The following is a 72089-nucleotide window of genomic DNA, read 5'->3' as shown; positions in this document are numbered from 1 at the left end:
TTGGGTCAAAGATGGCTAGTTTCGGTGGTTGACATCGATGTAACGATCAGACAAGGCGCCACTCATTGCAAGAATGAAGTATGAAGGTCTCTATTTTGTTTTCCCACACTATCTGCCTATATTCAATAGCTCAAAAGTGGAATCCATGTGCCAATCTCTTCCTTTCTCTGTGAACTTCAGGGCTGCAATATCTTTTCCACCACATGCGAGCTCTGTTTTTGTGAGACTTGAGGTCCTGCACCAGTGGGGAAAAGTTTTCATACTGACTAAACGTATGAGTCATTCTGACTGATGCCTGGCAAAGTGCTCTCTTGTTCTTGTCAGTCAGGGTTGAGATGGTATCATCGATGGGTGGCAGGGTTGATACATCTTCAGTTGGTCGAAAATTGTTGTTCAACCAAGAACTGAACTAATGCCAGTTGCTGTGTGGCAGAAGTGGTCTGGTGCCCCACTAATGCACCCACGGACGGGATCCTGGTCGGATGATGTCCTTAACGATGCTGAGCTGGAGACGAGTATTTATATCCTTGAGCATGCTTATGTTGAGGACATCCGGACTGTTGTTATGACTTGCTGATATGTGTGTTGGATCTTCAGGTCCAAGAGCGTTTGTCTCCTAGCTTTCTTCTAAGTCATTCAGCCTCTCGGCTTAAGGGTTGTTATGTCAGGAATTCTAGGCATAGTGTTTAACACTAAAGTGTCCACACAGATATTTAAAGCCATTTCCTCAAGGAGAATAAGCAGTGGGAGAAAGAGTTGATGTGTCTTATCTTTTTCTTTTGTTGATGAAAATGACCTTCCCCCACCCTCCACAGCACACTTGGCCATTGGCCATGTGACTGGGTAGAACGCAGGTGTTTGTGCATCAGAAAGGCAATTCCACTTTGTATCTGTCAATGAGATCCTCTAGTTCTGGTTTCTCGTCGCTGACTCCATTGACACTGAGTATGCAACGTGTAAGATTTTTCTTCTATGTCGATCTATGGCCATTCGTGAGAGGCAAATATTTTCATGGTTCCTTCCAACAGGGTGAGAAGTTTGCACGTCATTTCTGGGGCACTTTTAAATTTTTGGAATGTTTCCTTGAGGAAGGCGAAAATGCTCCTTTGTCAGAGAACAGTCACGATATGGAAATGCTGGAAAACATTTGTGCTAGTTTCATAAAGTGCGAAGTCTCTTGTCAGGCAGGTGTTGTGAAGTTCGTTGCAGTGGTGGCAGCTCTGTCGGGCTGTGCAGCAATAGTCCTCTTCTGTAGTGGAGGGCAGTGAAAGTAATGAGTGTGTGAAAGTAATGCTGACAGTGGTTGAATTCAAAAAATCCACGGGTGTACTGCCGGTCTACAGTGTCCAACGGGCACAATATTTCGGCGATCATACATGTCGCTACTATCAGGTGAACTGACGGACTGAGCTCCTGTGAACGTGCCGGTACGGAGATCCGTACGCTATGGCTGCTCAGGGGGAACTGGGTTCGGTCGCGGAGGCGGCCGATTTAAATACCCTCCGCCCGCGGCGCGCTTCTTCCGCCGTCCGCGCCCCGCGCCACGGTCGCGCGGTGGAACAGATTGCGACGGCGTCTGAGATGACGTCGGTGTGATGATTCTGTCCGCAGTGGTCGTCACAACTATACGTTTGCTCGATTTACTCTCGATTAACCCAATCGCTGGTTCCCAAGCCTTGCTAAGATTATAGCCACAGTCACGGTTTATGAGGTCGTTATTGGTGCGAATTTCGATGGCCTCTCTAACAACGCTGTCCCAGTATTTCGACGTCTGTACCAGAATCTTCGTGCGTTCATACTCCATAGCGTGATTTTCCGACAAACAATGTTCAGCTATCGCCGACTTGCTCGGATACATCAGTCGAGTGTGCCTCTGGTGTTCACGGCAACGATCCTCGACGGTACGCGTCGTCTGACCAATATACGACTTGCCACATTGATACGGAATCTGGTACACTTCGGCCTTCCTCAAACCGAGGTTATCTTTGGCGCTCCCCACCAGTGCACGAGTTTTATTCGGAAGGCAAAACACAGTTCCCACCCGGTGTTTCTTCAAAATGCGGGCGATTTTCCCCGAGAGTGCGCCTGTGTATGGAATAAACGCAGTGCCTATCTCCTCCCTCGTGATTTCATCCATCTCCACAGGTTGTGCTGTAGTGGTTGGGTGGAGATCACGTTGAACTGCCACTTTGAGTACCCATTTTTTCGAAATATAATTCTCAGATGTTCCAGTTCCTGGGATAGACTCTCTGCTTCAGAAATAGCGCGGGCCCTATGTGCTAGAGTTTTAAGTACCCCATTCGTCTATGAAGGGTGGTGGCAGCTGTCTGCGTGCAAATACAGATCAGTGTGCGTTGTCTTCCGATACACCCCATGACCTAGTGTGCCGTCAGCCCTTCTCTTGACCAAGACGTCAGGGAAAGGTAATTTACCCTCCGTTTCAGTCTCCATAGTGAGTTTGATGTTGGGGTGTATGGAGTTAAGATGTGTAAGGAAGTCAAGGAGTTTATCCATACCATGTGGCCAAATGACGAACATGTCGTCCACGTAACGGGAAAAGCAAGTAGGTTTCCATTCGGATGACGACAGGGCTTCCTCCTCGAAGTTCTCCATGTACAAATTCGCTACCACCGGTGAGTGTGGGCTACCCGTGGCGGCTCCCTCCGTGTGTTAGTAGTATTCTCCATTAAAAAGAAAATACGTGCAAGTCAAGACATGCCTAAAGAGTTCAGTGGTCTTCTCGTCAAACTTCTGACTAATCAATTCTAGTGACTCTCTCAGGAGTACCCTCGTAAAAAAGGAAACGACGTGAAAACTCACCATGATATCTGACTCATCCAACCTGAAGCTGTCAAGGCGTTGAACAAAAATCCTTAATTCCGTCATCTCACACGCCGTCGCAATCTGTTCCACCGCGCGACCGTAGCGCGGAGCGCGGACGGCGGATAGAGCGCGCCGCGGACGGAGGGTATTTAAATCGGCCGCCACCGCGACCGAACCCAGTTCCCCCTGAGCAGCCATAGCGTACTGATCTCCGTGCCGGCACGTTCACAGGAGCTCAGTCCGTCAGCTCACCTGATGATGGCGACATGTATGATCGCCGAAATATTGTGCCCATTGGACACTGTAGACGGGCAATACACCCATGGATATTTTGATTATCAAATACGCCCGGAGAAACTCAAGAATCTCGGTGTTTGAATTGTTGCGAGCCTTCTTTTTTCCAGAGAGTTTGTTTGTGCTTCAGCGTCTAACAAATGACGAACATTGTAGATTGAGTCACTGGTTGGTCCTGCAGGAAGAGTGACACAATACATTGGTTTGGCCATTAGTTTGTCGGTGGTTTCATCCCTCGACTTGAATTGTTGAAATCCTAGTCCTCAGAGGTCCAGTTCCACCTCTTTTGCTGATATCTCAGCTTGCAGATATTTGATTACCTGCAAGTCATCTGGTCGTGGCCTATGTGTAAAAAAGCTATTTTTGCTCCCGGAAGAACCAGAGACCACTATCCTAGTTAAAAGGCGACAGTGACTGATACTTTATGTTATCACCTTTATTTATCGTTTTGATCATTGCAGTACGTGCTTCCTCAGTTCAGCACTTAAAGTCATGTAACGTTAAGTGTACTGGATCCTTACATACGTTTAAACTATTCGCAATATGAACAACTATCAACTGTAGAGAGGCATTACAACAATATAAATTTGTGCACGACCACGACTCGAAGCCAGATGTCCTGCATATCGCAAACGGTCGCCTCACCATTTGGTTGGCTTATCGCCAGACACAAACTTTCATGTGTCGTCATCCACGTGTCTACATTCTGTACTTGTGCATCTCTTACGTATATTCTCGTTCAGGCAGGGCACTTTATTTGAACATCGCTTGTCCAGTGTTGGATAGCAAATGCGATATTCCAGTGCCTGTGTTATCCTGAGTATGATGCAAAGCTCCTTTGGACTTGCATGCAGGCATATTGATGATATATATAGAAGTCTGAATCTGATAATGAGTCGTGTACCGATAGCCAAATGATAAGGTGACCCTTCGCAACAAACGGGAAATTCGGGTTCGAGTCCCAGTCTGGCACAATTTTTCATTGTTGTCATTCCACTCTACAGTTGATGGTTGTCCGTATTCGAACTGTGAATACATTTAATGTATTTCATAATGTCTGTAGGCACCACAGTGCCTGTACAATTCACTGCAACATCGTACCATATGGATTGTGACAGGCAGTATTTTGACAGTTGAAAGGTATGAATCTTTCGAAGGTCCTGGTGCAAATGTTTGAGTGTTCACATTAGACCTGTGTCGATGTCGCTTTCCAGGCAGTCGGACATGTCGGCTACATTGGCCGCGTGCACACTTCAGTGTAATTTCATTCCCCTTGCCCAGAAGGGCACAGGAGGGCTGTCAACGACGCAGTTGGCCACTCTTCATATGAGAGACAAATACTGATAAGAAAAGATGAAATAAAACATATTAAAAGACGAAAAAAGGAAAACATGAAAACATAAGGAGAGGGATACAATGGCAGGTAAAACATGCATTTACACATAAACTAATTGGGACAGACAGTTAAAAATATCCACATAAAGATAAAAGCACATTTGGCGCCGTGTGTAGCACTTCAATAAACCAGAATCAGAAGTACAACATAAAAGCTGTCCACATTATACTAGATTAAAAGTTGACCACATTATTGAAAATCCACACCAGAACGACGGCATTATTAAAACCACCGCTCAAGATGAAGCACTCATACAAAGACTAAAAACTGCTGAGAGGGACATGCCCAGGGAGGGGAGTCTGGAGAGGAGGAAAGAGAGGCGAAAGGAGGGGACCACAGGGGAGTTGATAGGAGGGGTTGATAACAATGCAGAGCTTATCATCTGGGAGGTTTAGGCAAAAGAGGTGGAGGGTGTGGAGATGGAAAGAGGGTGTGATGCAATGGTAAAAGCACAGCAATGGGCAGCGGATAGTGAGGATTGAGGACACTAAGGGATGGGAAGGTTTGTGGATGATGTTCAGGATGGAGATATGTTTGAGGAAAAGGAGAAGATGTAAGAAGGAGATGATGTCACATAGGATTTGTGTGGTGGACAAGAGGTGGATACGGAATATGAGGAGGAGTGCATGGCATTTGAGTATTTGGAGGAATTTATAGAATCTGGGTGGGGTGTAAATCCAGATGACGCTGGCAATGGAAAGGATGGGATGGATAAAGTATTTGTAGGTGTGAGGTATGGTGGAAAGATGCAGTCTCTATGTTAGACCACACAGGAGTTTCAAGAGGTGGAGTCTATTGTATGATGTATGTTGCATCAAAAAGAGATGACAGTCGAGGGTGATGGTAAAGTGTTTCAGGGTAGGATTTAGGTGGATATAATGAGCATAAATGGTAGGGTAAAAAACTTCCGGCCAGAAGGATGGGATGATACGACCTATGAGGATTTCTGGGTCCTGGAAGGGTTGATATGAAAGAGCCACTGGTTTCAGGAAGTTGTGAACTGGTTGAGGTTGGTTTGAATGGTACGTTGGGACCTCTTAGTGGTAGGAAAGAGGGACAGGAAGGAAGTAATATCAGCAAACTGGAGGAGATGAGCAGGCAGGGGAGTTTTGGGCACATCTGCGGTATACAAGAGATAGAGGAGAGGGCAAACGATCGATTCTAGAGGTATGCCTGGACAAAATTTATGGGATTTGGTACTGTGGATAGTGACATAGGAGAGTCGACAGGAGAGGAGGGAAGCAACAAGACGAACGAAATGGATACGAAGAGTGTAGGTCTTGAGTTTAAAGAGGATCCGGGGATGCCAGGCATGGTCACAGGCGTTCAGGAGGTCGATGGAAACGAACATAGTAGAACCATGGGAGTTAAGTTGGAGGGAAAGAAAGTTGGCAAGGTTAAGGAGCTGGTCGTCGGTGGTGAAAGAAGGCCAGAAGGCACAGTAGGTAAGGGAAAGGATGTGTTGATGAATATGGACAGACTTAAAAACCTCACTAAATGTGGAAGTGAGGCAGATTGGATGATAGGAACAGATGTCAGAGGCTCTTCGTTTGGCTTAGGGAACAGCAGGATGTGGAAAGTCTTCCACAAGTTGGGGCAAAGGTCAGTGGATAGGATGACATTGTACAAGTTAGGAAGGACAAAGGACAAATGGGATTCTTTGAGTTGGGAGAGGTGACACAGTCGTGGCGAGGGATGGTGCTGTATATGTAGCAGAATATGAGTATGAAGTCGTGTGCTGTAGTGGGAGTGTTTAAATCTGAGGTGGTAACTCATCCAAATAATGGAAACTGGGGGCGAGTATCAGGACAGATGTATTGGTGCGTTCAAGGACTGTTGGAAAGAGGGAGTAATCAAAGTGAGGATTGTCTTCTGAATGGATAATATGTTGGAGAGGTGGGAAGCAAATAATTGTTTGCCCTACTGAGGTTGTCAGGTAAGGAGTAGTCGTCATGGAGAAGGGGGTGATATGGGGTGGGATGACTACCAGTAAGGTGGTTGAAGGCAGACCAGTACTTAGAGGAGTTGACAGGAAGGGTGAAATAGAGTTATCCACATGTCTGGCACCAGTCCTGGGGTTTCATTGCTGTCAAGATGTTACATATGTGTCATTGTAATTGCCAGTGGCACAGTTTATCCTGGTCACAGGTTCAGAGCCTGTGGGATTTGAGATAGCATGTGGAGGAAGAGTAGGGCGGTGAGTTTGAATAAGTTTAGTAGGAATGTGGGCCTCCATGGGGTTAGTGATGGTCTTATGGAGAAAGGAAAAAGTGTGGTTGATGTCAGAGGAATGTTGAAAGATAAGTGGGTGGCTTTCGACCTGGGAGACAATGGATTCCCATAGGTATCCCAGTCAGTTTGGCGGTAGTCCTGGATGTACTTCAGGCTGGAGGTGGGCAATGGATTGGGGAGATGGTGAGACGGAATAGGAGGTGGTCGCTACAAATGGGGCTGAGGATATCAGCGGTGATATGACTGAGGAGATTGGGGGAAGTAAGGATGACATCAGAGGTGGAGTCACTTTCAGGATGAATGTGCTGTTGAAGGGGAACTAGCTTCCCTAGGAGGGGAGCAAGGAACTGATGCCGCCACCAAAAGTGGCAGGGTCACAGCTGTGGATGTTGAGGTCTGTGGCAATCACGTAGGTGGAAGAGGTATGGTCGACCTCGGAGATGAATAAATAGAATAGAGGGGCTCCTGTACATACATAGACAGTGCCACAGGTGATGGTGAGGGAGGGAAAAACGACGTGAGGATGATTTGTTTGGTTGGATCATCGAGCAGGGGTTGTGGTTGGACAGGGATATACTGTAGGAGTCCAGTAGCTACCCTACCTCGCGCTAGGGGAAAAGGATTGTCTGAGCAGTGGAAATAGGACGAGGTGCTTTTGACAATATTGACTCTAACAAGGGCATTTCCATTATCTGCAACTCGCACGTAAATGAGAAACAAGACTGAAGTTACAACAGTCGAATGAGATGAAGGGAGTGAGGCAGAATTGTAGCCCACCACCGTGCTATTGAGTATGTACATTAAGCAAAACGTAAAGTAGTGAGGAAATGAAAGCTCAGAGATAAGAAGTAAAATCTTGAAGGTTTGCATATGACGCTGTAATTCCGCCAGGGGCACCAAAACTCATTGGACATCAGTTGAACGGAATAGATACTGTAGTAACTTGAAAAAATTTATAAATGGTTTTCAAGCAAACAAAAAAAGGATAACAGAATGTAACCAAATTAAATCAGGCGTTGCTGAAGCACACCAGAATAACTGACGAAGGAAAAATTGGAGGGGTTGTGAAGTTAACAGTCAGTAGCAAGAAATGAGTTTCGGAAAAAGAGAAAAGCGGTTCTGGAAAGAGAAATAATTGACAGCGAATGGCGCAGCAGAAGACTGCTGAATATTAGATGAGTAGATCGAGTTATTAATGAGGAGGTACTGAATCTCAGTGAGCAAAACAGAAACTTAAGAGTTGAGTTGTCTGAAACAAGGGTTGGGTTTAGAGGGCATACAGAGTCATCGACGAATCTTAGAGTTTCTAAAGGAGGGAATTACTGAAGGGTAAAATTGTAGGAGGTACCAACGCTCGATTGCCGTAAGAATGCTAAAATGCCTATCATGGCAGGGCTCTACACAGACGAAACAGATGTACCTGGAGGAGAGTTCCATCAGACCAGTCTCCCTGCCACTACTACGCTGTATGCCACTAGAAAGAGTGTCGGGGGACAGCTCATCTACAAATCTACATCTGCATCAACATGACTCCTCTGTAGTTCACTGTTAATTGGCTGGCAGAGTTAATTGTTTGAGTCATTTGCCACTTTTTGGCTAAATAATTTGGCAATTGGTTTTGCTGTTATCATGTGGAGACACTCTGAGAGGGCTGCTCAAATTGTCTCCTAAATCTATTATACAGATTAGGAACAGCACATGAACAATTCCCCTTCGTACTCCCAAAGTCATTTCTGTTTTACTCTACGACTTTCCGTTAGTACGTCCTGTAACCTTTCAGACAGGAAATGACGAATCCAGCAGCACAAGTGTTACTAAACTCGATACGTACACCATATAATTAGAAGCCGATTCTGTGGAATGCCATAAAAAACCTCCTCGAAATCTAGAGAGGAAACAGTTTAAGATTCATTGTCGATAGCACTCATTACTTTGAATGACTAAAGAGCTAGTTGTGTTTCAAAAGAATGATATTTTCCGAATCGGTCTGAATATGTCTCAATAGATCGTTTTCTTCGAGATAATTCATAATATTCGAAACCAGCGTATGTTTCTAGTCTTACTGCAAATCTAAGTCACTGGTATGGGACAGTATCTGAGTGAATTCCTCTTATTTCCTTTCAAAATCAAATGGGTCTAAGAACTATGGGACTTAACATATGAGGTCATCAGTCCCCTAGAACTTAGAACAACTTAAACATAAGTAACCTAAGAGTATCAGACACATCCATTACCGAGACAGGATTCGAACCTGCGACCGTAGTAGCAGCGCGGTTTCGGACAAGTGCCTAGAACCGCTCGGCCACAGCGGCTAGCCTTATTTCCATTCTTGACTGTAGGTGTGATATGTGAGACTTTCCATTTGTTAGGTGCGAACATTTGGTTGGCGGTTGTAGATGATTTCTAAATATTGAGATATTATATCAGGGTACTCGTTAGGAGTCCTCATTAGTACACAATTTGGCCGAAAACTTGCCTGTATTAAGTGGTTTAATTTGCTCCTCCACATAGAGGGTATCTGTTATTAATTCGAAATCTGCAACATTTAGCGTATTTAGTAACTTCATTTTAGCGGTGCTTTGGTGAGTAACATTTCAACTGCCATCGTACAGACAACGTACTAATGGCGTCTCGTCGCTGGTGTACTTTATATTTGACAAAATCTGTTTGGGTTTTCTGCTAGATGTGGAGATCAAGTTCCGTTGTAGGAACTATTGAAAGCATCTCGCATTGACGTCCCCGCCAAATTTTGATTTTCTATAAAACATCGCTAATCTTGGTGATACTGCGTCGTTGCAAGTTAGAATGTCCCCTCAGAAAAGTTAATGAATCGCTGAGCTGGTAAACCCCTTACTTTATTTGATTTTCAAACAGGTGAGCAAAACTGAACATACTCAGACATTTCTCTCTTTACTTATTCTGATCATCACTAAACTGACACACAATATTTGTAGCGCAACGCAATCTGACTTTCAACAATCCCTACAAAAGAATGGCCCTGACTAACAATACCCTATACCTTTCATGAATCACTTACCTCACAAAAATCTTCGTTACTCGAACTACTTCAATACAGTGAGCGCCAATACTGCCAGCTAAATAAAAGATTCTAACTACTGAAGTCACTAACTACTGATAGGCATAGTTAGCAAATGAAAGTTTTTGATAGAGAACAAACAATGTGTTTACCTTAATAGAGTTCAAAAGTCATTATATATATCAGTTCATGACATCCAGTCTTACAAATTTACTCTCTCTGATGGACACACGTCCAGATCATCCGCTCTCAAAACTCCGCCATCTCTCTCCCCACGTCCACCACTGCTGGCGGCTCACGTCCAACTGCGCAACGCTACGCGCTGTTAGCAGCCAACTGCCCAACACTGCAGTAGCGAATATTCCAACAATGAGTCCAGCCAGCTACAGACTGCACACAGCACAGCCAGTGATTTTCATACAGAGCGCTACGTGGCGTTACCAATATAAAAACCTAAACAGCATACTTACAAAGTTCACAATGCTTGTTTTCGTTTGTTCTTCAACAATGACCTGTTTTGTGCGCCATAGGAGAGTAGTGCCGTCTTTTATCAATTCGTTTGATATAAATCTTTCGATCAGAGGGAAACTACGATCGCAGGGACGCGATTTATCGCCTCCAAGCGGTATTTGCGTAAGTAGACTATTCCGGATGCTCGCCAGGAATACTCCACGCGTCTACTTGTGTATATGAAAAGTGCGTCATATCCTCGCTGTGAAAGGATACGGTTAGCGGTCAGCTAACATCCCGCCTGCGGTCCGAGCCGCTTCCCGCTTCTGACAGCCCGGCTGTGGGAATTATGACGGCTTAGGGCGTGGGAGGCGAGCGTGCGACACACACCGAGTCCATACGGGCCATCCCAAAATTACTGTAGAGACCACAAAGATTTAGAAGAAGGATACGAGGCAGGCAAAGAACTTCCGCTATCTGCAAAAGATAGAAAGCATGCCAGTGATGCTCCGTTGGGCGACAGCAGATCGAGGGGTAATGTATGGGAAATGAAAATTAGGCATGGCAGTTGACAAAAATGGCTAGGGCCTATAAAACTAGTTTCGTCATTTTTTAGTCTCCATAAATGTTCAGCTTTTCGGTTGATTATACATTGCTTTCGGTTGGCAAGACTAGGCCGAAGGCAATTAAATTGAGGCTGAAAAATTAACAATTTGCCGCCATTGAAGCATTTGTGACTGGTGTCCAAAAAAGAGGAAGAAAGAAAAAAAAAACGGGAGGCAAATTGCTAGTCACTCTATCCATCCCTGTCATGAAAAAATCATAGAGTACCTAATAATACAGATGCACAAGGGCGGGTTTCTTCCTATACTTTTGGCAGCTTTACCGTATCTTGCAACAATCGCCTCACTTTCTGGTGGATCTGCATCAATCGGAAACGCGGTCATAAACAAGAAAAAAGGCGATAAAGTGTAGTAAGAACAAGAAAGTCATAATTATAAAATGGAGAAGAAAGCTGGACAGGCGCGTCTGATTCAACCGCAGGTGGCGCTGGACTGAAAAAAGAAAAAAAAAACGAAGAATATTTAGTGTTGCGCTGTCTAATTTTGACAAAGAAACACTGCCTGAGCAGCTAAAAATTGATCATTTTCGGAGTGTTTTTATGGTTGATGAACTGTCCGATGAGACGAAAAATTTTGTATGTGGCATAGTGAACTTAAGACACTTCTGTCCATGTCGGCACCCACTGGATTTGATACTATAAAAACAACGACATAAAGTACGTTCTTGACTCGTCTGACGGAATTGTGCCTAAACAGCTCGTCAGCTACTTGGGCGAAGGTCAGCTGTACTACAACAGCGAGAGGATACAGAATTCTGATGCATTTCTTAGCGGTCATCTGCGTCTGTTCGTCTTGAAAATCGTGTGTGAGGATTACGGGTTCAACGACATTTTAAACCTGCTCATTACGGACTTTGAGCCGAACATCGATGGAGACACAATTGAAGATTCGATCAAAAATCAAAGATTTTCAGGCGTCAACAGACCCAAGGATAAACAATTTAATCCGGCAGTTTCCAAAAGATTTGATCGGCATTTTTAAGGTGAGTAGGAGGTATATCGATTTTAAGGGCAGGCAACTTGCGAATGTAAATGGAGCAGTAGATGCGAAAGATGTGGTGAATAAGCATTATTTGTAGGACGTGTTGTCTAGTCTTGTTACAAAGACCAAATATACGAATATTTCAACGCAGGTTAACAATTATCTCGCGAAAGAAGAGCTAAAAGTTCTTAAGACAGCGTTTAACAAGCGAAACGAAATTTTTTACAGCACCATTAAAAGACCACCATAAAAAACTGCACAGCATATGCACATTCGTTAACTTTGCCAAAAAAAAAAATGTGGGATGTCAGAGGTGAATGTCGAAAATTTAGCTTAACAGCTAGAGTATAAAATCAATAACGAGGCTCTAAGTAGTTACTATACGAAAAAGGAGCTGGAGAAGTTATTCTCAGATTATTTCTCAAAGGGGGGTTTAACTCAATATTTGTACAACTTGACCGATCTTGATCAATCAGTGAAAAATCTTAAAAAAGGGTATCGTGTATACGACGGCATCACGGCGCCTCATAACTAAGAGCTGGATAAGACGAAGACGCAGGTAAACTCCATAGAACGTGCGCTCAAAATTTTAGCCTCTGATTTGGATGAAAAGGCCGGTAAAGACGTAGAAATGCTGAAGTCATTGGCCTCGAGAAATTAATTTTTTTTTCTTCATAAATGTAGAATCATCATAGGGCCAATCTCGTACTTAAGGACGGCGACATTTAGTGTTTGATGTGCAAAATGTACACTGACGCACGTCATCCTCACAGACAGGAGACCAAAAATGGACGGCAGAGAGTCGAAGGTCTTTGTTCACTCTGAAAAACTAAGAAGAGCAAGTTCGTTAAAAAACTAACTCGGCGAGGGCCTCGAAGATGTGCCAAGTCCTGAAGGACGTGTGGCAGCGGGAGCAGTCTGTAGACCTCGTCCTATCCATGAACAAGTGATTGATGAGCTCCATAAGCCAATGATAAAAATTTCTGGAAGAAGACATATAGTCTCTTTTGGGGTTGATGATATATGGCATGCTGACAGTTGAAATAGACTGGAAAGTTGAAGGGAATGTCGAAGATAAACAGAGGATACAAGTATTCATTGACCGTCATCCCTGGCCCGCTCCTATTAAGGATAAACAGGCAAGAATGTGGCTGATGCTCTCGAAAAAACCTTCATCTCTAGGAGGCCAAAACATTTGCTGACACACAATGAGAAAGAATTCTACAAAAATGGTTTTCTGGGGCTGAAGATGAAATACAGCATCAACCACTATTCACCCTTCCTAGAATTAACGGCGGCAGTTCTTGATTTAACAGAACATTGAAGGAAAAGATGTGGAAGAACTTTGCTCTTCGAGGAAACTAAAGGAGAGTTGGACACAGAGCAGCCAGAGGGGCTGGTGCAGCCAGAAACGATGCTTCAGCTGATGCTGACTTGGTCTCCAAATTAGTTGATGGACACAACAGCACGAGACATTCGACTATAAAAATGGCTCCAACAGGCGCAGATGAAGAGGCTGTGCCGTTGACGCATCAAATTTTCTGGATGCTGAGCCCAAATTTAAAATAGGCGAAAAAGTGAGAACAAGTAGATTGAAAGGAATTTTCGAGAATGGCTACACAACGATCTTGTCAACGGAAAGTTTTGAAATTGCGTCCGTCATCCATTCCAGCCCAATCACATAGAAATTGATGGCCTTAGATGGTGAAGAGATACAAGGAAATTTTTTATAAGCATGAGCTGCAGAAGACAAAATTTCCTGACGTGTACCTCATTGAAAAGAATTTGAGAGCGAAGGGGAATAGGGCATATGTTAAATGGCTTGGCTTCGATAATTCACACATCAATTAGGTAGATAGAGACGCAGTGTTCGAACACATCTGAAGACAACTTTTACTGCCGCAAGAAAATAAAATTATGGTGAGTTTTTTTCAATATAAATGGAGCCGACGCCAGGTGAAGCGAACTTAAGAGAGCGTTCAGGGCAGGTGAACTCAAAATTTTGTCAATATTGAAACTCTGAGAAGTCGATTGATAATTTTTCTTCACATAAGTTCACAAATGACGCCTATACGCCGATGTGCAAGAAATGTTCGAATAGGCGTCATGTACAAAAATACAACGAAAATAGAATTTCTTGTGTCTGCGGAGAAAACGTCGCTAAATATTACCAAAAGCTGCATTTGCACCGAATTCCGAGCGAAGAACATTCGAAAATGCTGCATTCGATGGCAGAAGCTAAAGCAGTTGCAGGACTGCGTCCATCTACAAAAAGAAATGTAAAATTTGCCAAGAAATAAAATATTTAAGCTGTATATGTTCGTCCAGCATATAGAGACGAACAAGTCAGCAAACGTAAAACATGTAGCCTTGCATACATGAAGAATAGGAAGGAGGCGCCAGCTGATATAGGGCTGAATCCATCTACAAAAAAATTTAGAATTTGTCAAGAAATTAAAGATTTAAGCCCTTTCTATGTTCAACCACCGCATAGAGACGGACACGACAGAATATGTAAAAAGTGTACTACAGCATACGTGAAGAATAGGAATACGGCGCCAGCTGAGGTAGATAGAGGTCGTGCTTGTGCAAGATTGAAGTGGATACTTCTTCGACGAAGTTAGTAGCCTTGAACTTCTCTTGATAGCTTTGAAGCTGACACACTCGTTAGTGAACACGTAGCGGAATTTATTGTAGGGATGCTCTCCTATGTTGTACGTAGCGAGCCTTGACTTCAACGTGTTTGTCGTTGATCCACCAACTTGAAGATGTGGTCTCTTTGAAATCTGTCTGTAGTGACGACATAGATGACTTGATTGCTTTTAATTCTTGAAGCTTTGTAGGCAACCTGCCTGAGTCTTTGTTCTTAGACTTCCCTTCTTGAAGCTCCTCCTCTTTGATGTGCAGTCGAGTCTGGAAGTCGTCTGCAAGGTGCTGAGCTTGGAAGTCTCGAAAACTTTCTCGGTGGTCAAATAGTACTTGCGAACTTTGTTGCACTGCCTCGTGCCGAAGGTCATGACTGATTCTTTGAACTTTTCGACAGTCAAGAGGATCCACTTCTTCGGCACAATATTATGTGGACTAAGATTTTCTTCTTGTGTGTAGTCATACTCAGCACGAAGGGGATGCTGCTATTTTTGAGAGATCTGACGTAAATTTTTTTGAATCTCTTGAGTTATTCACAGGAATGAAACGCCAGCTTTAGTCCGCAGAACAGAACAGGTAGTAGTAATTGTGGAAAGGAGCCAAACGGGGGCTTTCAGTTACACTCAAACACATATACCTTGATTTATTTGTCCAAAAAATACAGCAAAAATTGTTGACCTTAGTTGTCAGCTGAATACGCCACACTGTCATATGCCTTAAGGGCACAACCACTTAAATTTAGAAACGGCTGAAAGCCATTAACTTAAAATTCAGACTCAAAACAGAATATTAAGAAGGCAGAAGGCCTCACGTAAGTAAGTTTCATAACTTGGCTGAAGGCCCAACAAATCTAACACTTGAAAAGCAAACAAGTTTAACTTAAAGACGGCTGAAGGCCCATGCTATGACTGCAGGTAAAATTAATTTAAAAGACACAAGACTGGATGCGTTATCTTCAATTAGGCTGGAGGCTCCACACAGTGTGATACTTGAAAGACAAGAATCTTAATATAAAAACGGTTAAGGGACGATTACTTAAAATAACTAAAATAATTTCTAGTAGGCGGAAGCACGAAAAATTTATCTTTAAACAATATTTTACACATGCTGAAGACCCAAACAATCCAAGATTTAGCATGTGAGGAATTTAGATTTTAAAGCAGCGACAGGCCCATTATTGAAAGACACATCTACACTAAGTTTCCAAAAGGCAGATGGCCCAAAGCTTTATTAAAAGCAATATTTTAAATGAGGCTGAAGGCCCAAACAATGCAAGACTTGACAAGTAAGGAACTTTCAATTCTGAAGATGCTCAAGGTCCGTTATTTAAAACGTGACTGAAGGCATACAAATTCAAACCATTGGCTATAAGCCATTAAAATACACAATCAAACACCAATAAGAAAAGGCAGTACAGCCAGTGGCGCTCAGAAATTTCCGTTGTCGGTTTGCACTTGAAACTTTCGCTTGCTGGAGGAGGTGGGGGGGGGGGGGGGGGGGAGAATAGGTAGTCGACCCAACTGTATCTGATCCGCCGCCAACCCAACCACGAGACAGTCAACGGGCCCACCAACAGGATGACATGCTTCCCATCCGACCAGAGCAGAAGGATCTCCAAAGCCAAAACGTAAGAGGCGTAGCCGCCCACAACCAAGTATGCACAAGTTGTCAAAACTACACACACGTGTTGGACAGCGACAACACGGTGAGGAAAGGACACTGCCTGATTTTTACGTCAGCGGCCAGGGCACGTAACCGGAATGCTAACAGCCACTAAGCAGAAAATTCCGCTGGTGCACTTGGACTTCAAATAACCAAAATACGGTTAAACTCCACCGGATGGTGGTCAATCTGTCGCCAACTCGAACACTTGCTGTTGCTCACGGGAATACCCCCAAAAGCCAACTATGAATACCAGCGGCATAATGTGAACAGACTGGCTTTGGTAATTGAATCACCACTCAACTCTGATGTCCTGGGTCGATGAGCCATGAACTCGGTAGCAACTGGAACAGCTCCTACACTCTTCGACTGCGCCGCGTGGAGATTTCCTGGCTGATCTACACCAACCGACCTACTGCCGCACATCGGCTAGCCGCGAACTATAAACACCAAACCAAAGATAGTATGAGGTGCGAATATCGATACACACTGCCGCTGCCACATGCAGAAAGAGGAAGAGCCACGACGTAACCACAATAAGCGCGGGTAACCAAACGCAGAGTAACAGTCAAGGTTTAAACCAACACATAAGCAAGGGCCAGATCAGCTCAAAGAATAATAAGTTCCTCGAGATTTTCGGCCCAATTCCTCGCTGGCAGCCGTCTGATCACCCCACCGGCTGCTGTCAAGTTTAATTCTGAATTTGCAGTGGTGAAATAATTGGATTCTCGCTCACATTGCTCTCTTCAAGCGAGTTGACCACTTCACTGGAGACTGCAGTTTTCTGCCGAATGTGCAAGCTCTAAATCTCTAGCGCCTGCTCTCTTACAACTGGCTCGTCACGCCATCAGCGTCTGTCAAGTTTTTTGCTGAATTTTCGACAGTCAAATAATAGACCTTTGAATCTTCAAGTAAGTTGCTCTCTTCAAGCGAATTGCTTTCAGTCAACCTCAAAGGAGAGGGTTCTCGGTTTGGAACGCCCTACAAAACCACAAACATGTTTCTCGATGAGGATGTTCTTCTCTTCGTAGAGAGGAGCCCAGGAGTCAGCGAACGATTTTCCGACGTTCATGTCGTAGTAGTTCTATCTGATGAAGTTAAAGATGGAGAGAAGTGGTCCACGACTTTCATCACTCAAGGCTCTCGCTCCTTCTTCGATCGCAGCGCATGCGTTGCCATAGTCTCGCCCACTCATGATGAGGGTCTTGCCTGCATCTTCTTGAGTCACATCGACAGCGTTGCTTGCATCTTGTCCAGTCGCAGCGACAGCGTTTCTAGAGTCCTATTCACTCATGATGACAGGGTTGCTAGAGTAGCTGAGGCAGATTGAGGTCCACATCTATTTTGCACACTAACAAGGGAACCTCCCCATCCCAACCCCCTCAGGTTTAGTTATAAGTTGCCACAGTGGATAGGCCACATATCTAATGAGGAACTATTGAATAGGATTGGGGAGAAGAGAAGTTTGTGGCACAACTTGACAAGAAGAAGGGATCGGTTGGTAGGACATGTTCTGAGGCATCAAGGGATCACCAATTTAGTATTGGAGGGCAGCGTGGAGGGTAAAAATCGTAGAGGGAGACCAAGAGATGAATACACCAAGCAGATTCAGAAGGATGTAGGTTGCGGTAGGTACTGGGAGATGAAGAAGCTTGCACAGGATAGAGTAGCATGGACAGCTGCATCAAACCAGTCTCAGGACTGAAGACCACAACAACAACAACAATAGAACACAACAAAACTGAACACAGATCAATCGAGAAAACAGAAAGAAGTTGTGTGGAACTATGGAAAAAATTAGCAAAATATACTGAGTACTGCATGTGCAAGATAGGCAACACCAAGGAGAGTTTGCGCGCAGGAGCGCCGTGGTCCTTTCGTTAGCGTGAGCAGCTACGAGAAGAGAGGTTCTTGGTTCAACCCTTTCATCGGGTGATAAATTTACTTTCTTTATTTTCTCAAAGTTATGATCTGTCCGTTCGTTCATTGATGTCTTTGTTCACTATAATAAGTTTAGTTTCTGTGTTTTGCGAACGCACCGCAAAACCGTGCGATTAGTAGACGAAAGGGCGTGCCTCTCCAATGGTAACCGAAAACATTTGATCGCAAGGTCATAGGTCATCCGATTCCTCCACAGGAAAACACGTCTGATATATTCTATACGACACGGGTGACGGCATGTGCGTCACATGACAGGAATATGTTGTCAACCCACCTAACTTGTACACTTGGCGAATGGGTAAAAAGATTCTACTACCTTGCCCGATTTATGTTTTCTTGTGGATGTGATAGACACTCCCAAAAATGTGTTGAAAACGTAAGAGATTGGCACATAAACTGCAACAAATGAATGCAACAGTTTCACAGTCGCACAGTTTTCCCTGTACTCTGTCAAAACGTATGTTTTTAACGTTTTCAAATTTTTCCGTGTGTAGACCATAAAATCCTGCATATGTCCAAGCAAATCTGAATATGTCCTGGAATTCTGGAGAGCAAAGTTCATTATGTGTTAGTGCCTGAACTTTGATAATTATCTGAGAATAAACAAACTTTTCACTCGAGGGAAGACGTTAGCCAACGACCTCTCGTTCCGCAGCTGCTTACGCTAATCACTGGACCACGGCGCTCCTAAGGTCACACTGTCGTTGATGTTGCCTATCTTTCGCATGGACTACTCAGTTTGTGTATTTTGCTTATTTTTTTAATAGTTCCACATAACTTCTTCCTGTTTCCTCGATTGATCGGTGTTCAGTTTCTCAAGACCTATCCACTGTGCCAACTTATAACTAAATCTGAGGGTGGGGGGGGGGGGGGGGGGTGCGATGGGGAGGTTCTCTTGTAAATAGTGCCCCACACCACTCAAATTTAATTTTTTTGATTGAATTTTGTTCGCTATAATTATATATAAAAATATTTCGTCATTACGATGATAAGAACAATGTGAGTATTGTAGTTAAAAAAATTTTCTCGTTTTCAATGCTTTGTCAATTGACCAACGAAGGACATCCTTTGCTTTCATTAATACCGATTCTGTGGGGTGTCGTATGCTGTCCCATAGCAGCATGACTGATACTCCTGTAGGGCGGGAGACTATGATTCTCTGTTGGATGACAGTGGAGTCTTATGGGGTTGGAGCAGGCTCCACAAGAAGGGGCGTCCAAAACTGAAAAATAAGTTCGAAGCTGATTTGTTACCGTCCCACAACCAACACAGCGTGAATATGAGCGTTCTACAAATAATCGAACTGGTTGCTGGTGGAAGATTATTCGACGAAATGTTTCTGATGCTGCAAAACGTCCGATTTCGTAGGGGCACGTTCATATTCCTGTCCACTCAGCTGCCATTTTCGCTGTCACCAGCCAGCGGTTATGAACGAGTGCCTCTGCCACCAAGTGAGACAGTGTTTGTGGTAACGGCAGTATACAAATTAGCCAGAAATGCGCGATGCAGGCCTGCAACGTATCAGATCGATTTCTGTATCGCACCAAAACTATTACAGTTTCTGTACCTTTCGATGTAATAAAAAATTAAGTGCAGTTGTAAGGTGTCAGGCAAATCCAACACCTTCCATCGAAACCCTGACGTGATGAGCAAATCCAGCAGTAGGTCACATAGCTCCGAATAAATCGTGACATTAAATTAACCAAAGTAATACGAGTAACGAGTGAGGAAATGAAATACCACAGACTAACACAAGAATGCCTAAATGCATGTCGTACCTTCCCAGCGTGAGACCGACGCAGTTCCGAGGGGAGAAACGAGAACAGAAGCCGAGAGCAGAACAGTGTTAAGCTAGAAGGCCCTACCATAAGGGACGGACTGGACACCCACGTCGCCAGCTAACCACTAGGGCACACCACCCGCTCGTTTTAGTGTGAGACTGTTTCGCGTCTCTGTTACGTCAAGGACCACCCCCCAGCCCATGTTAAAAGCTAGAGCCCTCCAGAAAAACAGTATAGATCTTACGATAACACAAAAAGGACCACTACCAACCGCAAGTTTTAGCGTGAGACTTTTTCGCGCGTCTGTTACATTAGGACCACCTCCAGCCCATGTTAAAGGATAGAGCCCTCCAGAAGAACAGTATAGATCTCACGATACCGCTAAAAGGAACACACCAGCTGCAGGTGTTAGCGTGAGACTTTTTCGCGTCTCCGTTACGTTGCAAACTTTAAAAACATTGCCCCACCACGAAAAGTATAAAGTTTCTCATTGGATAGACAGGATTTTTGTATGCGGAGCTTAAGGTTAACATTGAGACCCTGATTGGTCAGATGAAAAACAAACTTCGTTAAATTGTAGTAAGGAGAAGTTAGGGGAGTTGCTTCCGAGATGGCGAGGTGAGTGGAGCTGTGGTGCCCGCCGCTGCCCTGACGCTGCCTAAACACCGACAAGGTAATGAACGCGTGCGATGCCGCATTTTGGAGCGCATAAGGCTTGACTCAGAACTGCAGAAGTCTCATCTGTTACACCCCCTTTTTGCGTAATACTAGTGTCGATCGTTAATTAAAACTCATGGTGTTCACAATTGCCACTTCAAGTAAAAATCTGAAACGCGATAATTTTTCTTTTATATAGTTATTGAGAAGCCACATCAGGCACTGTAATTTACGACAAGTTAGATAAGTAATTAAAGATAATTGAGGCTCACTGTAGACCATTTTGATAGTTTTCTCTTCTGTGAAAGTTAAATTAAACCTAGATTATAGATGTGATATGGCATAGGTCATCCTTCGATCGATTGTAGAACTTGGAATCCCATTCAGGCAATGTTCGTTCACATTTTTGTTGAACGCAGTTGGATTTTACCATCCTGTATTAAAACATCTCCTTTTATCAATAGTGCAATTTATAAACAATGTTTTGTGAGTAGAACACAATTTCCTATGGTAAACGTAACTGCCTTTTCGACGTTATTTTACCAGCTAACTAAAAATAGGAAAGCCTTGAACCCCTTCCACTAAATGTAGTTAGTATTAAGATTCTTTTACAGGGAGTGCAGTCGAGCTGACGCAGAGATCATTTAGTATTTGGTTATATCATCGCTAGTCTCACTGAAGTCTTCTGAATTCTACATGTCATGTGTGGTCTGGCGTCTCCTTACCAGCAACAGGTCCCAGGTTGAATCTAGTTAATTCCCTAAAAAAAACATGCTCAGAGCGTCGTTGCGCGAAAGTGGTGGGGAGACACGATATAGAACAAACAGACACCACCATGAATGTTTAGAAAATGGCGACCATGCCATGATGGTAAAATACCATGATTGAAGGTAGACCACATGCCTAACTAGGTCAGAAAAATATCCTGCTGAACAAGTTTCGTAGTAATTTTTTTTTCTAAAGTTGTACGTAGTCGAAAACAGTAGCTGCAGCGATAGATAGTAAAAGTGTTCAAGAAAGTATTCAATAACATTCTAGCAGAGACAACAGCATAATTAAGGTATGAACTGTAAAAAATTGTTAGAATTAAGTTTTCTCTCCAATGCAAGCGCACAGGTGGCGGATACATCGTTGAGAAGTTGGTTCTGACCCAACAAATAACTGAATGGTTTGTCAAGTGGTGTGAACAAAAAGTTTATGAAAACCGTGAGATCGTATGAGCGCATGTTGACGCGAAGGCGCTCGCGTGAATTGCTTTTAAAACAGAAAATAAGGGATTCAGAAAGATTAGCAATGGCAGATCGAGACCTTCACCGAATTGAGGTAGAGACCCAGCATGAAGATGGACAGAGAATAGAGGACAGTAGAACAGACAATGCAGTATCGCGAGAAATAGTACAGATAACGCACCATAACGAGGATAATGTACGTCAAGGCACAGAAAACCTAGGTCAGCATACGACAGGGGAGCAGGAAAGTAGAGAGAGACAGCCGATGAGGATTCTAACTTGCGTCTTGAATACGTAGAACCCATAGTACAAGTAATCAGAGCTCCCTCACCACAGAGTACAAGGAATGCGAGCAGAAATGTGTCACAGCACAGTTCAATGCAATCGGTTGCGAACCAACACTTGGGCGAAAACACAGAGCATAGGACTTCGGAAAAAAACGCAATAGGACCCACCAATCTGGCAGAATTATTACAAAAAATTACGGAAATCGTGACAAGGCAAAATAAAGACATATCAAACCAAATTCAAATTCAGAATGCAGAAACCACGAGACAAATGTGTGAGATTAAAGAACAAAACAAAAAAATTCAGTTACACGTAAGTCATATTGAAGACGAGGCAATAGAATCTCGAGGAGTGATAGGAAAGTTAATAACAGGTTACAATCAGTTGAGAACAGACATTGACAAGGTACAAGCGGACGTAAAAACATTCCGTAATGACATTCAGAACGAGATCAAAACATTACGCAACAACACCCACGGAGAAGTCAAGCAATTAGAGAAACACATAAACGAAATTACTAGAGAAGCAGCAGGTACAGTGCGTGAAATTGTTGAAAACAGTGTGTTACACAAACGTATCACAAAAGCAGCGTTGAAAAGATATGATAACCGCATAGCCAAAATAGAAGCGCAAACGAAGGGACAATTTCAGAAATTGCGAACAGAGTTGTTGCATACCATTGAAGAGCGTAGTGAACAGGATCGAACAAGCACACAGTCTGCAACCACATCCGTATCTGTAACAGCACCGGAAAAACAAGCAATTAACGAAGAGATTACGCATTTGCGATTCCAATCACAGGCGGAAAGTAGCGTATGTGAAATCAGACAGCTTGCACCGCGGTTACGCGAAAGTTACAGTGAAAAATATCCAATGGATCTACCACAACAGGAAAGAACGACGGGAGAAATGATCAGAAACAAAAGTGGTGAAGAATCACGAATTTCATATGGAACTATGACGAAGTACGACAACGATCATTTCCTCACAGTAGGAAAATTTCAACACTTTCGACAAGGAAACTCATTACATCCACGAACTTTTATTGATCAGTTCCGAGTAGGATTACCAGAACACTGGACGCCAGCACACAAATTAGACTTTATATGTGCACACATGTCAGGAACAGTCGCAGAAATCGTGCAAAATGTTGCAGCGACATGCCGATCGTACGAAGATTTCAGAGAGAAGTTTCTCTCACGATATTGGTCCAGCGAAGCACAGAACAGAGTGAAGTACGATTTATTACAGAACCCATATTTTGAAAATTCAGGAGAGAAGAGTCCCGTGATGTTTTTCGAATTAATGGCAAAGAAAAATCAATGCTTACATGTACCATACAGTGACGGAGAGTTGAATAAATTATGCGCGATGAAGCTACCATTGAAATACCAGCAATCATTAACAGGTCGCGGAGGCAATGACGTCGAATCACTTAAAGGTATTCTAAGGGAACTTGAGTTCATATTTTCGGAAGATGACGCAGGAAAAAGACGAAGCGCACGTGAAACCGAAAGCAAAATGCAGTGGAATCCACAAGACACAGTACGAAGAAACAATAATTTCGAACCACGTGATAGATTTCAACAAAGAACCGGTTATGGATTTAGAAGAGAATATGGCAATAACTATAATTCACCCAGGAACGGCAACTACTATTACAGAGGAAATAACGACAACTGGAACGGGTAGTGGAGACTCAATAGACCGACAAATTATCAACAAAGAAATCACTATCAACAAGCTGAACAAGAAATGAGAATACCGATAGAAGAGGTGGAGGTAAGGTCACCAAAGCCCGATAAACGTTCGAATTGACAGCTAAGCGCCCATGCCAAAGAGAATGACGCACCGACCCATGACAATTGCAGCACCTTGAACAGAGAAGTAAAAATCTTATCACGAGAAGAGCAGAAGGAAGAAACAAATCCGCAGGGACCAGATGCAAACGAAGACAAGAAAATAACAATATCGAATTGGGACGAAATTAATTGGGAGAATACTGACGAGGAAGCTGAATTACCAGAGGCATGCACAACGAATGTAGGAGGAAAGGACGAAGTTATGAGTATTGCACAGGTATTTGAGATGGAAACCAGGGAAAGCGAATTCAATGAGGATAATGCACAGTCGACAGAAGTTGTGAATAAATTACGAGTGGGCACACAACCCAACGTATATAATGAAGGAAGTTATGAAGCAATAATTAGAGCATTTAGACGCGATTATGTCACAGTAGCGACGAAGAAGGAGAAGATAGACAAGGATGAGGTAAAAGTAGAGGATGTAGAGGAAAGCGTAAATGAAGGAAGAAATAGAGAAGAGGAAATAAAGGAGAGAGAAGTAGCAGTCGAAGCTTATCCTACAGAAAGTTAGAATTCACAAAGGAAATTCCTAAAAAGGCTCATTTATGATTCAGTGGAGGATTCGTTGATGCAAGAAGAAGAAGAACAGAACCAACCCTTTCAAATTCAACCAATTGTGAAGGCCATGGTAAAGCATATCCCAGTCAATATTGGAATTTATAGCGGACGTGTACTGACTGCGATCTCAGAAAATTTATTCATGCAGTGTAATGCCAATGAGGAATTGCCAGTTCTGAAATGACGTTAGATTAAAGTAAGAGGTCCTATTAGAAACAATGCTGCGGAAGTTACGAGACAAACAAGGTTAACTCTTTCGTGCCAAGGTAAAAAGATAGAAGCCAACTTCGTGATTATACCTAAAGTAACTGTAGATTTGATTATAGGTGCAGATTCTTTAAATGAGAGACGAGCGATATTAGATATGGGGAAAGGTAGCGTAACATTCGGGAATGTCACACTTCTCTTTGAGTAAAAGCTAAAATTTGAAGAAATACCCATTATAAACAAACAATTAAGAATGACGCGAGATAAAGAGGATGAAGAATGAGAATGGCATGCACAAAAGAAGGAATGGCCTCAACTAACGTTAGAAGTCCATAAAGAAATCGATGAAAAATTGGAAGAAGTTCAAGGTATTTTGGAACAAAGTAAAACAGAATTAGAGGGTATTTTACGAGATAAAGCAGAGGTATTTTTACCTAAGGCTGGCAGTATTAAACACTTTCACTACAAGTTTGAAGATTAATTTTATTACAGGTAAATATTCAGCACAATATTTCAAGATTATGTTGCGTATAAGATCGTCAGGAGAAAGAAGAATGAAGAGAGAGGATGGTGGGAAAATGAAAGTAGTTTCAATAATAACACCAATAGTACCATATATTAAGGTGAAGGGATAAAACGTAGATTGTCTAACAGCATGAAATAGTAAAATGCTATACACCACGACACTACACAAAAATAAAGAAACCAACTTGAGGATTCTTGAGTAGACGTTAAGAATCCAAATATCTTAGAATTGTAACATGGAAAGGGCACCGAAATTTGTAAAGCTTTTTAAGAACGCGCAAAACAATGTACATACTAGACGTGTGTTAGATGATTATAAGTAAAACTTTTTGTAAGAACCATTGTAAAAACTCCAGCAAAGAAGAGAAGGGATGACCCAGAAGTTGCAATGCAAGAAGTATCAAGAAAGAAAAGGACTAATTAGCAAGGCAGGACGTAATTAGCAAGGCACGATTTCTACAAGTGAGAGAAGGGAAGAACAGAGAGACCAACAGAGGGCCCTTGTAGAGCAGTAAATCAGCCCTCTACACGGAACCCTGCAGACACGCAATGGAACGCGGAACGTCAGAAGTGACGGGGTGCAGGGACACCGGATTTCACCGCTCGAACACCGGGGCACCCCCCACTCAGCGGAGCGAGCAAAAAAGGACCCGACGGGAAGACTGCTTGGGCAAGCCAGCGCTGGCAAAAAAAAAAAAGAGGAGAACTTCAAAGCGACTAGTTATCAATAAATATTTCCATATCCTGCACAGAGAAGAACCAAGAAGCAAGTAAGAAGCAGAGAAAAAAGCATGAAGAACAGAAGTATAAGATTCGCAAGATTGACACCAAGAAAGAAGATGGGTGAAGAGTAGACGACATACCTTCCCAAATCCCTATCCTATTGTAAACTAGTCGTCTGCGAAGTATTACTACAAAAATACCGCTTTCAGCGACACATAACGATGAATTTCATGGATACAAAGCCAGTATACCACGAGATTCTGCACTCACAGCTCCATTCCATTATGGGACCTCCCCAACAGCAACACACACTTGCAAAGCCAACAAGAAACAATGAACGAAGCTGTACATCAAATACTTGCCCACATCAATATCGCTCAAGTCCATCACCTTCGTGCAAAAACATTCACCAACCTCATGCTTAAACATTCATAGGATTGTGTGAATGTGTGAAATCAAATTATGTGATGTAGGGATTGTGCAAAAGAAATGTGTGAAAAACTAAATAAGTTAAGCACACCAGACAGCTAATAAACTACAAAATAAAAGTCATTGACTATGGACTTAAGTAAAAAATAGACAATCAATAAAAATAAGTCATTAGTTCTGAAACGGACAGTATATAAAGAAACAATATGCCACTTATTTTCTCATCAAAAAATAAAAGAATAACTATATTTTACTTATTTTCTCCTTATAAATACAAAGAATAAAAAATTATCTTGTTGGATGTTTTCCTTTTGATTAAAATTTGTACCATTTATTAAGATAATATCTCAATACTTGTGTATGTATATTTCTTTGTCAAAGCAATTCTTGGAAATAATTCTTATTTGTTAGTGTAGCAATGTTGAAAGGAGTGTCTAGAAACGAAAACATTTTTACTTGCACATGATATTTAGAAAATTTGTTAGGAATAGATTTTACTTAATTACTACATTTATGAAAACAATATTTCTAAGAAAATCGATGTGGAAGACTCCTAACTTTCGATAACAAACTACTTAAAAAACAAACTTCACACTTAAATAATGAAAGAAAATAATTAAAAATTAATAATAGAATAAAAATATTCTTCTCTTGTCATTTTTCATTATAATGTGGAAGAATATAAAAGTATAAATTAGTAATTCAAACTAGCATAGAACAGAATAACGTGGCTGAACAGTATGCTACAAAATGTAGATAAATTAGAAAATTTTTTACTGACTTAGACAACGATTCAATCATTGCCTACATTCAGTGCAAAAATCAATAGTGCAGTTTATAAACGATGTTTTGTGAGTAGAATAAAATTTCCAATGGTAAACCTATCAGCTTTTCGACGTTATTTTACCAGCTAACTAAAAATAGGAAAGCCTTGAACACCTTCCGCTAAATTTAGTTAGTATTAAGATTCTTTTACAGGGAGGGCAGTGGAGCTGACGCTGAGATCATTTAGTATTTGGGTTCATCATCGCTAGTCTCACTGAACTCTTCTTAATTCTACATGTCATGTTTGTTCTGGCGTCTCCTTACCAGCAACAGGTCCCAGGTTCAAACTAGTCTATTCCCTAAAAAAACACGCTCAGAGTGTCGTTGCGCGAAAGTTGTAGGAAGACACGATATAGAACAAACAGACACCAGCATGAATGTTTAGACTAGTAGCACTGAAGCCACTACATAGTTTTGGCAGTATGTGATTAGTTAGTACAGAAGTGCTAGTACATTTTGTGATTGAAAGATTAGGCGCTGCGGTGATTAATTGGAGATGCACAGAAATACTTAGATTCTTAACATTATCAGGAGAATCGTTGGAGGCAGGTTTCGTGTGCAAATATTATCTATATTATTAAAAGAATTTGTAAATACAACATTGTCAACCTTTCCGACTAATAATTAAGAGAACTTTTGACCTCACATGAAAACAACAACGGGATCGAAACCATGAGTTGAGTCGCTCAGTGACCATACCGTCACAGCAACGGAAGACGACACAGGAGCGAGATACACGGCTACCATTAAGTCATTCACTGGTTGCCAGAATTCTACATTTTCCGAATATATTTTTTGCCTCAGCGAGTTTAGACTGTGCCGACCACCTCATATTAACAATGCAGCGCCTTACGAAAATACTGACAAGGCGAGAGAACAGTTTTCGTGTGTTGTAATGTGCGGGATATTTGACCAAGTGTGACAGCTGCGGCCGTGGAGGAGGGTGAGCGAGATTTTTGTACAAAGAAGTAAACAGCAGCGTCAAGCCGCGAACTCTAAATACCGCAGCAAGGTGTGTGGAAGACCGGGCGTCGGCTGGTACACTTCGAACCGTACCGTCTGCAGATCGTGCAACAATTAAAAGCGGAAGATTGCGGCCGGCGCGTTCACATTCGCGCCACAGCGGAGGGAGTACTGTAGTAGGAACCTCCATGCTGAACCTCCATGCTGATCTTCAGCGACGAAGCAACCTGGAATTTATCCTAAAAACTTAATCTCTGCAATGTGAGTGTGGGCTAGTGAAAATCCTCATGAAATTGCGGCGCATGAACCAGATTCGCCGATGGTTAATGTTTGCTGTGTTGTGTCACAGACAAAGCTGAATGGGCCGTTGACAGTACCCCAAACTCTCACATTGCGGAGATCAATATTTTCAGATAAATGCAAGGTTGCTTCGTTGCTGAATATGAGCGTGCAGACGAAATGTACATCCTCAACCGGTCCGTGCATAGTGGCGCAAATCTGAAGGCGCCGGCCGCAACCTTCTGATTTTAATAGTTGTGAGAAATGCAGACGGCGCGGTTCGATGTGTGACTGAAGACGCACGGTGTTCCACACACTTTGCTGCGGTGTTTAGAGTTCGCGGCTTGCGCCTGCTGTTGACTTCTTTGGACCGCGTACAGAAATCTCGTTCACCCCCTACACGGTTGCAGCTGCCACATTTTGTCAAACATCCCGCATATTACAACACGAGAAAACTCTTCTCTCGCTTTGTCGGCATTTTGGCAAGGCGCTGCATTGGTAATGTGAGGTGGTCAGCACAGTTTAAACACGCTGAGTTTGCTGTTATGTTCATGCTCCAATCATATTTCCACAAGCAAGATTTCCGAAAATTTAGAATTCTGGAAACGAATGAATGATTCGTGGCAGCTCTGTTTTTCGCCTTCTGTCGATTGTCTTCCGTTTCTGTGGTAGTATGGTCACTGAGCGACTCAACTCATGGTTTCGATCCACTTGGTGGTTTTACGTAATGCCAAAAATTAGTTCAATTTTTAGTCAGATCGGTTGACAATATTGTATTTTCGAATTCTTTGAATAACGTAGGAATGTTTTTACAGATATTCTGCCTTCAAGAACACCCCCGACAACGTTTACAAACAAAATACTTCTCTGCCCTTACTATTAATCACAGCAGCGCCTAATATTTCTTTTCACAGAACGTGCTTGCACTTTGCCCCTTCCTGAGCACACAGCGTCGACAATGAAGGTACCGCCTCTGATGCCAGTACTTACACTGTGTACGTTACTGTCCGGAATCTTTCCGTAAGCAATGAACGATTACGTACGAAAATCGTGAAAATAGCCTACTTGTATCGGACCCATAATACTCCTTTCTGGTACACAACTTATGTACGTATAGTCATGCTCAAAAGTATCCGAACGAATCGAATTGCATTTCGCCTGATTCGCATGCAACCCGCATAACGCAGCTGTTTAGCAGGTCCTCTAATAGCCTCTCAGTACAGTCGTTTGACCGTTGAAAATGGTTCCAACAAGTCACCACTAGGAAACACTGCCCTGTATCGCAGTAACTCAAGATGTAAAGTAATACCACGATAGTACAAATATCAGGGAACTCACTTTTTCAATTACATGCCACACGTCCTGTGGATACATTCAGTCGAGACCGTTCATAGCGGCATCACTTTTAACGACTTTTTGGCTATAACATCGAAATCTAATGGTTTTATCTAAACCGTACATGAATGCTGTATTTAGGCTATAACACAGGAATCTAATGGTCCCATATAAACCCTATATGAACGCTGTACTTATTAAGTCCCTTGGGACGTCTCTTTTTGCGAGTTACCGAATAAAACTAGGTACTTTTGTTACATTTTCGGACAAATGTATCGGCTGTAAGATCCAATGCTAGTTTTTTTTTTTTTTTGCTTATTTGGGGAGGTAACTCTTTTCGATTTCTGCAGATTGTTGGTTTCAAATCAGGCGTCACAACGAGTACATCGTAAAATGCAAAGTGAGTACGTACATCTTAGATGCTAAAAGCAAACTAATGTAACAGATTACGTTAAGTAGGGCAGTATATTGTAGTATGTGTGACTGTACACAGTATAGTTCAGAATCGCTAACGAGAGATCTATTTTTTGCATTCACATGATACAATTCTATCGTCAAGTATTTTCCTAACCATTTCAGGAGTGAAAATTTTTTTCATTGATTCAGATACTTCTTTCCCAGGTGTACTTCTTCGCTGAGGTTTATGGGCCAAGTTCGCAGAAGCACTTTTACATATTCTTGGAGCTGCTTCTGGATGCACCCTACCAGAACTTGTAGCATATTGTGAGTGTTGTATGAGGGCATTGTTACTTCACTGCCTCCCCCCCACCCTTCCGGTATCTTCTTTATTTGTATTCTCTTCAATGTCTATACAATTCGACTCGAAATCCCTTAACTCTGATACTTGTCCGTCTATTAGATGTTAAGCGAAAATTTCTGAATCGTTCAAGTCTGTACGACTCAATGTAGAAAATCTTCCTCAAAAGAAACACGTTTGCTCTACTGTGACAAGCTGCTAATAATAATGGTTAGTCTATAAACCAACCATGAAAATGAAACTAAGGAACTATACATTCAACAATGCGCCATCAAACTTGCATTCTCTGTTGCCAAAAGAAATTTAGACCGAGTTAGAATTGCGGTCACAGGTGGCGCCAACCCAGTGCAAAATATGCCCTTGGGCATAAAATTTACACTTTTTCTCGTTATATTTCCCATTTTGAAAAGGGATGACAGGCAATGTGTTATGTTAAAATGTGTGGATAAAAGTCATATTACAAGATCACTAAAACTCCTCTACTGATTACTAGTTTCAGAACATTGAGGAGACTTTTTCAGATCTAAAATACAAAAAGGTAGCATAAAAGAGGTCAACTATAGCATAATACGTTTTATGCTTAAAATTCCATTCACACACACAAGTAGTAATATTTATTGGTATGTATCAGCCACCGGTCATTACACAGCGCCATAATCTGTTGAGCTGAGTCGCTCTTGTTGCCATTCACACGGTGAAAAATGTAATATACCAAGACAAAAATAATGACATGAACTGCATTTGGTAAGTGGTGTACAGCTTTAACCTCAGCTGGTGCTTGATTTGTAAGAAACAGGTTCCAACACTGTCGTGACCTTCCAGGGTGGCCGCGCGGGGGGTAGGGGGGTGGGGTGGGGGTGGGGGGGTGAAGTGTGTGTTTCTGCAATTGACCTCTTAAGAAGGTATTTTAACGCTTTTCTGCGAGTTTCAAAAGTGACAGGACAACATCTTTACTACTAAAAAGATAATGTTCTACCCTACCACATCTCAAAATTTGCAGTATCGATCCTTTTTTTTCCCCCAAGACCGAGACACCAGTGGGGAGTACCTATGCGTACCCTGTCACAAATCAAGCACTGAACTTGCCGAAAGTGGGTCGTACTGGACTCGCAGTGTGCAACGTCCGCCATACAGGTCCACTGCTCATATTGCTTCTATTGTGTTCGAATGCACAGAATGTGACGGAACTGAAAGACTGAGCGAAATCTCGCGAGACACAAAGTCTCATATTGTAATCTGTCTAATATAAGTTAATTTTTATTCTTTCTTTTCATGTTTTAGCTTAAATATAGCTCCGTTATTTCTATAAGTACCATAAGTACTCTATTTAAAATCAGTCAGTTATTTCACATAAATATTGTTTCTTTATTTGTCTATCATAAGTGCTCATGTATACTCATATTGTCAGTTAAATGGGAATTAACATTCTCCATTAACAGGAATCTCCTTACAACCGCCTTTCTATATCTGTTATTTTCATCTTCGCCACTACTACTACTACTACTATTATCTTTTTCGTAACCACTATTGCCACTTTCCATCTTTCTTTTCGCTCCCTTCTCCGATACTTCCAGCGTGTCTTTCACCTTTAGTTCACAGACGCTTGAGTCAGTCACGACCTTGGACACCTGTAAACATGTCTTCCCCCGCGAAATCCAGCTTTTGTCCCTCTTCCGGCCAGCAGGTAAACGGAGCGCGCTCGGTCCTACAGGCGGCCACAATGGGACGGACCGGTTCAGGCGGCGGGCTCTTTGTGGCCCACGCGAACGCGCAGTCGCTAACGGCTCACTTCGACGAGTTCTGTGACCTGTTCTGCCAATCGCTGTTCCACATTATCCTCGTCTCTGAAACTTGGTTGAAACCAAACATTTCTTCCGACGCTATCCGAATCGCTGGTTACTCTCTCCTAAGGGCAGATCGTGAAACACGACGCGGGGGTGGTGTGGGTGCCTATGTTCGCTCTGATCTGACACCTACTGTACTATGCACATCGGATGCAAAGAGCGAAGGAGAAGCAGAGTCCTTGTTTTTCGAAATAAATACATCAAATCAGAAACTGCTAATTGGAGTAATCTATAAACCTCCAAACGTCGGTGCCATGTCCTCCTTTCAGTCTGCCCTGTCCTCACTCGTGACACAGTATGAACACATAATCATTATGGGCGACACAAACATCGACTTACAGTTAAAATCTCCCTCTGCCAAAAAACTAAGGCGACTGTTCCACTCCAATGATATGAGTTTAACACCGCTGGACCCAACTCACCACACGTCACACAGCCACACACTCATAGATATAATAGCAACAAAGCGACCAGATAAAATAATCCGCGCCAATCAGACATCCGCTCCGGGACTCTCTGCTCATGACGTGATATTCTTAAATTACTCAGTGCATACTACCAAAGAAAAATCTCACCTGGTAACCTACAGAAACTTAAAAAATGTTAACCATGACGCTCTTCAAAAGGATTGCTCAGACATCCCTTGGCATGATATAAGCAATGAACCGACTTTAGACGGAAAAATTCGGCAATTATGTAGCAAAATTATTGCACTGTATGATAAACATGCTCCTCAACGCACTGTCAAGGTAAAGAGAGCTCCTGCTCCATGGCTCACCACTGCATTACGCCAGTTAATGAATAAACGTGATGCTGCACACAGGGCCTTCAAGCGTAACCCAACTCCCGAGGCGTACGAAGCTTATAGGAAACTCCGAAACAGAACGAAGCAAAGCGTGAGAAATGCCAAAATCAGACATGCCCGCTCTGTCGTATGCGGCATATCAAAACCTGCTGCACTGTGGAAAAAGCTGCGCAGTTTCGGTATAGGGAAGCGAAGATATGACGCTGTTTATCAAGCGTCTGCAGAAGAATTAAACGATTTCTTCTCAACAGCTGTAATCTGCCACGCAGCGACAAATTACCAGCCCCAAGATATCAATCTCTTGAGAGACAAGTTTTTCCTAAAACATGTCACTACCGGCACAGTACACAAGGCAATTATGAGAATCTCTTCCGAGGCAGTAGGAAATGATGGAGTGAGCATTGGCATAATTAAAAACGTCGTAGCCACTATTATTCCAGTTATCACAGACATCTTCAACCTGTCTCTTGTCAGTAGTATATATCCTACTGAGTGGAAGCAAAGTTTAATCCAGCCTATACCCAAGACTGACAATCCTAAGTCGCCAGGTGACTACAGGCCGATCAGCATACTACCTGCAATATCTAAAGCCCTAGAATACATCGTCCATGAACAGCTGACGGATTACCTCAAAACTCATAACATCCATGACGAATATCAGTCAGGCTTTCGAAAGCACCATAGTACAGCAACTGCATTAATCAAAGTAACTGATGACATTAAACATGCTATGGACAGACGTGAAGCTACTATCCTAACACTGCTTGACTTTAGCAAGGCTTTTGACACAGTTGACTTCGATATATTACTAATTAAAATGAAACAGCTGAATTTCTCAATCAGCGCAATACACTGGTTCGACAGCTACCTCAAAAACAGAAGTAAACAAGTCGTTTGTGGGTCGGAAAAGTCATCATGGAAAAGCGTGCACTCTGGAGTTCCCCAAGGCTCCGTCCTTGGTCCACTACTCTTCTCACTGTATATTAATGATATTTCTTCAGTGATTCACTCCTGCAGCTACCATCTATATGCTGACGACATCCAGCTGTACATAAGTGCAAGCCCCAAAAACATTGCTGGCGCAGTAGCGAGTATGAACGCAGATCTTTGCTCTGTTTCTCGATGGGCACAGAACCTAGGTCTGAAACTAAACCCCAAGAAATCCCAGGTCACACTTATATCTCATCCAAAGTTAATCAGCCGGTACTTTCGCGAAACGGTCCCTAAAATACTCCTCAATGGTACCCAACTACCATACCAAAAAACAGTAAAAGACCTTGGAATAATCTTGGATGAACACCTAAACTGGGAAGAACAAACAGTCACAGCTTGCCGGAAATCGCTCTCCTCCCTACATGCAATTCAAAAATTTAGAAAAATATTTCCAACCCATGTTAAACAAAATTTAGTCCAAACACTAGTCTTGCCTAATCTTTACTACTGCGATGTAGTTCAACACGGCACGAATAGTGAAAATTCTAGATGCCTCGAGCTAGTGATGAATGCTTGCGTCAGATACGTGTGCAATATTCGGTTGTATGATCATATCAGTCCTTCATACTCCCAGCTAGGTTGGATACGCCCACATAAGGCACGCGATCTCCACACGATGTGCTTACTTCATCGATTTCTTAGCCACTGGTGCCCTCAATACTTATCTTCTCACATTAAACATCTATCATCATTCCACAATCGCAATACCAGATCGGATACGTCTATCATCTTGGCTGTACCTTTACATAACACAAAATCTTTCTCCGTGTCATTCTCCATCTCAGCCATACGACTATGGAACGCACTCCCCTGTGATCTGCGTCTTATCCAGAACTACTCAACATTCAAGAGGGAACTCAAAACTTACATATTAGGGACGGTATAGCCACCATTGTTGTGCCCCTAACATCTCTTTCTTTCTTCTCTCCATCACAGCTTCGAATTTTACCATTCTTTTTCTCTTCTTCAAACCTATCTACCTCTTATATATATCTTTCACCCCATTCTATCGTCTTATGTCTCTGCTCGATGAGAATAACTCACAAGCTGCAAGAATATAACGAGAAAATTCCCAACTAACTGACATTCACAAAAGAAATGTATGTTTACTTTCATATACTTAGTCACTATTATTATTATTATAATTTTTATTACTATTATCATTATTATTATCATTATTATCGTTGATTGTTATAATTATTTTATTGTTATAACTATCATTGTACTACTGTTATAATCTCAAATTTTTTTCGTTTGACATCAATACTGCATAATACGTTAAATGTTCTTAATGTTATTTAGTAACTGTAACTCGTTCAATCTGAGTATGCCTGGTTAGGTGTAAGAGAGGGCCTGAAGGCCCTAATCTTGCCAGGTAAAATAAATGCATAAATAAATAAAAATAAATAAATAACTATCACCCAGCCCCTATGTGGATGCGGCTATGGCCCGTCACTCGCAACGCTGCGGGAACCAGGCTGTACTACAGCCGTCAGGGAACTGGCCGCGTATGTAAGGTATATATGTATGTATGTTTTTACTACACGAAAGTGCCGACTGCCAGATGGTGCCGCTAACCATGGAGTACATAAGCTCGATTTACAAAAATCTGCTAACACTATTGACATCAGTTTATGGAGAGGCGGAGTACAGGCGAATTTCACAAATCTATATATTTACTCATTTTGATGTGTAAAGGAATCCTTTAGTGATTTGAAAATGTAGGAGAACATAGGATGTTACTTTACTGACGTCATTTACGTCGCATCAGTTCACTTTGCTACCAGGTGATGGAATGGAAACAAAAGCAAAGTGAGGATTTGTTCAAATAGTCCTCTTACATAAAAACTGACACTTTAGCGTCAGAAAATGAAGTAGGGTAAAGGTTCTACAAACAGTAGACAGCAGAGTTTGACTATACAAAATTACCTGTTAAGGGCAAGCGTTGGTCAAAGTAAAAACGGCACCAGTCATGGTTGTAGAAGCATGTTTATAGTCTGGCAACCCATTAACAGTCAGTGACCTACAACTGACGTGGCACAGTACAGAGCCGTTCCACATAGAGGTGAGCATACGGCGTAGATAAACATGCCACGTCTGGATGTGTTTTGGCCAGTGTCGTTAGATGTGGCCGGGTTGCTCATCCCGTAAGAAGTTAGGGTCAAGGTTCAAGGTTGAAGCCTCTTACCGGTTGACGACTGGGCAGGTAATTCGCCATCGCAAACTAGTGGACTGTCAGCTAGTGATGGGGAGCTCGTGAATGAACGCTTCACTCAGGTGAAGTGTGAACTAACCACTCAATTTCAATGAACTGGTACTTCAAATTCTTCACAGATAGCACACTCCACACTTTTTTATAGTTCACTCACTCTCTTCCCCTCTCCCTCTCCCACTACATCGGCGCTACGTCACTCATTCTCCCTTTAGTCCTCTCTCTTCTGCCTGTCGACGAATCGCGCGATGTTTTGTGGGGAACGATAGGTTTAGGAGGGGTTGGGGAGGTGAGGGGCGAGAGGAAGGCAGCGTCAGCTACTCCCTACAGTGCTGACATCTTTACCGGTGACTATTTGTGCAGTTATACGTCGCGTCTAAGGGTATCCTACCGTTGGCAGCACTTGCAGATAAATGAATATTAAAGATACAAACGAAGAGGCTGGCTGTGTGAGCACCCACAGCCAACATGAAAATAAAATGCTTACCTTCTGTGTCTGGAACTGAAGCATGCGTGGAATCCACGCTTGAAAGATAATCGTTCATGTAGCAATGTTTATCTCATACACATTATTGAAATAATGACACTAAACTTGAGGATTGTCCTAATTATATTAAAAAAACATATATATGAGTAAACGTCAACGGATTTGGCGAATGTTCAGAGATTTCCGTTTGATAACATTACTTGTTCCACCTTTTTTTCCTGTCAGGCGATTTCTTCTGTCAGTTGTAAGGTGTCCTGCATTCGTCAACACTCTTTCACACCGCATGGAGGTTGCAACAATACACGTATTTTTGCAAGTTCAAAGAGCGAGGGGTATACTGACAGCCGTTCAGACCACCACTCAAGTGGATTGCCTTGTCTCTGTAGCAGGGGCTCTTGTAAATATTTGTCCACTTCAACCATTGCAGCAGTTCTCGGGTGTGGATTACTCTGCAGCCTGGAAAACACTTCGTCAAATAAGAGCCAGAGACTAGAAATAGATTCAGTGGTTGGAACTGAGATTGTTGCAGTACCAGTGGATGTGTTCGTCACAAATTTCTCACAGTGCCTGATCAGCTTTCATTTCACTAGTCAGCAGAATTTTTATCAGAAAAACCATGTACTTTGAACCGGGGATTTAATGAAGTTGCTTCTGCGAAAATAGAATTTTCCTCTACATTTCGAAACCGTCATTTTAGGTCCTTAGCTAGCTTTTCGGCCATTTGCTGCACGTCTACATGAATTTCAGTGTTATTAACAAACCTGCAACACCATTTTTTCAACGAGCCACTAAGGAGTATAACTTTAGAAGCAGTGACAACATTTTCACTGGACCTTTCCTCCGTGCAGTCTTTGACAACTTTCAACAGGCCACAGGCCTGTGTTACACTTGCAATGTCCTCTGCAGTCAGATTTGGAAGATCAGAGTGCAGGCCTGTGAACTTCTTTTAAAAATTTAACAATTTTTTTTTTTACTTTATTCAGAATGGGTTGAATGTGTGGAAGCCCATTCTGAGCAGTTAAATTGAGTGTGTGTGCAAAGCAGGGGTTGTGTATCCAGGCTGTGAGTCTTATAGCTCCCATAATATTAGCAGCATTGTCAGTAACAACACACACGACTTTTTCTTGAATGCCCCATTCCCTTGTGACACGACGCAGTTCTTAGGATAGTTTTTGTGATGTGTGCCTTTAGTGCACTCTAGGAAGGAAGATGCCAGCTCCAGGTCTTTAACGTAGTGTGCTGTCACCAACAAATAACTTTTATTTGTGGTTGATGTCCACCCATCAATTGTCAGCACAACCGCTTCTTCAGAATTTATTTTGACTCTCACAATTTCTTTCATCATGGTGTACTGTTGTCGTAGTAGTGTATTGGAAATAGTCTTCCGAGCTGGCATTCTGTAAGCACCATTCAGTTTGCCCACAAAACTTTGGAAAAGTTTGCTTCCCACTATGTTGAAGGGCAAATAATCCTTTACAGCGGCCTCCAGAAGTGTGAAATCTATCTCCTGATTTCTTCTGTTCGAAAAAGGTTTCGAAAAATACCCCTGTTATTGAGTCTACTGTCTGATAATGAAGTGATACTGTTATTTTCTGGCACCGACTGCTGTTCGCTTCTGACAATTGCTGGTGTTGGTTCCGGATTGTCCGGGTTATTTGTCCAAGAAATATCGGAAGGTGCTGGAGCAGGAGGCGCTAAGCGCCTGATGGACAATGATACTGTTGGGTGCTGCACTCGTACATGACGCCCTAGATTAAATGTATTTCCTTCTTTATATGAAACACACTTAGAACAACAGCTGCACTTTGCTTTCCCATCACCTAAATCGGCGAAGTGTAAGTAGGCTGTTTACGTTTTCTTATTGGTAACGCCACGTAGCGCTCTGTATGAAAAATCACTGGCTGTGCTGTGCGCAGTCTGTGGCTAGTTTGCATTGTTGTCTGCCATTGTAGTGTCGGGCAGCGGCAGCTGGATGCTTACAGCGCGTAGCTTTGCGCAGTTGGAGGTGAGCCGCCAGCAGTGGTGGACGTGGGGAGAGAGATGGCGGAGTTTTGAAATTTGTAAGAATTGGTGTCATGAACTGCTATATATATTATGACTAGTGAGGTAAATACATTGTTTGTTCTCTATTAAAATCTTTCATTTGCTAAGTGTGCCTATCAGTAGTTAGTGACTTCAGTAATTTGAATCTTTTATTTAGCTGGCAGTAGTGGCGCTCGCTGTATTGCAGTAGTTCGAGTAACGAAGATTTTTGTGAGGTAAGTGATTTGTGAAACGTATAGGTTAATGTTAGTCAGGGCCATTCTTTCGTAGGAATTTTTGAAAGTCAGATTGCGTTGCGCTAAAAACTATTGTGTGTCAGCTTAAGCACAGTCGTGTACAGTTTTTCTAAGGGGACGTTTCAGAAGAAACCCCAAATTTCACTACTTTTACGCGGTCACGAGTTGCTAGCCATTGTATAAGAGTGAACAGACACAAAAACTGGTTTCCGAATAAAATAAAGAGGGATTTTACCTGAAATCGTACCAATGACTACAGGTGACAGTTTACGTTTTGAATCTGGAGGGTTATTATTCTCAACAAAAGTAAAGTCTATAGGAAAAGTTCTGAATCATTACTTTAACGTAGGTATATAGACTTTTTGACAGTGGTAAACATACTCATTCTATTTTGGATTAAATTTTAAATGGAACATAAAATAGCATGGCATTTCATTGGTAGCCCTAGTTTTCAGTCCATGAATGCAACAATTAGGGTTTCACTTGGCAGATAAAGACTTTTTTGTGCGCTTCGTGAGAAAATGTCGAGCAAGATTAAATGTAATACCTTCTTTATATGTGACAGGCTTCTTTGTTTATGTTTTCTGTGTCCCCTTCGACCATGCTCTATTTAAGTTAACTCAGACACTGTAAGAGCGTAAAACGTTGCGTGTTGGTAAAATTATGAAGTATTACTAAGCTTTGTTGTACGAGCGAGGTGAAGCGAGTGTAGCCGCAGCTGAGCAACTTCGCCTGGCTTCTGTACTTCATGAATAAACTACTTCATTTGAACGCTTCACGACAAAGAGTGAAATGAGTGAAGTAGTTCACGCAGCTGAACGAGTTGCACCCGTCTCTACTGCCGGCAGGAAGCTCGACAGAGGCCGGGGCTTCCCCGAGCAGCTGACGCAGTGCGGCCCCACCTGCGTAAATGTACTGGCTGTCATGGCGGGGGAGGGGGGATGTGCAGCAGCTATGCTGACGTCACAGTGGGGCGGACAGTGGCCTTGGTGTCGCAGGCATCCTCCGCCGCACACCGCAAAGCTGTCTGTCGAGTGGGGATGTAGGTGCTTACTTATTTTTGCAACTCCCCATCACATTGTTAATTTGTCAGTTCTTCATGGCAAGGTTCGGTTTCTTTACCAGATAGCCGATGGACAAGACCAAATAGAACGAACTAGGATTTTCCGGACGACAGCATACAACTACTGTTATTGCAGTACATATCATACACTTCATGTAGCTGATAAGCATTGTTCTGTATTAATATGGAAAGCATTGGTACTTAAAAAACGAGTGTATACACCATATGAGGTTTACAGGTATAACAATGATGTCTCCTAATGATGCCATTTATCATTTCGGATAGTTTTAGTAAAACTGGTTCGTCGACTAATGAGCTGCATTCTTTTCCTTCTACACAACGTTCACTCCCAAGAGGTGAAGCTCAGACTGAAGGCAGACTCAGAATTTCTGTGCTGGGATTCGACAAAGTGACTTCGCCAGAAGATGATGGGCACGAAACTCATTGAAACGTTGCGACGAGACGACGCCACCACTTGGCTGATAATAACCCGAGGAGAATTCATCGAGTGACCCCTCGGCTTCCGGGCTCGCGCCCCACCGCCAGGCCCACTGGACTCAACAGTCTCAGCCAGCTGGAGAGAGCCTTTAATCTCCCCTGCACAGCTGACACAGCTTTATCACTAGACGACAGTGGTACATGGTAGAATGGCGATGTTGAACAGCTGGGAATTTTTTTTGTCATAGTCTCTTTCATGGTTTCAGACCACTCTTTCTCACTTCTCCTTCGCGCTGCATCTGTCATTTTCTCATTGACGCAAAATTTCCGCTGTAGGTGCCTGTTGCACTTTCTCGCTCTTTGGCCAGCTTGTGTCCTAATTCATTCACAGGACTGCAGACTGCTGATCATTCCAAGATATTTTCTAAAATATATCTTCCAGTTCCTAAAATTATTCTCTGTTCCATGGCTCGAAATGCCTCGATAATGCCCATTTGTAGCTCATACATGGCAACAGTCACAGTTACTTTCATCAATTCCACCGGAATATAGCGATGGATTTGCAGGTGTGTGTGCAAACTGAGAAAGTAACTTAATGAACCATGATCGCAAACACCTCAGAACTCTGACGATGCTGAAATGACGGTCGAGTGGGGGATGATCAAACTTTGCTATCAGGACACAAGTACCTGGCCATTTCCACTACAGACATATTCGTAAGGTACAAAGAACGAAATACAAAAGGACTGGCACGTCAAAAAGAGCGAGAGCTAAACTATTTAGTGCTCATTCCACAGTAAAAACGTGAAAAAGTGCTCATAACTCATAAGGTATGCATTTTAGAACTTCGTTTACTGGACCGTTTTTCTCTGATTGCCCTTTATAGAAGTGTCCTTCTTATTCTACTGAACTGGCTAATGCGCTATATTACAGTATCAGTAGCTTCAGAGACATTTAAGCTTGCCTCTCCATTACTTAGTACTTACGTATTCCACTTTCTTGCATATTGTTTCTTCCTGACTAATGTTTCAAACTTCAGTCTACTCTTCACTACTATTAAATTGTGAGCTGAGTCTATAACTGCTCCTGGGTATGCCTTACAATCCAACTCCTGATTTTGGAACCTCTGCCTGACTGTAATGTAATGTAACTGGAATCCTCCTGTATCTCATGGCCAGCATGTTCTCCAGACATAACCCCTATCGAACATGACTGGGACAGATTGAAAAGGGCTGTTAATGTGCGACATGACCCACCAACCACTCTGAGGGATCTACACCGAATCGCTGTTGAGGAGTGGGACAATCTGGACCAACAGTACCTTGATGAACTTGTGGATTCTATTCCAGGTTTCTGTACAGGTTCTGGGTCTCTCGGAACCGACGTGATGTAATACATTTTGATGTGTGTATCTGCAAGCAGATAGGATTTGCAAACCTTTTTAGTATCAAAAGCTAAGCATTGTCCTAACAGAAAGCCTAAAGGTAGTATTATTGGACCTCGTCTTACAAAGTCAATACCGTCTTCAGTTGGTCATATCTCTGTTTTAAGTATGTGGGTATTTGCAAGTAACTTAAACCCTTCTTAAGCTGTTTTAAATGTGTGTTTATATCGTCGAAATTTTTGGACACTGTACCATACTGGCTCTATTCACTCAATGACTGAATATATTTACTGTATGTATGATCGAGGGTTTGCAGAATAGTATGACGTGTTTATCATGTCTGTAAATATCTTGTATAATATTTGTTTTGCACTGGTGCTCTTTCAATGAAAGACAAATACACATTTAAAATAACTTTGTTTATTAACGTTTTTTTCATGCACAAAATAAAAAAAACAATTGTTGACACATTTCTTAATATTCATTCTGTCTTATATCTCTACATTATTCTTTAAATAATTGTTTTTTTATGCTATAAATTCTGCTTCCATTGTGTTCAATCCCAGAGGAGCAACGACGTATCACCGTTCTCTGTCTGTAAACCAGGCTCTACAGTTTCAATATTTATAGGATTATAGTAGCAGCCCTTGGTGCTGCAAGCATACATATGTTTACATATTGTTCTAAATCATCTTGTATGCAACATTCACTTACATTACATACAACATCGTTTAGTAACGCTTTCACATATACTTGGCACCGTATATGTCTGTTGCAATCCGTAGGGCACTGCATAACCAATACAACTTCACGACACTTTTATACAGGTCGATGATGGTTGTCTTATTGCTACAGATGTTCATGTGAAGAGGAAGTTGAAAAGGAACGTAGTCTGTTGTAATCAACTTCTTAGTGTGCTTCATCGGCTAACAATGCTCGCCCGAACTCATATCTGTAAATTGTGTTTTACATTACGACAGACATCCTCAGTTTCTACTATAACTTCACACCCACAATCTCATGCCAATGCTACATTTACATGTTTTGAACCATAAGCAAACATGTATGTACTGGTAAATAGTAACATTGTGAAATGAACTGATAATATCGTAGAGCTGTATGGTTTATATACCTTTCTGCAGCATAGATGACCTCGAAATCCCAAGACTTAATGCAATAACATGCAAAAATTATATAGCATGACGATGGGGCAATTAACACACTTTCTAAGCAGTGCACACATAGTGAAAATGACACAGGGCAACGACTGTCGTCGGTAAGTACTATTTCAGTATCCACAGTCCAGTTCACTTCAGGATACAGAGACCAAGACCATGGGAGAAGCAGCCTCTGGGTAATTACATATCCTGATGATTAAGCATGCACATAATCGGATCAGCACGTGTGAGGATAGAGAGATCTCTGGAATTAGCATTAGATTTGATCACCACGTGACGTCACAGCAGCGTGCAGGAGATGCAGCTGCCTCCAGCGTGTTGCAACATGTGACCCTGTTTCTGTTATGATAATACAGAGACCATTCCAACTGGAATATTTAGAAAGTGACATTGAATTGTCGGTAAAAAGAACACTCACCCCATGCTTCAGATAAGCACATCAGCCTTCACCACTGCTAATCCATTTCAAGATCCACTACTGATGTCTGGGGAGATCGAATCCTGTCTGCATGAATGGGTCCTGGACTAGATGATGGTTGACTATTGATGACGGATTCCACTGAATTTTCCGTAAATGGTTGATAATCAAAGAGAACACAACGAGGTTTTCTGCTGTGCATGATGAGAGTTTCCTTGATTTCAAGTGTTGATGTTCTGCCTGTGGAGCACCTCGATGACTGGCTAGCTGAGGATTCTTCAGAATGTTCTTCCGGACCTTTAGGAGAGCTGGTTTCCTAGAGCTGGGGGTGGGATGATACTGAGAACAGGAAGTCTTAGAGCGATTGTACTCTGAATACATCACATAATACCTGATTCAGTTGGACATCTATCTTCTTAGTATGAGCACTATTGATCCTGGTCGAACAGTAATCTTCAGCAACAGAGCACCTATGGATATGAAAACACAAGTATTAGCTCCCCATAAGATACCACCAAATTTTTGAAGACTGTTGTTTCTCGTTTTGACTTTAGGTGCTACTTGTAAGTTAAGAGTTCTATCTAGCGTTGTTCCTATGTATTTTGGTGTAATGCAGTACAACGAGACTTGGTCTCTGAATCTGTCTTCCGGTGTGCATTCTGACTGTTTTCTGCATATATGTAATGTAGATACAATTATTTTCTGTGGATTTAGGTGGAGCCACTATTTCTTGATGTATATATCTAAGACTTCCATATCAGTGTATAATGAGGTTTCAGCATCATAAACGTTGAGGCTCTGTGCCACCAAGCAAATGTCATAAGCATAAATCAATTTTTTGAAGACGTTTTGGTAAGCGTTGCATGTACAGACCAAAGTGATAGTGGACTGACAACAGACATTTGAAGTAAACTATCATTTGGTTTAAGTACGCTGCATCTGTCAATGTGAGAATGGATATGAAATGCCCTATTGCTTAGCATGTTGTTAAGTAAGTCCTTAAATTTACGACACAATCGTGAAATTCTAAAGAAGTGCTTCTCGCCAAGCGGTGTCATAAAGAGCTGATAGGGCGAAAAAGGCAGCTACACTTACTAATTTCTGCTCATACTCATTTTCGATATAAGTAACTAGAGAGAGTGTCTCTTCCTTAAATTACTTTCGCTTCTTAAGCTGGGCTAGCGCCTTTATTCTTAACGAAAGGGTTATTTTTTTAATATCTAAAAACAGTGTACTGTTCACATTAACCCGATAGGTACTTTACCATTACTTACACAGTTCCAAGATATGCTATTAGATGATGGCGTTCAAGCCTACACAATTCATAGCCACATTGTATTTACCATGACTGGCATATCATCACGCAATACTACGTAACTTTGTTTAATTTGGTTAAATCTAAGGCAACTCCCTGTTTATTGTTTCTTTTACAAGCCTCACAATAGTTGATTGGCAACCAGAACGTGTAATGAATAGTAAAGCAATGTGTTTTAGCTATCAAGAAAATTAATAGGTTTCATAATTAAGTTTTAATGTTTCAGAAAATATATAAGATCACTTATCTGCAACACGTGATAAGTCAGCTCTTAATAACATGTGATTAATGTCAAGATCATTCGTCGACTACTTCAGACTGAGTTTGTTACAGAATGACTGTTTCTGAATTTATAGTCACTGTTGACAGGGGAAAGGTGAAAATGAAAATATTCAAGTTTAGTAGAAGCAGCAATGTGCCTTACCAAACGTGTTACTCTTTGAACGGAAATGCGCTTAATGATGTAGTGACGCTGTTCATCTTTAATCTGAGGATCTTATTTGGTCTGGACACAGCGTGTAATCCTGGCGGATTGGCGGACGATGTTATTCTTGCAGCTGACTCCTGGCATTCGCCTTATGAGTGGCTTAAAACCTTCCTTTAAAAACCCATCACCTGCGATTGTTTGTCGATCGTTATGGCATTTTGTGTCCTGTTTCATTGTACTGGTAGTCTTTAAGACTAATGCTTAGGAACTAATCTCTAGTATGATACGAAGGGATTTGTAACATAACCGTGTAAGTCAGAGGTAAGTGCCATGTTATATAAAGGAAACTGGAGTCATTCTGAATGGTGTAGTGATCTACGTCTTTGTATAGTCAATAGCATAGCTACATCATATTTAGAATTTCTGCTGTCATGACATTACATAGGTTTTGTTTATTGCTAATGTAGTTATGTCAGATATATATCTTACTGAAGGTAATATTACAGATAGGGAAGTGGTCATGGATGTAAATATGTGCGAGATCAAATTTGACAGTGTTCTGAAATTTCTAAGTCGAAACGAGGCCCAGGGAGTAAACAGTCTTCTGCCAGGATTACAGGCAACCTCGGGAGACACGGCCACGGCGGAGCTCTCCCACCTGTTGTGCCCGGCGTATGAGACAGGCGAAGTACCCACAGACTTTACGAAGAATGTAATGTTATCATTTCCAAAGAAAGCACTTGCTGGTAGGTGTGAAAATTGCTGAACTATCGGTTGCTGAGACTATTATAACAACTTCTTTTTCTCTTACCATGCCTTTAGGGAGTTTGTTTTTAGAGCAGAATCCCAGTGTGTTGACAATGCAGATAGTGGCAATATCTTTCTTAGGCTTGAATGTGAAGGTTAATTCTTGTTTCCTGGTGTCTCAGGCTGGGTTGGGTATAGGCCTCCTTGTCTATCAATATGGCGATATAGACGTGGATCCGTGTTCGCCAATGAACGTAGTAGGAGCTTTTTAGAAACTGCTGTTATTATTTCCCTTCTTTCAAATATCATGTTGGGAAGGGCTGTAGTGAAGACTCAGAGTATGTTTGCCGTTTGATTGTTTTCGTGTCATTCTTGGACGAAGACCGCGATAGTTTCATCAATGCCTTTAATGTTTTCAGTTTTGTTTGCTAAGATAGGATGTTTTGGTCTTTCTTTGCAACTCTCATCACTATTAATGTTATCAGTGTTACAGCTCGTGCATTTTGGCGCTTCTTGTTTTGGGTCTGTTTTGGAATTAAAAATTCGATGTCCTCGACTCTGTTCTTCACATTTGAATTTATATCTCAGCTTTTCGTGTCTTATTGGAAAGTGTTGCAATATGGACGTTGCTGTTATTGAGGAGATAGTGTTTAAATACCTTGTGAGGTACACAGTGCATTCTGAAATGGTGATCAAGTAGCTTGTTAGTTGGTTCTTTGTAACTGTAGATGACTGGAAGGAATAGCCGTGAATTTTGATTTAGTTTCCCGGTACCTTTAGGTCCCCTTCAGTTTCTTTGTTTGTTATATCACGGTCAAAATTGGCTATCACAAAGGCGAGCGTGAGTCTGTGTGGTTTCTCTTTTGCTTAGTGTTTGGCGTGCGACGTGATTTCTGTTACTGTTGCTTCAGATCGGCAAGTAACTGTTCTCTCGGGTTTCGATATCTGACGGGTGTGTTGTGATGTTGGCAAATTTTTTCGAATTTTTTTGTGAACGACTTGGCGTCCCAAGCAACTGTTTTAGTGCGGGTTTCAACGATTTGGCGGTTTCTTTGCCACCTTCTTAGTTTATAGTTTATTGTAGGGTTTGCTAAAGTGCCGTAAGTTGTGTTAGATGTGCTTTAATTGCATCTGCATCCAACCAGTTGGAAACCTTGTTCTTCGTGAGATGTATATGGATTAGTGTAAACTTTTTGTAATTGGAGTATCGTGTTTGTGTCGGCTTTGCCTGTTTACTTCGGCTGGTTCGCGTAGCGTTACGTTCCTGGAGATCTGGTGGAGACAGAGTTCTCTACTTCAGTCTGGTGCGCTGTAAACTGTTGTTGCATATCGGAAACAGGACGATCCATAGTCCCCACGCCCTGTTGAGAACGCTCTCAGTCAGCGTTTAGTTCCGTGCCTTTAGCCTCGCCAGATGCGGGTTGGTCGTCCCTGTCTCAAAGTGTGGCGGTTGTGCAGACTGCTGATCCCAAGCCTGAACCGCTCTGACAATGCTGCACTTGACGACAGTGGCGCGAGTTAGGCATGATGCTCTTTGTAGGGGACATCGTCTGAGTAACACGGGTGCTGCCGAACAACTACGTAGGTGTAACAACAGCTCAAGCAGTTTCGGCTGCAGGAATGCATGTCTCCAGGTGTATCAGAGGAAAGCCCTTAATAGGTATATCGGTTGCAGAAGTTAATGCTTGATACCCCACGAGTGGAAGGGTTGTAACAGGTGATTCCCTGACCACCCATATCTGCTCGCTGGTTCGCCTTTTTGAAGACCACAACGTGACAGCAGCGGCTGAAACAGCAGCAGGGAGTGGCCAGTGGTGGGGCTTGCAGTCCTCTGCTGCTCCTGATTGGCTGAAGGGCCCACGTGTAGAAGGATTTCGTGGAGAGGCTCGGAGCTCGAGGAATCGAAAGCTGGCCGTCGGCGCCCGTGTGGCCGACGTGGCGGATCTTGCCTGGGGGTAAGTAGGTAGCATGAGGGCCGTTAAATCTACTGGCTTTTGATGAGCGATGAGGTTCGATGCTTTCCAGCGGGCCGTGGCTCGGCTGGCGACCACTGTGTCGGACACCTGTGTGGGTGGGCAGCCAAGCGCCCCCAGTGGGCCCCGTGTCGGCTCTGGCCACCACCACCTAAAGGGACGGCCTTGGCGCGCTCTCGTGACGTCACGCAAGGCGGGCCAGGGTCGGCTGGCGCTGCGCTGACAGCACCGAGGCGCGCGGCCTGCAAATCTCCGTCAAACGGTTCCACAGAGTGTGTTGAGCTGCCGGCGGCCCCCTGCGCCAGGCGGGCTGCACCCGGCACCTGCCTCCCTCGTGGCGGTGCGGCCTCTGCTTCCACTGCGTCCAGGCCGGAAATCGCGGTTAACACTGCGGGTGCCTGCTAAGTGCGCGATGATGCCTTTAATTCCACAATTCACGAAAATCGCTCCATGTAGTACTATTCATCACAGGATTTTCAGTTGGGCTGGATACTAAATTCACACAGACACTCCTTTACTTTGCTCACTCAGGCTTTATTTGAACAAATGGGAGATCGTCTATTGATTAGGAATCACAAGAATTCCGGCGTACTGTGTCCTTCTAGTGAAGGTACTATGGCACATGTTTTCCACGACTCACAGTATTGGCACAAATTTGTCCTTCCACAGTACTGTTTCTGTAAATGCGCCTTTAAGTAATGTTCCTCCTTGCTCAGCTGTGGCACATGGAACACTAATTTTTAACATCTGCCACAGTACCCTTACAAACCTCTAGCTTAACAAATAACCATCTTGTCTCACAAACCCAATAATGCTAAACTCATATAACTCTAGAATGAGATTGAAACAACTGTGCCATTCGACACTTTCCGCTCACTTCCAACCACACTTCACACAAGTCATGTGTTACTTTATCACTACACCTGTTTCAGCCTCTCTATGTAATCGAACCATTAATAAGCTTAACAAACCCATTTACACTTTCATGCACACACCACTTCAGTCATTGGCCTCTCTATTTTGATTTTATAAGTATCTGAATGTCTCTTGTCATGGTACTTGAATTACAAATCATGTAAAAGTACATCTTTCACACACATATGGAAAATTTCCTTGTTTCAGACATAATAAATTATATACTAATATCATACATTATACATTAATGAAACCGACAAACTGCAAAGACAGATCCTCGACGGAAAAGGGAGAAAAGACGTCCTACGAACATGTGTCCTGAAATAATAACACTGACGAACGGGAATTCCTCCGACAACGTGTTGCGTTTTCCTTGTATATAACATGCCGTGTGATTGACGCAGCCTATTGTATACACGAAGCATTTCCCAACAATTTTAGTAAGTAGTCTCAGTGCATTAGAATTGGTAGACAGAGGCTACCACTCACAAATAAGCACACAGTTATAAATGAAGTAGACGTTAGGAAAGAGAATCGGACTGGCTGTACGATATCAGATTTAATGACATTTACTATTGTCCATTTTTATTGCTGGGTGTAATGCAGTGCAGTGTGGAGACAGTTATTTGCGAAAAATACTGAAGGAGGCTACAGCGAGGATTCTGAAAAAAGAGACTGTTCATTGTTTCTCCTGGCGAGATTCCTTTTGGCTGCTGAACACAGCTCTACACCTGCAGGAATGTTAGTTGGGTCCCACCAAACAAGTATCCTGCTCTTCAGTACCGTGAGCGTCGTTCGATTGCAAACGAAACAGACGAAGAGCACTGGTCCTTGCACCATCGTTGCTAGATGTGTATAGTAAACTATCTGCGCTATTCCCTGAGCCTGGTGGAACCCAATTCTAATTAGAATACCTATTCCGCTTAAGATAACAGCCTTGACTGACATAAAAAGACATTGCTTCTTTGAGGCAAATTTGTTGTTATCAACAATTTTGAGTTGCCGCATGGAGCACCGAGTACGTAGGTACATGTATCCAACGAGTCCGAGACAAACCAAATTGAATGCCACAGACACTGAAATCCCTGCAAGGACTACTATACGACTGTGGATCAGGTAATATTTACTCGTCTTTTCCAAAGCAACAGCTGCCACACATACTATACTCCACGGTATAAACACATACAGTACCTCACGACAGAAGAACTGGCTTACTTCTGCATGTAGTAGCTGGTTAGGAAGCCTGAGATGGCGAACACAAGAATACATGTGGTAGCAGAATGAGTTTAGCCAGATACAGCTGAGAAGTGTGAGGGCGCTATCTACCATCACTGCTGTAGGTAAGTCAGGAACGCCTGCCATACGATACACGACCTCAGAACACAGTATCTGGATTATACACGTGATCTGAAAGGACAAGAATATCTTTCCAGGCAAGTTACGTAACTGGGGAAGGTAGATGTATACTGCGGCGGTCGAAAAACGGAAAATAATATTTACCAGTATAAATGAGATTTCTAAGGGTTTCAAGCTGTCTATTTTGAAATCCTTGTATTTCAAGGTGGCGTTATTTAAACTGTTTTTGTAGTTCAGTGTTTCCTCTGTTAGCTTTTGATACAGTACACTGCTACTACTACGGAATAATCCAAATTGTAAACTAGCGATCGTACATTTATTGGAAGTCGTAACAGAGGAAAAGTCGCGACACTTTAGCAACAGAATAGCTCTGGAAACAAAGCAGATGGCGTCTGTAGCGTTTGACTGCAGACATGATTGATCGTCAGGATTATCGAAATAGCATCGAGCGTCGTGCACGGACTGTATCATACTAAACGGGACGTCCTGACAGATGCCGTACGAGTTGACCGCCATCCAGGCCAGCAGGCAGAGTTTGACGTTCACCCTCTGCGTGTAGGCCAGGTAGCTGGTGACGGGTACGTGGGGCGACCTCTGCACCATGTCGTCCCACAGGTTCTCGCGGCACTGTAAGCGCTGCTTAACGGCTTCCGGCGGCAGGTCTTCCAGCGGACACGTGGGGTGGTCCAGGGCGTTCACCAACAGCTGCACGCAGTCAGTGCCCACGGAGAGCGTAGCGTGGCTTCTGTCCTCCAGCTGCCACACCTCGTCTGCAAGGAAACGACAGCAAGTAGGTGGTGCCCGTACACTGCAGGCAGCTGAGTCCAAAGTCTTGTCTGGATGAAGAGCCTGGGCGTTGTTTAGCCACATTATCTGGGTTCAGTTACCCAGGCGGCATGTCAACGCAAAGTAAGAGTATTAACAAAGACAGGTACCATTATACTATGCACGTCTAATTCATCTACAACAAGTCCCTGTATCGCTCTTGACATAGTAAAAATGAGGAAGTAAATAGGTTTTGTTGACAGTCCTTCACTGAAGATGGCAAAAAAAATTTTATCAGAATTATATTTTTGTTTCAGCACTGCAGTCATTGAGTTCCGAATTCATCTTCTAAAGCGGAGTGTAGTGGCCGATTTGTGGGTGCATGAACATACGCAGATAGGAAAAACTATGTAACGCATGATGAGACCATTTGCCTCAGTCCACCACGTAAAGTAGCCATGCCTGATTGACATAAATGTCTTATATTTTCAGGCTGTCTCAAAGACGGGCCACGGATGGGAAGAAATAAAAAGTGAGAGGAAACGTGTGTCACCCTCTCTTAATGAGATGGGCAGTCTCCAATAAAAAGAATTGTCAAAAGAGCATTTGGACTTTAAGCATCTTCTTCAACAATGCACGACGACACTGGAAAAATATGAATACAAAAGGTTTTCATGTTTGTTACTGAATTATCTGACAATGGTGTGGAGCAACGAGTTGTAACCTACCGTATTTCGTTGTGGCGACTTGTGCCATGTCTCGCTCAAGAATGTTGTTTACTTATAAATGTGCTATATACCACTCTTTTCTCAGGAAAAATATTGTTTTCTTGTCAAAGGAAAGTACCCATTATCAGCGAGAGTTGGAAAGGAACCTACGTCACATTATGTGGGCCATTGTGTGATCAGAATACCTGTTAGGACCACATTCTTTTGAAGCTTACATGTATGGGAACTTCCATTTCTCTGTACAGCAGAAGTTTTCAGTATCTCAGCTCCATGACAAGGCAATCACGGATCTTGTGTGGTTGTAGAAGGAAGCAGCTTGAGTCTGGTTTTGTTGTTCAGATGTGTGGGTTTCTTAATAAACAACTTATTCTCAGTCTGTATTAGGTTCTGCAGCATTTAAAGCCACAATAAAATGGTTATCACGAAATCCCAACATTACAACCTCGACAAACTTTTGAAATCGTCATGACAAACTTTTGATCTTACCACGCAAATAACAGAATTTGAAAAATAATAAAGCCTCATGTGGCTCAACGTTGAAAGATTAATGGAAAATTTACAGAAGTGTTGAGGATGTCTTTCTAAGCACAATTACTAGAACGATCCGCAATAAAGCAAGGGGGACAGCGAGACACATAGATATCTGAGGAAGGTGTGATCGTCCATACTCCGATCCATTGGATACGTATTCTTTTATATCTTACTACGTCAATATAGAACATACTCTTTTGACATAACTCCATAGGCGTCCTGTGCAAAGAAATAGGTTGCAGGCTGAATTCTCGTCTTTGTGATATTTCACTTTCCTCTGTGAACTTAGTGACCCCATCACGCAGCGTAAAAAAAAAGTGATGGAGCATATTTGTCACAAGTTTGTTTCGTTAGCACGTGACTGTCGAGGAAAAACACAACAAAATACAGTAACTGACGATTCTGCAAGTACCTTTACCACAATGAACGATTTACTGTTAATACTCTGTTTGCATACATTTAAAATCACGTAGAAAAATCTAATTACTTTGTCTCACTTGTAACTAGTGTAATGATAATAATGCAGCAATAAATGCAATTGGGACATATATGCCTCGGCTACTGAGTGGATGAATGTGGGATTACAACTCCAGAGACTTGGGATTCAGGCACAGCTCCCGAGATTCCTTCTGTCGCTTATCTCTTCTTTCACCTCTGACATTGACTTATGGAAATCGAAAAGGTTGCAACTGTAGAATTGTTCGGAGACCCAATCATTAACTTTTTGCCACAGTTACTAACAGGGTAAGTTAGTTCAAAAGTAGAAAGACGGCGAGTGACCACAACCTGCAGTAGGAGAATCGCTAGTGAAGCACTGTGGTGGCCTTACCAGGCCTCAGCTTGACGACGGCTTTACCTGCTGCACTCTGAGATGCCCTGATGGTCGTTTTCCTCGAGCACTCTTCCTGTTCAGAGTACAAATCAAAGGAGAATGATACTGACATGCTACACATCATCCAATGTATATAGGTCATCGGCGTGTTGAGCGCAAATGTATAACCAGTAAGACCAATAAGTTCTGAAAGATTCTTATACACAGGCACATTCTGTGAAAGGCCGAATGCTCGACTTTGTCGTAAACACTCCATTTCCTTTGTTATTCATTCCACTCCCACCACATTATCGTGTGGTGCGCAAGCTTCGGACACTTTGCTGCTCTTCAGCCTATCGAAGTTAGGCCAGTATAGCTTTTATGGGAGAATGAATAAAATGATAGGTTTCAAAAAAATTCAAGCCATAGCGTCTTTACACAAACACATGTGCATTGAAGCTGATGATGGTGCTATGGTGAAGATAAGGCTCGTGCTTCTGGTCAGTCACTGGCAGTCAGTTCCCAACAACTACTACGAGGGTAATACAGTATGATGCAGATGCCAGCCAGAAAGGGTGTATGTATTCAAGGTGTTTGAGTGGGCTGGGAAGTATGATTGACAAATTGATGTGGGTATAGGGAGGTGTGAGGGAGGGATGACATTGGTCAGGAGGCTGGTAGCGGGATCATTTACATATTGAAGAGGCTTATACGCTAGGATTATAGCTGGTTGGAGGAGTAAGTGTCTACATACTGTTCTGGAACAGGAAGAACAAGTCAGCTGAAGTTCCGCTTGAATAGGATACAGAATGGTGGCAAGTGGAGGGTGGATATGACATGTTGGTATAGGCGCACCAGAAGTCTAGGTATCCAGAGGAAAGTCGAGAAAAAAATTGCTTTTGTTCCCCACGTTTAAGGAACGTTTACAGTTTGTGACAAAGCCTGAGAAACTTCATAAGAGAGGGCAATGTAAGCAGCTGGTAGAGGTTGCGTCTGAGACAGCAAATATGATACAGAGTGCAAGGTGTTCTAAGACTGTAAGGAATGGTAAATTGTTGAGAGTGCTGAGATTATATTGTCGAAAGTAACACTGAGGCCACTAAGGCTTTTGGAAAGACGAAGGAAGAAACAAGATCAGGGGTTAACGTCCTGTTGGTGAAACAGCTATTAGAGCATAACCCAGAATTGGGAAGAACAGGGAAGCAGGACAGCTGCATCCATCCATATCAACCGTCATGTCATTCACCTTAAGCTATGTAGGGACATCGCAGAGAAACTAAATATGGTCGAAAATCAAGTTAGGAGCCAAGAGCTTACCACAGCATCGCCTTGTTCAGTGGGCCTTACCCAAGTACAGAGGATGGCTGAATGATGGAATCCCCACATTGTCGAGTTTCCTGTCTTGTTAATTTGAATTTGTTGTAAGCTGGGAATGCGTGATTATTCCAAGAAATGAGACAGTGAGAGTCCTCTGCCCATGTCAGCAGAGAGGAATGGAGCAGCAGGTCCGCCAATTTACTGCAAGCGCTTATCTTCCCCACATAATTGGGCACTGTCCTTGCATTGTGAGAGAACTGTGACTCGGAGTTATCTGTTGAGTGTACATGACTGTAATGGACGCGTTAAGAGCCTAACGTCCACATCTGACACACATGTTGTTATATCACGCTTTTAATAAATTTACAAGTATATAAATGAAGCAGTTAATGAACAGGATGCCTTATTGTTTGAAAAGCAATACGCTTATCTTTTGCTCCTCGTAGCTGTGGCTGTGAGAGCATGTGTGCTACTAATTGGGCTTGAAATACACAGGAGCTGCTGAAAACACAGAGCATCATTACAGTGCAAGTCTGCAGATGATGAGCACTGAACGGTTAGTACAACTGTGCCAAGTATGTGTCTGTTGTTGGCCCTCGACTCTCTGTACGTGCATGCCCAGCCTGGGCTTGACTGAGTGACGTTACGCCGACACTGCACTCTGAAATTCGTCGCTTCTCTGCAGTCGTCATGGAACTGTTGATACCCTCGTAGACAGAACAGAACTCAGGCTGGACTCTGGCAGAACTCGTAGCAGGCACTGGCACACCTGGAACTACTTGTCGCGTGTGGTGGCGCCTCGAAGCTACAGGAGGAGCGGTTTACTACTTCTTTCTCGTAGCTGGTGGCGATGCTGCTTAGGTGTACAGCATGTCTGCGATGGTCGATTGACGACTTGCTGCAGGCGATTATCGTCGACACCGCATGTGTCAGCTTCAGCAGTGTCACAGGCATCAGTGTATCATGATACACTGAGGGGAGGTAATGTAATGTAGAACACTGACACGAGGTCTGGTGATGAGAAACTTTATGAATCATTTCCCCCTCCCATTACTGGGGAAATACCAGCAATGCAAATTTCTTCCATCACCTGGATTCGAACCAGCTTACCTTTGAAGAGAGTACCACCACACACTCATGTTTATGCGTGCCATGGTGGTATTTATTGTAATAATTCCTTGGGTTTTTAACATAAGTGATTTTGATGTAGCAGAGGCTACACCAAGAGGTGAATTTGTCGAGGCAGATGGAGATATGTTGTTGAGTTACCTTTACAGTAACAAAAGAAGCATGGTGTGCCAGACAATGAGATATACAGTAAACATAATTCATTGGGACACCTGTCACTTGCCAGTTTCCCCCCAGAGATTCGAATGTGCGACTATTGCGGAATATTTCGCGAATGGAGGAGACAACATATCACTTTTCAATTATAGGCCACATGTCCTGTGGACAGACACCAGTGGTTCCCATTACCTTGTGCACTCTCATGCCTTTGAGCACTGCTGACTCTTCAGGGTTTTAGGAGCAGGGGAAAAGAGTGCCTCGAAGCCCTATCTGCCCATCCATCATTACTGACGATTTCTGTTCTAAATTTAAGCAGTAGCAAAGTTCGATCCTGGGTCCCATGACGTTTTGATTAGTATACAAAGACACTACCCTTAAATCATAGGTGAGCCGTGGGATATAAACTTGCATACAGTATGATATCACACAATTTGACTAGAGGTGGTAGGATGTAAGGTTTTCTTTTTTTCTTTTTAAGGCAGTCGAAAGTAATGGGGTCACAAGCAGCCTCTCATAAGAATTTCCTGAAATTATAAGACATTCTGGTCTCCTTCATTGCTTACATATTCCGCCCTCACAATCATATTCTGCAAATCAAGACGCTTTATTCGAGCCCAAACTCGATAAAATAAAGTCGGTATTGTATGAATTCATGTAAACGATATGCAAATAACTAATTAATCGCAAGTGCGCACCGTGGTTGAAATACTCGAGGCTGACGTACACACATACATTCCAGACACGACGGTCACAGGAGCTTTTAGCTCGAGAGAGCCAACTGCACCCCAGGAGGCCTGTCCCAAGCTATCTACGTCAGCCAGTGACCGCCTGTAGAGCAGACAGCGTTAGCCCGAGTGAAAGGACGCCCCCGTGTTTGGCTTAAAAGCAAATTCCGCTACATTGTGTGGGATTAGCCAGCCTACGCATTCTTTACACATAGCACACAGTTTCAGAGATTTTCACATGGAGATACTACTGATTTCTGGATTTGTCTCCTTAAACAAAACGTCATTCTCCCGTTTTAGAAGAGCAATGCTGATTGGCAGACATGTACTCAAAGAGCGAGGAACGAGTCTCTCCTCAGTACTTCACTGGGAGAGCACCTCTGTCGAGAGCGAATCGAAGTGCAACTGTATATTGAGTCCTTGCGATTAAGCGATGTTCGCTGTGTTGGCCGCCACACTTATTGTGCGGTTTGAACGGACTGAGTAATAGTTAAACACCTGTGAGCGAATCTTTGAGTGGCATCGCAGTGGATTGGTTATCTGACCGGTGCACCACACCAATAGACCAGGGGCGAACAGGAGTCCTTGACTCCATTTGATTGGCGAAGGTCAATCCAGATAGAACGAGAGTTATCTTATTTGTCGGCAGCGAGCGGCGCGGACAGCAGTCATCACAGCTACAGCTCTTGCCACCCCCACATTTCTTCCACAACACTACCCTTCACGGCATGTCACACGTGAAAGCCTCGACTGTACCTAGCAACATTCTAACTGATAGTTATACAAGTTGGGTAGGTGCGGCTCTCAGCAATTCTGCCAAGTCAATAACAATCTTAAACTTTGTATAGAAATTTCATTAGCGAAACCTATCCTTAAGATGTAACTTCACGTTCTGAAAAGAACCCGCAAATAACGTGTTCAATCATAACTAAAAGTGCCATTGTGATTTCTCAGAATTTTTGCAGAATAAATAATAAATTTCCTTTTCTTTTATGTTTATCTTACACTAACTAGTACTACTCCAGTACCCAAGTATCCCACTAGTTACGTAAGACATTTTGTGAATTTTTGTGTAATTGCCTTACAGGTATTTATTGTTGAAAGTTTTTTAGGCATTTCTCTTTAGAACGTTAGGAGTGTCCATCTGACTTCTGTAGTAGTGTGGGGTGGAAATTATATCTTGCAGGGGCAAAAGGGTAAACCGTAAATCTCAGATTAATCTGTTGCGCAGAATGACAGAATAGCACTAACCCACACACTCACAAAATGTGTGGATTTATAGTCTTGTAAATGCTATATTTAATTCGTTTTTGTGGCGTTATAAACAGATATTGTAAACTGGGACGAACAGATATGGTGGTCGTATTTGTGTGACATTCTATATACCGAATTGTCGAACAGCCATTAGATATAGTGCGTACATCTTTAAGATATGAAGCACTGAGTCTGGCTTGTTGAGGTTGTTTGGTAACGTGTGGTTGTTATGGATGAGAGGAGAATGAATCCTTTCTCAATAGATTGTTCAGTTTATGGAAAATGTGGCAGTGTTTTTGTTCATGTGTATCACCAATCCCAGGGTTTCTGATCTGCAGAATGAGGTGCTGGTATCAGGATATCTCACAAGCACCCATTGGCAATACCATCTGCTTGTATGTTGTAGCAATTATCCGTGCTTTGTAGAGTGTAGAGTGGCTGGGACTGTGTTTTGAGACTGTAACAATTTTCATTAAAGTATAGTTGTAGCACTGAGATAACATGTGAGTGATGAGGATCTCTTTGGAGCTGCGGGAACAGGCATATGGATGGAATGCTTTGCTGCTGCTTTGTCTTGATGTTTTATGTGTCGAAACAAGGTTAGGTATAGGTTTTAAGCTGATGTTTTGTTGTGGCTGAAGATTAAGTTGGATTGCTTTTTGGAATAGGTGACTTGGATGTTAAAATGGAAGATGACTGTGGCTGTTATCGTCATCTGTTGGACGATATGTGGACGTTGAAAGAGAGTGAATGTTGTGGAAAACAGTGGCTCTAAACTGGATGTCTTTCATGTTAGGGATGCGGCACAAGAAACTGTTGAGATGATGACGATGAGCTCGACTGACGGGGTAGAAAACTGTGGATCTGAACTCAATATCTTTGATGGTGAGGATGCAATGCATGATGTTGTTGGAATGCGGAATGTAAGTTTAGTGTCGTGAATAATGCGTTTACTTTATATTTATTAGATCATTCGAGTTGAGGCTGTGTAGGTGATGCAATTGTGCTAGGATTGTACATTTGGCATAGTTAACATGGGTGGTTTTCCGAACTTCCAGTATGCTGCAGTAGTTTGGGTCAGCAACGTCTGGTAATCAGTGAACGAAAAACTTTCCAAGGTTCTGTTCATTCGATGAGTTATCTGTATGCCCTGTAAATGTTCATTGCACGATTTTGACATCTTTGGAAATGCCATTTTCGACTATGTTATGGTGATTTGAAAATGGGTATCGGTCCAAAACAAATGATTGAATGAATAAATAATAAAAATTAGCAACTTGGAGTGGTCTTGTTTGTAATTGGGATAGGCCAGGTGGTTCTGCGATACTGGGTCAGATAGTCGTCACACAGGAAGTATTTTTGACATCTATAGCCTAGGATTTGAGATTTAGTTGATTTTACACAATGGCAGCGACAACATATCAGGATTCAGTTTCTGATACGTTGGTCTGTTGTGGGCAAACATCTAGTTCTGCTGGACAGTGATGCGTAAAAAAGCCGACAGTAAAGCTCCAAGGTTTTAATAGTGGCGAGGGCAACTCTTTCAGACAGGGCTGTTGTAGCAGCCTGCTGGATGTCGCAAGCCATCTAAACATCGCCACGTGCTCAGAAGAGATTCGCACCCATTTCGTCTTTTCCTCCCCCCTGCCCCCCACCCACCCTATCTCGACCGAACTGCCACGATCTCTCCGATCTGTCTGGATTATCATGAAAACTTTCCCCTGAAGATATCTTCAATGTCGGGTTTAAAGTTAGCTTCCAGACAAACGGCTAGTTGTCCACAACTCTGTAAGCTCTTGTCGCTGATCATTCTTTAATACCTTGTCGCTACCCGCGAGGAATAGAAACATCAACTTCAGCTCACACATTTGTTCTCGGTGTCCATTACAGTTTCAGTCATACTTATAGACTTGCTGCCAAGTGCTGCTGAGTCTAGAAACAGATGGGGTAGGAGTCTGCTTGTTTAGTGACTTGCTAACAGTGCGTATTTCCGTTTATGTTGTAAGTAGGCTGTTTAGGTTTTTTTTTTATTGGTAACGCCAACGCCACGTAGCGCTCGCTAAGAAAATCACTGGCTGTGCTGTGTGCAGTCTGTGGTTGGTTTGCATTGTTGTCTGCCATTGTAGTGTAGGGCAGCGGCAGCTGGATGTTAACAGCGCGTAGCGTTGCGCAGTTGGAGGTGAGCCGCCAGCAGTGGTGGACGTGGGGAGAGAGATGGCGGAGTTTTGAAATTTGTAAGAATTGGTGTCATGAACTGATATATATATTATGACTATTAAGGTAAATACATTGTTTGTTCTCTATTAAAATCTTTCATTCGCTAACTATGCCTACCAGTAGTTAGTGCCTTCAGTAGTTTAAATCTTTTATTTAGCTGGCAGTAGTGGTGCTCGCTGTATTGCAGTAGTTCGAGTAACGAAGATTTATTGTGAGGTGAGTGATTTGTGAAAGGTATAGGTTAATGTTAGTCAGGGCCATTCTTTTGTAGGGATTATTGAAAGTCAGATTGCGTTGCGCTAAAAACTATTGTGTGTCAGTTTAAGCACAGTCTTGTATAAATTTTTCTAAGGGGGCGTTTCATATGTCGACCCTTAGCTAAGGATACTTCACTGGAATCTTCTGATTTTTTCTTGTAGTTTGTGTAATTAATGTAGATTTTGTTTATTGCTAGCGCGTAATTGTAGAGAGAATCTCCTTTGTAGTTGTAGTCTTTCATTGTTGTTCAGTATAACAGTTGTAGCATGCATGTAGAGCTGCACCAAGTATTTCGCAGCTGCGCTTGCAATTAACTCGATATTATTTTCTATGTTAATGCATTCTCTTATTTTTGCTCTTCAAATTGTTTTTTTTTTCTGTGTTGTGGTGTGAAATATTGTGGCAGTAATGGCGTGTGAAAAACGTAATACTAGACTCCAAAGTAAACTGAGAAATGACAGTGAAGACGAAAGCAGAGTGTTAGCGCCACCGAGTAATGAATTAACTAATGTTCAAAGTAGTAATTTGGTAATTGTACATAGGGAAATGGAGCGGGCTATAAACAATGGTGTAGACAGTGAAATAAGTAGTGAACAGGGAACAATTATCGATCGATCAGTCGGCAACAGCTCGCCTCAGGATTCCGAAATGACTGGACACATTCTTGCAAATACTGTAGATTAAGGTTTTGCGTCCTCACCGCTTTGTCAAATAAGTCAAGACACATTTTCTGTTTTTCAAACTGCGAATTTTGCCGGTTCAAATGCACTGCCGAATAGCACTAAGGAACATGTTTTAGACACCAGTGCATTGTTATTACAATTAATGCAACAAATGGGACAAAAGCTTCAAAAGTTAGACGCAATGGAGCAAAAGCTTCATAAGTTAGACTCAGTGGAACATACGCATGAACAAACACGTGAAGATTTAACTACTGAATTACATAAAACCGAGTCGAAATGTCAAAAAGTCTGTAATGACGTAAAAACACAAATTTGTGAGCATTTCCAACCTATTTTTTCGCGGCATGAAAATGCATTACAGAATCACGAAGCAGCCATAAAAGAACTGCAAACAATTGTTCATGAAAATCATGAGACCTTGCAAGCTAAAATTGACTCAGTTGCATCTACCTATGCGGTTCATCAACTTGCAAAAACTCAAGAAAACTTAAAGGACACAGTAGATACTCTGAAAATTGGTTCAGAAAGACACATGGAGGACATTAGTTCATTATCAGAGAAAGAAGTTGAACTTTCGGATCAGCTAAATAATTTATCTACAAAGGTAGATGATAATCTGAATGACACAAAACCGGTAGTCTTTAATGACACAGAAGAGTTCAAACAAATTAGGAAATTCAAACAAAGTCAGAATCAAATTAATACGCAACACCAAAGAGAAATCCGGGAAGTACAATATCAGCTGACACAGGTAATACAAGAATTACGTATTTCAGAGGGCACTCGCACTCCAATACGTGAAGAGGGACATAAAAATACGGAACTGCCACAAAATAACAACACAGGGCACTTTGGAGATTATGAAAGAAATTGGCAAGGTACACCGAATTTTGAGATGGAACTGCCGAAACGACGTAACAATGACCGATATGCGACCCGCTGACACGATGATTTTGACTATAAGATGTTCATTACTACACGTAAATTCAAAACATTTAAGAATTCTGGCAACGACATTCATCCACAAGCGTGGCTCCATTAATTCTCTCATTGTTTTCCTCCCAACTGGTCACTAGAGCACAGATTAGAACTTATGTGTGGCTACTTAGAGAATGAACCAGCTGTAAGAATGCGATCAGTCATTCATGATTGCCACAGTGAAGGAGAATTTTACCATGCCTTCATCTCAGCATATTGGTCCCAAGCCACACAAGACCGAGTAAAACATGGCATCATGATGATGAAACATTTCGAACAATCTGAATTTTCCAGTCTTGTGAAATATTTTGAAGACATGTTCCACAAGAATCAGTACCTGTCAAACCCATACAGCCCGTCAGAACTCATCCGCATTTGCTTAATCAAATTGCCTGAACATTTACGGCATATTATTTTGGCAGGCCGTTGTGAAGACGACATTGAAGCTTTTCAGGGACTCTTACAAGAATTAGAAATTGACACTGACAATCGCGGAACGCGAAAACAGGAACACAACAATTACAGGTCATATCCGTCACAATTCCGCGATGAAAGAAATAATAACTGGACGCGACAAGGCTATTCTCACAATATAAATTGTGACCAAAACAGACACCACCCGTATGACAACCGTTGGCAGAGTAGTAATAATTACAGGGAAACGTCACCTCTCCGCTGTAGTGACTATCAGAGAGACAATCAGAGAAACAGACAATATGGAAACCAATATAATTATTATCAAGGGAGACAGAATAACTTAAGGCGTAACGGTCCAGTGTGCAGTTACTATTCAGGGAGAAAGTCTCCACCACGTGGCCGACAAGAAATTAATTACAGAAATTACCGACATGACGACAGACGATATGATCGTAACGACAGACCTGAATTGCATCAGAACTGGCGGGATTCAAACAGGGCAGGGCCTTCTCGTCAAGGTGAATTTGTAGATGTTAGGTCTCCTAATCCCAATAACGGCGCGCCAACAAAGAGACAGACAATGACTCGCACCGCAGGCAGCCACGTGCGCTGGCTGGCTCAGAGAAAAATAACATAGACGCTAACCTTGAGAAAAATTCCCGTATTCTTTACGGACGCATACCGCATGATAATTGCGTTCAAGTTAACACTGAGCTCTAGGAAAAGTAAAGGATTGTACTACATTTCACACGTAAATCCGTTTATTGAAAGATAATCTGCTTTTTAACTTTGTCTTTGCCATAAAACATTTCACTTCACATTCTAGTATGCTTTGTCAAACAGAGAAACTGTTAACATGCAACAATGTTTTGAAGTTAACTATCAAGTCTAGAACCAAGGGAAGATTTATAACAGAAATTACGAATGAATTGTTATAGTGAACAAACGACACAATGTTGTATTTGTACATTCTTGCTTGTTAGTTGCACGATTATGTAACGACTAGCAGGCTTACATACTTATGACATATTCTGGTACTGCTAATGAGATTTTAATGCAACATTTTGGTTTACTTGTAAATACATTCTGGATTTAAAGTACTTTCTGTGAGATACCAGATGACACAGTGGTTAGTTTATGTGACAGCTACACGATTTTATCACGACTCTACTAATGAGTACAATTTACAATGTTGCTTTTGCAGTTTATCTGTTTTATATCTGCACAGTTTTTCTGAATTTTTTTGGAAAGTAAAACATGTTTTAGTAGTAACGTTTGTGGTATAGCTACAATGAGACAGCCTTTTCTGTAGCACAACAATACGTACAGTACAGTACTTACTTCATCACGGCAATAACCGTAATAACTAAGATATCTATACGCAAAGCATTTCAATTTCGTTTATCATGAGGTAAGTACATTGACTTCTGCAGAACTTAGCTTTCGGAGGACAATTACTACGAGACTTCCACAGAGGTTGTCGTACAGCAAGATGCACATCTAGCGCTACAGGACACGCATTAAACTATTTATTTTTAAACATATTTGAATTAGAAAGAAAGTTTTCCGTGATACATTTCATTCCATTGCTGTAATCTGTAACACCTGAGGATATAATTACATTAATCCTCATGGGGGTACACGCTTACTTTATGTACCATGTGTTTGGCAAGCACAAGGGGCCCTAGCTAATGTGGTATTTGCTTATACAACTTTACATATTAGTAGCATATTTGTCTAACACATAAATTACACAGCTATCTGATCATTTAAACGAGAGACAAACTTTTTGTTTTATTATGTCAGTGACACATGTTTACGTAATTACACAGTTGGATAACTTCACACTTATGAAATTGTATTTGTCTGTACTTTGTGAACTGTACATATTTTTTCAGAACCATTGTGATACTATGAGAGCTTTGAATGATGTATTTGGTATGGGATCACGATTTTTAAAGTACGTTTGAGGTAGATGACACTTTTGACATGAGCAGAGAATTTTTTTAGGTTTTGAAATTGTTGGAGGAAGCTACGACGATTTTGAGAATTGACTGAGAAGTTATGATGTTATTTTTACGACGACGATGTGTATTATGCTGCTGAGGTATGTTTAAGCTGATGCTATATGAGTTATTCGGTTATGCTACGTATCTGTTATGATGAAATATTGAAGAATTGTCGACGAATATGTTTTTGTATAATAAGGTTAGGAATAATGAGTAGTGGTTAGGGACTCTGGTTTGTGAAAAAGGATGTTGGAAACCGAGAATTGTACTTTAAGAGTTATGAAATGTGTGTAAATGTGTGAATGTATTACAATGCCGACGAATATTTTTTGGACACTGTTATATCAATTGGATTTTGTTTCCACAGATTTGTAATGCAAATTCTTGACCTGTGAATTTTTTTGTATAAGACTGTCACTGTAGCTGAAACCGATGACGTAAATATTTCGGTAAGGAAGTTAAATGACCACCTGCACGTAATGCGTCGTGGGCGCCCAGCTGGGCGACAGCCACCAGGAAACAAGCCATTAGTGTGTGCCTTTCAGAGGCACAAGAAAAACAAGGGAGGCCATTATCCTCGCTATTGACATTCCTTTGTAGAAAGCATCGCAAAAACGACCCGCTCATTACTTGGAAAAGATACTTATTTACTTCTGCACACCTGATAATGACAAGCGTCTTTCTACAAGAGATGAGAGTATTTGTACTAACTTATGAAATGTCACATGACTATTGAATGATATTTTTATGCTTTGCCTTTCATAGTTGCTTATTTCATTTGATATCTGGTTTCCAGCTATGTTGCAGCATTGGTTTTATAAAATAAAATTAAATGCATTTTCTAATGTGAACACTTTCTGTCAACAGATCTATTAAATAATTATTTTATGATCCACATTCTTCGAAAAAGGTGCTCTTGGAATGGAAAGAGCAATAAGAAGCGACTAATAACAGTAACTGTATATATAATTTTCTTTTCAAGTACTTGGTAATTGGTTGTAGCATTAGTTTTTGTGGTGCACCACTTTGATTGCATAGACATTAAGATGTGAATAGACATTGTCCTTATCTGCATTGTTGTCTTTAGTGCAACATTTATTCTGCTTGAGCTTTATCATGTTTAGGTATAAGTTATAGCATTTGCTTCGGCTGTTTGCCATTCATAGTGCTACTGAATGTCACTTTGTATTACTAGGATAAGCCAATTTTATTACTGATATATTTTTCTTGTTTTCTGCGCATTGCCTTATATTAGTTGTAATATTGCTGCCTGTTTTTGCGTATTTCCATTTTTTTTATTATTACTGTTTGTGTAAATTGTTTTGTGCTGCTGCATTGCCCTGTCCCTTAGTTAAGCATCTGAGCTCAGTAGATTTAAGTTAGCTTAAGAGGGGGTAACCTATATAAGAGAATGAGTTCCAATGAATTTGAAGAAATGGATTGAGAGGTTATATGACAAAAGTACAGAAAGCAGGTATAGATAGGACTTTTTTGGAAATAATGAAGAACGAAGGGAGATCTCCGAGAAGAAAAAAAAGTTTTGTTTGCAAAATACTGCAGTAAAACAAACCCTGCCCTTTCCTTGTGTTATCCCACTATGTGTTTGTGTACCCTTGTGTATTTATGTTCTTCCTGTCTTTTTATGTTTATCTGATAAGACTTATGTTGCAGAATATGTGAGAAGCAGGGACTGATAGTGTTTGCACGTATGTTAATAATTCAGTAAGGGACTGGATAACAGCATTGCTTGTTGTAAGGACATTTCAAAAACCATTTTTTTGAGTGCACAAGTGGTGGTTATGGACTTGCTATATTATCCGCAAGACTCTTCAATGGTAATTGTGCACCTGCACAGTCAAACAGATGGCTGCTGGCCATCTCTACAAGGACTACAGTGGGTCTACACCTTTGACGACCCATCGATACCATTATTTCTACAAGGACTGCAGTGGGTCTGCATCTCTGGTGGACCAGCAATACCGTAATCTCTACCAGGACTACAATGGGTCTACTCTGTGATGACCTACCTACCAATATTCTTGAAAACTTCGACTGACTCTGCTGTGGGTTTGCTCTGTTGTGGCCCATTACCTGTCTGCATGTCAAGAGTCAGCACTGTCTTTCCGTTGGAAGGACAACACTACTTCTTCAAGACTGCATGGAAATCCACTACTTCTCTGTGTATTTTCTTTTAATACTCAGACTTTGAGAAAAACACTGCAATTTTATTTTGATGAATGATCAGGACTGTCTTTATGGACTGTAAGAAAATTTTAGCTTTTGACCAACATTGTATCAATAAGTGTGTACATTTGATATCTTTGTTATAGTAATTATGAAAAATTTTATCAAATCATTATTGGCCACTGCCCAAAACAATTTGTAAAAATTTTTTTGTGGGGAGCATGGGGGCTATGTAAGTGTGCTGTTTAGGTTTTTTTTTTTATTGGTAACGCCAACGCCACGTAGCGCTCTGTAAGAAAATTACTGGCTGTGCTGTGTGCAATCTGTGGCTGGTTTGCATTGTTGTCTGCCATTGTAGTGTTGGGCAGCGGCAGCTGGATGCTAACAGCGCATAGCGTTACGCAGTTGGAGGTGAGCCGCCAGCAGTGGTGGACGCGGGGAGAGAGATGGCGGAGTTTTGAAATTTGTAAGAATTGGTGTCATGAACTGATATATATATTATGACCATTAAGGTAAATACATTGTTTGTTCTCTATTAAAATCTTTCATTCGCTAACTATGCCTATCAGTAGTTAGTGCCTTCAGTAGTTTGAATCTTTTATTTAGCTGGCAGTAGTGGTGCTTGCTGTATTGCAGTAGTTCGAGTAACTAAGATTTTTTGTGAGGTAAGTGATTTGTGAAAGGTATAGGTTAATGTTAGTCAGGGCCATTCTTTTGTAGGGATTATTGAAAGTCAGATTGCGTTGCGCTAAAAACTATTGTGTGTCAGTTTAAGCACAGTCGTGTACAATTATTCTAAGGGGACGTTTCATTGTGCCTCTGTTATTTTTATGAGTGTCTGCAGTAAATTATCGGTTTCAGCCGAAATTTTGTAAAGGCCGTTCTTCGCAGTATTACAACACGCGATCTAGTGTTACACATGTTCTTATGACAACTTACTGCTTTATCTGTTGTAACCCTTTCCGACCACCTTAGTTTCTTAATTAATCGGTTTACTACCAATTAAAACCCTTCAAGTTCGATTGCCTGAAGCGGTCAAGAGTGACAACGGCAGGCATAAATAATTTTTCCGCTGAGGGAGCACAAGCTCACTGTCCCCCCTTCCTCTCATTTAAATGGAGTTACCCCCTAGCGAACAAAAAGCTATCAGACAGTTACAAAGAAAGAAATGAACGATTACAACACGTTTCGTGTCTGATCCACGATAGATAGACGATCGAGTAAGAGATCAAGTCCAGCAACGAGAATAAAATAATAAATTTAAAGAATATAGTAATTCGAACAAATAGAGTTGTTTGGCAGACAGGTGCGATAGCTGAAAATACAGTGTTTCTTCAGTCCTACTACAGTTCATAGTATTAATACTTCTAAGGATAATATTAACAGTGTATCTGATACAATTTACTGTTGAGTTACAAATCGAAATATTATTCGTCAAAGAAAATTAGTAAATTCGAACAGTATCATGCCAGGATCATAGATGAGAAATGTAGAACACTACACCAGTTACAGTATTGACAAAACTTTAGCTTGTCTCTAGCAGAAACCATTCGCCATTTTTAAAAATCCTTAGACTAGGTCTGAAAGAAACTACATGTACAGAATTTTAGTGTTTATAGAAGATAAAAAGGAACACTTTTTTATATGAGGCACGTGTTGCACATGTATGAAAGTCTCATCTGCACTGGTGTTCAGAGACGTTGTTCAAACCGCTGTGGGATGGACACTGTTTTTGAGATGTTGCGGGCCTCCTACGGGAGGGAGACGAGTTGTTCAGTGTGCCGGACACTGGCGGACACCCCAGTTGAGGTGGTTGTCTGTTAGGCTGAGGCTGCAAACATTATTTGTGAGACACCCACTTATTTCGAGTGTGTTAGCGCCCAGCTGGCACTTCAGTAACGTCTCTAAAACATCACACAGGCTCTGTACGTCGCTGGCGTCGAAACCTTCATGGGACACGAGCAGGTGGAGGGTACACCTGTGACATTTGTGTCACATAAATTTTTTTTCTTTTTAGTCTTCTCTAAACAATCCAAAATTTTATGTACGTAGTCTATTTTTAGTTCCTGCATAATGAAGAAGTCAGTAATACATCGAAATGAAGTAGTTAGCTCGTCATAGATCCAGACGGAGAGTTGCCGAGGAATCTAAAAACTGACTTTGGAAAGAGCACCAGAGATTATCTTGCGTGGCGTGCAAAATCACACAAGATCTAAGACTACATATTCAGAAGGATATTTGAATCTCATTCCTCGAACAACTGAACAGTTGTCAGTGCATAACCGTGAAGTGGCCAGGTCCCAGTAATAAACTTACCTACAATCTTGACATGATCTTCGTAGTATGAATCGATGTACTCCGGTGCAACGATCCTGTAGACACGGCTGAAGGCGTACAGATCGTCAGCGAGGCTGAACATTTCCGACGCCTCTGGGTGCCGCTGCTTGCACAGCGCACGGAAGTCGTCGTCAGAGGAGAGGTTCCACGGCTGATAGCGCAGCAGTCGGTCACTCGACAGCGGCCGTCTGTAGCACACAAGGTGCGAGGTTAAGAGTTAAAAACCTAGCATGTATAGTTTATGCAATAACGTAAAAGTATCCAGGACGGATTTCCACTCACCAGTGGATTAGAAACTTCCTGGTAGATGAGTATTGTGTGCCTGAATGAGACACAAACCTAGAACTTTTTTATTCTTTAAAGGATGCATAGTAACACAGCAAAAAATCGCAAATCCATTGGTCTTTGCAGCATTTTAGCCCATCGAAATTTCATGTTTAGATTTCAGAGCACTTGAGTGAGACACCGATTATAACTTTTCCATGCAGATCATCCACTCCGTTCTGTGCTGCTATATCGTTTTAACTGGTTTCAGACACATCAAACAGCAGAACTGCAGCGCTTGCCGCAGAATACCTCTTTTCTTTAAAGAAGAATTTCGTATGCATTGCAAGAGAGTAAACATGTGATATTTATGTTAAGGATATGAATGAGTTGTTCAAATTTGTTATAGATGATTTTAGACGCTGACATGTAGACATGTCTGTCATGAGCTGAAGCAAAATCTTCCACATTACCACTTGAAAATGGCTCAAAAGGTCGAAACTGCAATTGTAAAACAATTTTTAAAGTCAATGGCGAATATGACGTCCTTAAGAAGACAGACATCGAGCTAGGCAGGCACGAACCGAGAGCCGCCGTCGCAGCCTTACTTCGGCCAGTGCCTCACCCGCTGCCTTCCAGCCGTCACAGGAGCTCCCCTGCACGGCTGGCGGGACCAGCGCTCCCGGAGGACGGCCACTGCAGTGCCCGGTGGCCTCGGCAGTTGCTTCCTGGACCAATTCTCACTGTGCAGTGGAGAGTGCACGTCGCGGGTCCGACACACGGCTCTGACCTGCCAGGGAGTTTCCTATCTGCTTTAGGTGGTGTGACATCTGCGATAATTTCCCGTAAATACTGTATGACAGCTGAAAGCAGAACTCCCACAGGAAGAAGAGCCCTATGGACAATCGTGAGTGTACCGCCAAGCAGGGCCACTTATTGTCCGTTTCAGCTAATCCAACGGCTAAGCACAGCGGGATACGATGACTTAAACTATTTCAAATCCGTCTTTGCAAATACCAAACATGTCTTTTAATTTCACAATAGGTCTTTCGTTTTACTCATGATACCGTTATCAGTTGTCGCACTGTTATAATGTTTCTACTCACATCCGGCAGTGTGCCTACCACCATCCCACACTGCTATGCTTGACGTGCAGAAGTACATGTCTGCTGACGTAAAACTTGACAAAATGACGCTTCACTATTGCATAATTTTTTTTATTTTTTTTTTTTTTACTTGGCTCTGAAGCATTCGCTCGGTCTCGCTTCGTGAGTGGTTCTCTCGTTTGGCAGTGAAAATTATCGTATAGAAATTGTTGGCCGTAAAACTTTGTCCTAAGGTCAGTGTTCGGTACATCGATTCGATGCATATGTGTCGGGTAGATGTTGTGATGAGAATGCAGCCCTCAGAATCGGGTATGAGACAATTTTTTCCTGATTAATCTACGACTGCATTCCCCATAGACCGTCAACGATGGAAAGTTTCCATGCGGCCAGATACGATGCAGAACAGTCGGTACTCCCTGTACTTCTTGTAGGATGGTCCTTGGTTATCACCGTTACTTGAAAACGATGTTCTCAGTTAAAGCATGGAGGTGCATCATAATGAGTTCCGTGTGATGTCTGGGTCCCCAGTTTGACCGGAAAGCAGTTCCTCCCATAAGACATGTGGTGCCATGGTGCTAAGGCTCGCAAATCATTTCCACGCTACGTACACCAGCACGCTGTTCTGTTTAGAGGTACAGTAACACACCTACTCCACTGACAAGCTGGGACTCAGAATTCGTGCCGCGATAAAATTTATCGTTTGCATGCCACAGATCCAGGAAGTAGATGCATACTGACAATGACCTCAATGATCATTATATTGACATTTTTTTTGGCAAAGAATTTCGGGAAAGGGCTGTGTTTAGCGCAATGGAACCGTTCATTTCATAAGGCACACCAAAGAAAGTATTTATGTGGAGGAAGGAGGTGAACATACAGCCGGTGTGGCCGAGCGGATGTAGGTGCTTCAGTCTGGAACTGAGGAGCTGCTACGGTCGCAGCTTCGAATCCTGCCTCGGGCATGGATTTGTGTGATCTCCTTAGGTTAGTTAGGTTGAAGTAGTTCTAAGTTGTAGGGGACAGATGACCTCAGATGTTGTCCCATAGTGCTCAGAGCCACGTAGTCCCATAGTGCTCAGAGCCATTTGAACCATTTGAGGTGAGCATACAATCTCCACTAAAACAAAAGGAAGAGAAGGCCTAGAAACTTCTGGACAATTTGCCTATGTACTACACAGCAGTAATACTACAATACTGACTGCCATACTCATTTTGGGGGAACGTGCCTTGGTACACGTTCTATTGAGCTCGAACAAACGGGCGACGTGTCTGCAACCGGCGTCAGTGTGTTCAGGCAGAGTTGCACTACGTTGCATTTTGTTTATTTTATGTGCGGCAACAAATTATTATGACAACTACGTACAGCTTACGAAAATGTCTTTACTTGCGATGTTACCGAATTTACAACATGTGGAAAACTTTTCAGTTATAGATGTCTGGTGAACACGTTATGCGAACGAAATCTTAAGATTAAATAACTTTTTATCCACTTCAAGCCGGAACTCTGTCCCAGTTCTCCAACACGTGGCAAGCTCGTAAGCGGCCCACCATGCGTTCCTTACGAGTAACAGGTCGCTAGGTTTGCAATAAACCAGTTATTAATTTTTGTGGTAACCCTACTTATTTCTAACATCACACTGTATAAGACTTATGCTGTGAGAAGACATGATGGTGAACGTCAGAAAACGTCAGTGACACGGTTGTTTGGTGTAGGCCTGCAGCTAAATGTTCTCGTACATCAGTCTGAAAACTTGGGTCTACTAAATAGCAATAAAAATGTTTCAATTTTCACTTCTTTTGAGAGGTAGTCCGCAGATAATGTTCTTATTGTCAAAGCGATATAAACTTCTACAGCTCCTCAATTCAGCACTTCGATGG

The sequence above is a fragment of the Schistocerca gregaria genome, chromosome 11 (assembly GCF_023897955.1).
Source record: "Schistocerca gregaria isolate iqSchGreg1 chromosome 11, iqSchGreg1.2, whole genome shotgun sequence".
Taxonomy (NCBI): Eukaryota; Metazoa; Arthropoda; class Insecta; order Orthoptera; family Acrididae; genus Schistocerca; species Schistocerca gregaria.
The sequence above is the reverse complement of the archived record's forward strand: the minus strand, read 5'-3'. Positions refer to the sequence as shown.